General features: G+C 43.9%; 1 protein-coding gene and 2 long non-coding RNA genes across 3 annotated transcripts; 1 reads left to right on the top strand and 2 right to left on the bottom strand.

Moving 5' to 3' along the window:
- Positions 1 to 18,280: 18,280 nt before the first annotated feature.
- On the bottom strand, positions 18,281 to 19,695 carry LOC145423605 (uncharacterized). The gene is made up of 2 exons (XR_013904661.1): positions 19,082 to 19,695; positions 18,281 to 18,522 (listed from the first exon to the last, which is right to left on the bottom strand). It is a non-coding gene; the product is annotated as an uncharacterized LOC145423605 (long non-coding RNA).
- A 4,284-nt stretch (positions 19,696 to 23,979) lies between these two features.
- Positions 23,980 to 48,397, top strand: LOC113014188 (CMP-N-acetylneuraminate-beta-galactosamide-alpha-2,3-sialyltransferase 1-like). The gene is made up of 8 exons (XM_026155554.2): positions 23,980 to 24,254; positions 24,536 to 24,599; positions 24,978 to 25,246; positions 26,392 to 26,591; positions 33,217 to 33,384; positions 33,731 to 33,776; positions 34,222 to 34,341; positions 47,701 to 48,397. Exons 3-8 carry the CDS (start codon positions 24,995 to 24,997, stop codon positions 47,866 to 47,868), a joined length of 954 nt encoding a protein of 317 aa, XP_026011339.1. The 5' UTR covers positions 23,980 to 24,254; positions 24,536 to 24,599; positions 24,978 to 24,994; the 3' UTR covers positions 47,869 to 48,397.
- LOC145423603 (uncharacterized) lies at positions 35,644 to 37,896 on the bottom strand. Its single transcript, XR_013904659.1, has 2 exons — positions 37,512 to 37,896; positions 35,644 to 37,414 (listed from the first exon to the last, which is right to left on the bottom strand). It is a non-coding gene; the product is annotated as an uncharacterized LOC145423603 (long non-coding RNA).
- Positions 48,398 to 72,089: the final 23,692 nt, after the last annotated feature.

Raw genomic sequence — 72,089 nt, 5'->3', positions numbered from 1 at the left:
TGCAGTGGGTTTGTATGTGATTAGGGCTAGTGGTGTGCAATACTGCAGTGTTTAGTATTCATCTGATATCAAGTAAATACAGCAGGGGCAGTATTGCCAATAATACCGATACCAATGCTTTTTAAGGCAGCTTATGTAGGAGAGACTAGCATATAATGGTTTATGAAATTAATCGTCACTTGTTTGACAAATCTGAACACATTTTAATGACCACCACAAATCACTATGATTTTTACTCCAGAATAATTAGTTAACATAATAAAACACATACATGAAATATATTTGACTGTCAACACAAAAAGGTTATTATATTCAAACATTTTTCATACTTCATGTTTTAGGTATATTTTTTCAGCTCCAGTACAATAATTTATTTAACACAAGTCAGTGGCCTGAATATATTATCTAAATGTCTTAGTATATTTTACAGGCAACCAATCTGCTTACCTAACAACTAAGATGACCAATAACACTTTACTATTAAGTAATGCTGAAGAACCGAATAAAAAAATATTTTAACCACTACATGAAGTACCTTGTTGTTCTTTGCCTGTTAGAAAGGACAGTAAGACTGGGCTCTGTCTGTAGGCTCTCTGCTGGAGGTCTTAGTCTGTCGAAGGGATTTCCTTCCTCCCGTCTTCATCTTTTGCTGCTTGTTCCAGCATTTACAACTGTAAATTACTTCTTACATGATGCGCTGCTTTCTCACTCACTGCAGCCTGCATTTCACTGCTCAGTCCCATGGGCTCAAGTGATAGCTAAACACAGCAGAACATGGAGGAGGGGATGGAGCAGCATGTACCTGCATGAGAGGAGCAGTGTTTACACAGAGATGCCTATGATCTGATAAACACACAAATGTAGCTTGCCATCACCAGTGTGTGAATGTGTGTGTGAATGGGTGGATGACTGGATATGTAAAGCCCTTTCGGGTCCTTAGGGACTAGTAAAGCGCTATATAAATACAGGCCATTTACCATTTACCATAAACACGAACAATGCCGTGAGCTTGGTAATTATATTAAAATATTACACCAATACCAGTGTTGGTCTCTACATTATCGTTATTTGGCTTGGTCTAGCCACCTCTAGTTAAAACAGTTCAAAGAGCCTAAAGTTTCCCTGGGCCAGTTCAACCATACACTATTGTACCAAACATTAGAAAAAGTGTTTGAAGTGAAACATTTGTGATGTTCTAAATTGCATTTAGATCATTAAATTGTCACATATGACTAACAGCTTTAAAATTTTGCTTTTTGCTTTTAGCAGGCAGGTTGTTTGTACTTATTTTCTAATAGAAAAGGAAATGAATAGCAGAAATTAAGTTGCGAGAATTTTGGTGAACTACACTAAAACACCAACTGTGGTAGAAGGGGGAATGAGAGATCAGAAAACTTGACATCTGGAATTAAAAAAAAGAAAGAAAGACAATTCATCAGGACCCTGATGACAAAAAATTCAAGTAACAAGGATCTGACAGAGAGTAGAAGTAGGAACCCATCCTTGTTTGATGAAAAACAGGTGCTGGTGCTAAACTCTTGAAACAGCTAGTACAGCCACGTCTCCAGAAGGGGGTGATTGGAGAGGTGTGCCAGCAACCGTACATACATCAACCTGCGGGTAAGGAAATGGGAAAGAGAGAAAGTGCAGAAGAGAACAGGCACAGAGGAAGAAAGAGTATGAAAGACATGCTTGACTATGACATTCTAATATAATTTTGGTTGTACTATAGATGTAAATCAAAATTAACAATTAATTAATTTCTTTCAATATTTTAACATCTGCGTTTGGATTGGAATGTTTGCAGAGTTTACAATCGCTGTGTCTTTAGCTTTGTTAAGCTCTGTCCTCCAGTCCAAGCTGGCTACTGAAATACCGATCACACAATCAATCACCAGTGGCTCTGCCAACCTTCTGGCACTGCCCCTGGAATCCACTGCACCACCTCTCCTCTGCAGTGGAGCCGCAGACCACACTCCACCACATTCTCAAAAGTAAATTTGTGTGTAGCATTGTGTTATATGGGATCAGTACAAACTATTTTAAAAGTTGTAAATTTTAAAAATTTTAATCCATAATAAAGTGCTGTCAAGTAGTATTTAGATTGCCTTTTCTATTGATGAGATTTGTGTTTCTGTAATTATTCCTTTTTCTACTGAACTACTGAGCACTAAACTACTGAGCATTAAACTACTGAGTTATTCATTGTTCTTGCCAGTTGGCTTTGCTAAAATCAAGCAATAATCTAAAATGTAACCTGCAATCTGTTTATGACTACATCTGGCTAATATTGGCAGTTCATGTGCTAGCACATCCACACCTTCTCTGTCTACATTCATTTCAGTGTCAATAGAAATGTTCCATCACAGCACAGCTGTTATGATTAGCCTGACGGTGACTGTCAAATGATGACTTGCACCAAAAAACCCCCCAAACAAATAAAACAAAACTATGCAACATACCAGCTGAACACTATGTGTATTGTGCTCATGAAGCATAATAATAGCGGAAGATGATTAAGGTTTAGAAGAAATGTTTAAGGATCAGAAGAAAATTAGGCAAAGGGCTCCAAGACATTGATATTCATTTATAGACAAAGCTGTGATGTGTATTTTGTGTGATGTGTGTTATACAGACTGTAATCGTGCTAATTTGAACATGTTTTAAATGGCTAATTGAAAGTTAACATAATTTCATCCCAGCTGATTTTGATTGACATGCACTCTTACTGTACACTGAAGCACTGAATCCAACACATACCAACTCGCAACTGATTACAAAAACTCGGGTGTGGGAGGAGTTTGGAGAGGCCATGGAAAAAGACTTTCGGACTGCCTCGAAGAGATTCTGTCAAACTGTCAGGGGGCTCAGGAGGGGAAAGTGGTTTCCTACCTGCACTCTGTATTGTACGGGTGGAGCATTGCTGACTTCGACTGAGAAAATTGTCGGGAAATGGAGGACCTCCTTAATTGCAATGGCACGTCTTCTGTGGAGGAAGCAGTCTGGGGACGAAGGGGATGACCCACCAATCTCCGGAGGCAAGGTCACTGAGGCATTTAAACATCTCCTTGGTGGCAGGGCAAGCTGATACCAACTGAAAATGTAGACATTATTGCTTACAAAAAGCTCAATGGTCAGTCTCTTCTTTAGTCAAGAGGATGTGGTTTTCTCAGTTCCCAAAAAGATTTTCACTTTTTTTTTTTATCTGACCACAGAACAGTTTTCCACCTTGCCTCCGTCCATTTTCTCTACCAAGAATTAAACATTCCCCACAACGTTGAGCTGTGTGGAAAATGTTGAACACATAATTAGATCTAGATAACGCATCTGCAGTTACAGTGTTTAACATTAATCTGTGGCTTACAATCCTGCAGACCAGACCAGTGCCCAATTCTCTTGTTTGTGTTTTGCATCACAAGAAAAAAAACAAACAAACACTGGTCACAGTTATTGTTTTTGGATTATGGTCAGTGAAAACTTGAATAGGTTTCAAAGTAGATTCTATTTACACTTGAAAGCTCTTCAAAGCAAGCAACAAGGCAAGGACATCTTTGTTAATTGTGCTGTAGTTTAGCTGATGTTGTACTTTTAGAGCAACAGCAGGTGGGGTGATCTAGCCCAGCGGTCCCCAACCTTTTTTGCGCCACGGACCGGTTTAATTGCAGACAATACTTTCACAGGCCAGCCTTTACGGTGACCCAGATAAATACAACAAAATAAAATGATACGACCAAGACAAAAACTGTGGTGTTTTGTATATATAATAAACGCAAATTTACTGCGTAATTGTGTAACTTTATTGGCAGCATTCCCCAGAAAAGGCCAACAACACTGAGAGTAACAGCCTCCTCTTTGCCACTTAATGCTCTCTGGTTGCTATGGTAATATGTAAACATTTCTTTCAAATTAAGACACACAACTACAACACGTGAAAAGACCCAGGGAAACCAAGTTAATGATAAAAACCCTGAAAACCATAAATTTCACACCTGAGCCTCAACTCTCGCGGCCAGGTGTCAAGCGACTCATGGACCGGTACCGGTCCATGGCCTGGGTTTTGGGGACCACTGATCTGACTGACAATGAGGTGGAGTTGTTGCTGCGACTAACACAAAAGTACAAAGTTGCAAAAGGAAGTGAGAATAAAAGAATTTGAAGAAAAGCTAAACGTATTAGTGTGGACATGACCTATCTGTTAACGCAGAGAAGTGTGAATTTCACGCCTCCACAGTCTCTTTCCTGGGCTTTTGTTATTTAAGGACGGCAGGTGAAGACGGACCCAGCCAAGGTTCAGACAATCGCTCAGTGGCTGGTCTAAGCCTCATTAGAAACAGCTCCAATGCTTCTTGGGATTTGCCAACTTTACTGATTCTTCATCAGAGGTTACACTAGGGTAGCAGTGCCACTTTCTAGACGTACGTCTCTCAAAGTTCTGTTTGTTTGGTTCACAGAGGCGGATCCAGCATTCTCAAGATTAACGACTCTGTTCACCTCAGCACCATTGTTGGTACATTCCGACACTAGATTACGTTTTGTGGCAGAGGTGGATGCTTGGGTAGCTGGGGTTGAAGCTCTCCTTTCCCAGCGCTTTGGACTCCCATGCAGATTGTTATTGTAAATAAACTGATTGTAAACTCGATCACTTCTGTGCATTGTGTCTGCTTTTGGGTCAATTTCTGTGCCGTCTGTGACAAAGTTATCATCTTCCAGGATATAATAAATAGATAGATAAGTACCTTAAAAAAATGTAATTCATAGTGTAATTGGAGTTGTATATACATTGCTACACAACTAATAAATGGCTTAATATCAGTATTATTCATTTTTAATTCAAAAATTCAGTATCTAGGAAGTATAAAAATGTATGCTAGTATCCTTTTTTGGAAGTGTTTCTTTTACTCCAATATTGTGATTGATTTGAACATTTGTCAGTGTCGTAAATAGCATACAAATCATCATCAGTTTTAATAATAGAATACTGTTACTTATTTAGAGACCTCTTTATAGTGATGATATGTGTATATCACAGTCACTGCTGACTTCTTTGTCTACTAAACCACTGAATCACTCACACACCATGAAATATGCATATTGTATTCGTTAGTCAGTAGCAGTGTTGGTCAAGTTACTTGAAAAAAGTAATCAGTAACTAATAACTGATTACTTCCCCAAAAAAGTAATCCCGTTACTTTACTGATTACTTATTTTCAAAAGTAATTAATTACTTAGTTACTTAGTTACTTTTTAAAAACACGATTTACAACCTGAAGAGGTGATAAAGCGATATATCTTTCAGCCCAATTCTACTTTTTCTACATAATCCATCATACAAAATGTAATCAAATGGAAAAGTCTCTTTTTTAAACTTGTTTTATCAGTTTTAATCTTTTAACTATATGCATCAAGCAAAAATGTAATTATATGCAACATTCTCTGAGTTGAATAAATGAGTTTAACATTTAAACCTATTTTCTGCACATTCCAGCACATAAAATAAAATATTTCTTTTGTTTACACTCACTCTTTCAAATAGATGCAAGTAAAACACAGCAGAACATAAATAAAGTCAAAGTCTCAGCGGTCCTGTTGCTCTATCTTCACCTGTAAAGCACGACTGCGGTAGGCGGAGGTTTACCCTGGTGCAGGTGTGCAGCGGTCAGTGGAAGGATACGGCAGTGTCTCTGTGAGTTTCCCATTACATCGTTGCGCTCTCGGTGCTTGCTTGGAAGTTTAGGGGTTTTTTTCGCTGTAAAAAGAAGTTTTCTTCCCACGCACGATGGACGCTAATGTTTTCTTCACTTTTTATGGAATCAAACTAAAAGTAAGGTCAGTACTTCCATGCTTTAAACGCTGCACGCTCATACTCTCTCCCACACTCGATATATGATCCACTGTTGATCTGCACACAGCTGTTGTCACTAACGGCGCACTCGCTTACTTCACTGTCGTGAGACATTCTCGCAAAAAATCACGGTTTTAGTAATGCAGTAACGCAGCGTTCCTATGGGAAAGTAATGGTAATCTAATTACCATTTTTGCAATAGTAATCCCTTACTTTACTCGTTACTTGAAAAAAGTAATCAGATTACAGTAACGCATTACAAGTAACGCGTTACTGCCCATCTCTGGTCAGTAGTTAACAGCTATTGTTATGATAGCACAGCCATTAACTCCACCACACGCTCCATTTTCACCTCTACCATCGCTTCAGTCATCAGTTCGGTCTGCCACTCAGTCGCCCTTAGTTCCGTCATCCACACTACCACCTGTTTCCCTTCCACCACCACCATCACTACACCCAGCCATTCAGGCTGCTACTCAGTCAGACATTCAACCCATAGCCCTGCCGTTAATATGCTCTGTAGCTGAGCCACTAGCCGCCCGACCCGCAGCCACTTCAGCCACTCCTCCACCCGTCACACCTCCACTACAACCATCACTGCAGTCTCTAGCGCAGTCTCCTGCAGCTCTGCTTTCCCCAGTGCAGTCTCCAGTGTCCCCAGTGCAGCCTCCTGCAGCCCTGCTTTCCCCAGTGCAGTCTCCAGTGTCCCCGGTGCAGCCTCCTTTAGCACAGTCACCCACTCGACCACCAGCACCACAACCGTCACTACCTCTAGTTCATTCCCCTGTGAAGTCATTAACTCCACCACCTACTCCACTCTCACCACCACCGTTACTACAGACATCAGTTCAGTCCCCTGTGCAGTCATTTACTTCTCCACCGTTAGCAGCTCAGGTCCCCGTGTGTCCAGCAGCTCAGGTCCCCGTGTGTCCAGCAGCTCAGCTCGCACCTGAACCTTTGGCCCAGTTCCCCGTAGCAGTGCAGTTTTCTAGCCAGCTTAACGTTGAGCCCGGGGTCCCAATTCTCTCTGGCTCTACATCGGCTCCTGCTGGAAGCTCGGATGAGCTCATCCAGCACTCCGCGGCTCCCGTGCCGCCATCTACCTCATCCGCTGGGGGTTCCAGTGAGCCCAGCCAGCACCTCCTCATCTCCGCTGGTGGGTCCGAGGGGCCCGTTCAGCCGCCCGTCTCCGCTGGAGGGTCCGAGGGGCCCGTTCAGCCGCCCGTCTCCGCTGGAGGGTCCGAGGGGCCCGTTCAGCCGCCCGTCTCCGCTGGAGGGTCCGAGGGGCCCGTTCAGCCTCCTGTCTCCGCTGGAGGGTCCGAGGGGCCTGTCCAGCCTCACGCCTCGTCAGCTGGAGGGTCCGAGGGGCCCGTTCAGCCTCCTGTCTCCGCTGGAGGGTCCGAGGGGCCCGTTCAGCCACCTGTCTCCGCTGGAGGGTCCGAGGGGCCCGTTCAGCCTCCTGTCTCCGCTGGAGGGTCCGAGGGGCCCGTTCAGCCACCTGTCTCCGCTGGAGGGTCCGAGGGGCCCGTTCAGCCTCCTGTCTCCGCTGGAGGGTCCGAGGGGCCCGTTCAGCCTCCTGTCTCTGCTGGAGGGTCCGAGGGGCCCGTCCAGCCTCACGCCTCGTCAGCTGGAGGGTCCGAGGGGCCCGTTCAGCCACCTGTCTCCGCTGGAGGGCCCGAGGAGCCCGTTCAGCCTCCTGTCTCCGCTGGAGGGTCCGAGGGGCCCGTCCGGCCTCATGCCTCCGCTGGAGGGTCCGAGGGGCCCGTTCAGCCACCTGTCTCCGCTGGAGGGTCCGAGGGGCCCGTTCAGCCTCCTGTCTCCGCTGGAGGGTCCGAGGGGCCCGTTCAGCCTCCTGTCTCTGCTGGAGGGTCCGAGGGGCCCGTCCAGCCTCACGCCTCGTCAGCTGGAGGGTCCGAGGGGCCCGTTCAGCCACCTGTCTCCGCTGGAGGGCCCGAGGAGCCCGTTCAGCCTCCTGTCTCCGCTGGAGGGTCCGAGGGGCCCGTCCGGCCTCATGCCTCCGCTGGAGGGTCCGAGGGGCCCGTCCGGCCTCACGCCTCGTCAGCTGGAGGGTCCGAGGGGCCCGTTCAGCCTCCTGTCTCCGCTGGAGGGTCCGAGGGGCCTGTCCAGCCTCACGCCTCGTCAGCTGGAGGGTCCGAGGGGCCCGTTCAGCCTCCTGTCTCCGCTGGAGGGTCCGAGGGGCCCGTTCGGCCTCCTGTCTCCGCTGGAGGGTCCGAGGGGCCCGTTCAGCCTCACGCCGCATCAGCTGGAGGGCCCGAGGAGCCTGTCCAGCCGCCACCTGCGACCGCCTCGTCGTCGCCTGGTCCGGCTGCATCTGCCTGTGCTTCTGCTACGCCTGGGCCAGCCTCTGCCTCTGCTTCTGCTACGCCTGGGCCAGCCTCTGCCTCTGCTTCTGCTACGCCTGGTCCAGTCTCAGCCTCTGCTTCTGGTCCAGCTTTGGCTTCTGCTTCTGCTCCGCCTGGCCCAGCCTCAGCCTCAGCAGCTCCGCCTGGTCCGGCCTCAGCCTCTGCAGCTCTGCCTGGTCCGGCCTCAGCCTCTGCAACCTCGTCTGGTCCGGCCTCAGCCTCTGCAACCTCGTCTGGTCCGGCCTCCGAGTCTTCGTCCTCATCTGGTCCGGCCTCGACTGGTCCTGTGCCCACCAGGCCATGGCCAGCACGCCTGGGACTGGAGGGCCGCCGCTGCCTTCCGCGCGGTCGGCCCCCTGAACTGCTCCGTCGTCTCCGTCGTCTCCTTCGCCGCCACCGCCGCCTTCCGCGCGGTCGGCCTCCTGAACTGCTCCGTTGTCTCCTTTGCCGCCGCCGTTGCCTTGCGCACGGCCGGCCTCCTGAACTGTTTCCACGTCGCCGCCGTTGCCTTGCGCACGGCCGGCCTCCTGAACTGTTTCCACGTCTCCGCCGTTGCCTTCCGCATGGTCGGCCCCCTGAACTGCTCTGTGTTTGGGTTGTTTTCTTGGGCTCCGGTGTTTGCTGTGCTCTTCTTTTGTTTTCTGTTCCGAGCCCTCCGTCCTGGGCCCCCGCCGCCCGCCCTGGGTTGTTTTCTGTTTGGTTTTGTTTTTCTGTGTTTGGGCTGTCTGGAGCCAGCCCTTGAGGGGGGGGGGTACTGTCATGGTCCTGGGCCATGTTGGCCCAGTGTTCTTAGTTTTCTTGTATGTTTGTATTTTGTTCCTTGCTTAGGCCATGTTTTCTGAGTTGCCCTGTAGTGTTGTTCCCTAAGTGTTTTCCCTTCATGGCTTTTACCCCCTGTGTGCCCCTCTGTGTATCTGTGAGCCCTCGTCTCTCCTTATGTTTTATTCCATGTTTCGCCTGCCCATTATGTCTAAGTTCTCCCCGTGCTCTCTCTTCCCCTTGTGTGCCCTCTATGTATTTATGAGCCCTCGTCTCCCTTTGTGGTTGTTTCATGTTTCCCCAGCCCGTTATGTCTGTGTTTTCCCGTGCTCTCTCTCCTCCTGTCTGAACCTCTGTGCACTTCCTGTTTACTTTGTGACTCTCAGCACTCTCAGTACATGTCATGTTCAGTTCACCCCGCCCTGTCTCGTTATGATTATCAGTGTCACCTGTGTTCCCCGTGTGTTCCCACTTTCCTCGTTAACCCTCTGTGTATTTCTGTCTGCGTCTCCCTCTGTTCAGCGTGACGTCGTCCCTCATGTTGTGTGGATCTTCCTGTGCCTTCCTGCGAATGTTAGTTTACTTTTTCCCAGTTAGTTCTGTATTTCCTGTATTCTGCCATGCCAGCATTAAAGCTGTGTTCTTTAAGTTTATCCCCGTGTCTGTGAGTCTGCATCCTGGGTCCTTCTCCTGCCTGCCGCACAGCGATTCATGACAGTTATTGCAAGCAGTTGACAAACCTTTTAACATGTCAGCAGTCATACTGGTCACAAAATAAAGTAAAAGTTTAGAACTTTAGAACTTTAGAAAGCAAATTTAACGCATTATTACTAGAGATGGACCGATCCGATATTACGTATCGGTATCAGTCCGATACTGACCTAAATTACTGGATCGGATATCAGCGAGAAATAAAAAATGTAATCCGATCCATTAAATATCAAAAAAGCACCTCACAAAACTTGACCCACCAATCTCCGGAGGCAAGGTCACTGAGGCATTTAAACATCTCCTTGGTGGCAGGGCAAGCTGATACCAACTGAAAATGTAGACATTATTGCTTACAAAAAGCTCAATGGTCAGTCTCTTCTTTAGTCAAGAGGATGTGGTTTTCTCAGTTCCCAAAAAGATTTTCCCTTTTTTTTTTTATCTGACCACAGAACAGTTTTCCACCTTGCCTCCGTCCATTTTCTCTACCAAGAATTAAACATTCCCCACAACGTTGAGCTGTGTGGAAAATGTTGAACACATAATTAGATCTAGATAACGCATCTGCAGTTACAGTGTTTAACATTAATCTGTGGCTTACAATCCTGCAGACCAGACCAGTGCCCAATTCTCTTGTTTGTGTTTTGCATCACAAGAAAAAAAACAAACAAACACTGGTCACAGTTATTGTTTTTGGATTATGGTCAGTGAAAACTTGAATAGGTTTCAAAGTAGATTCTATTTACACTTGAAAGCTCTTCAAAGCAAGCAACAAGGCAAGGACATCTTTGTTAATTGTGCTGTAGTTTAGCTGATGTTGTACTTTTAGAGCAACAGCAGGTGGGGTGATCTAGCCCAGCGGTCCCCAACCTTTTTTGCGCCACGGACCGGTTTAATTGCAGACAATACTTTCACAGGCCAGCCTTTACGGTGACCCAGATAAATACAACAAAATAAAATGATACGACCAAGACAAAAACTGTGGTGTTTTGTATATATAATAAACGCAAATTTACTGCGTAATTGTGTAACTTTATTGGCAGCATTCCCCAGAAAAGGCCAACAACACTGAGAGTAACAGCCTCCTCTTTGCCACTTAATGCTCTCTGGTTGCTATGGTAATATGTAAACATTTCTTTCAAATTAAGACACACAACTACAACACGTGAAAAGACCCAGGGAAACCAAGTTAATGATAAAAACCCTGAAAACCATAAATTTCACACCTGAGCCTCAACTCTCGCGGCCAGGTGTCAAGCGACTCATGGACCGGTACCGGTCCATGGCCTGGGTTTTGGGGACCACTGATCTGACTGACAATGAGGTGGAGTTGTTGCTGCGACTAACACAAAAGTACAAAGTTGCAAAAGGAAGTGAGAATAAAAGAATTTGAAGAAAAGCTAAACGTATTAGTGTGGACATGACCTATCTGTTAACGCAGAGAAGTGTGAATTTCACGCCTCCACAGTCTCTTTCCTGGGCTTTTGTTATTTAAGGACGGCAGGTGAAGACGGACCCAGCCAAGGTTCAGACAATCGCTCAGTGGCTGGTCTAAGCCTCATTAGAAACAGCTCCAATGCTTCTTGGGATTTGCCAACTTTACTGATTCTTCATCAGAGGTTACACTAGGGTAGCAGTGCCACTTTCTAGACGTACGTCTCTCAAAGTTCTGTTTGTTTGGTTCACAGAGGCGGATCCAGCATTCTCAAGATTAACGACTCTGTTCACCTCAGCACCATTGTTGGTACATTCCGACACTAGATTACGTTTTGTGGCAGAGGTGGATGCTTGGGTAGCTGGGGTTGAAGCTCTCCTTTCCCAGCGCTTTGGACTCCCATGCAGATTGTTATTGTAAATAAACTGATTGTAAACTCGATCACTTCTGTGCATTGTGTCTGCTTTTGGGTCAATTTCTGTGCCGTCTGTGACAAAGTTATCATCTTCCAGGATATAATAAATAGATAGATAAGTACCTTAAAAAAATGTAATTCATAGTGTAATTGGAGTTGTATATACATTGCTACACAACTAATAAATGGCTTAATATCAGTATTATTCATTTTTAATTCAAAAATTCAGTATCTAGGAAGTATAAAAATGTATGCTAGTATCCTTTTTTGGAAGTGTTTCTTTTACTCCAATATTGTGATTGATTTGAACATTTGTCAGTGTCGTAAATAGCATACAAATCATCATCAGTTTTAATAATAGAATACTGTTACTTATTTAGAGACCTCTTTATAGTGATGATATGTGTATATCACAGTCACTGCTGACTTCTTTGTCTACTAAACCACTGAATCACTCACACACCATGAAATATGCATATTGTATTCGTTAGTCAGTAGCAGTGTTGGTCAAGTTACTTGAAAAAAGTAATCAGTAACTAATAACTGATTACTTCCCCAAAAAAGTAATCCCGTTACTTTACTGATTACTTATTTTCAAAAGTAATTAATTACTTAGTTACTTAGTTACTTTTTAAAAACACGATTTACAACCTGAAGAGGTGATAAAGCGATATATCTTTCAGCCCAATTCTACTTTTTCTACATAATCCATCATACAAAATGTAATCAAATGGAAAAGTCTCTTTTTTAAACTTGTTTTATCAGTTTTAATCTTTTAACTATATGCATCAAGCAAAAATGTAATTATATGCAACATTCTCTGAGTTGAATAAATGAGTTTAACATTTAAACCTATTTTCTGCACATTCCAGCACATAAAATAAAATATTTCTTTTGTTTACACTCACTCTTTCAAATAGATGCAAGTAAAACACAGCAGAACATAAATAAAGTCAAAGTCTCAGCGGTCCTGTTGCTCTATCTTCACCTGTAAAGCACGACTGCGGTAGGCGGAGGTTTACCCTGGTGCAGGTGTGCAGCGGTCAGTGGAAGGATACGGCAGTGTCTCTGTGAGTTTCCCATTACATCGTTGCGCTCTCGGTGCTTGCTTGGAAGTTTAGGGGTTTTTTTCGCTGTAAAAAGAAGTTTTCTTCCCACGCACGATGGACGCTAATGTTTTCTTCACTTTTTATGGAATCAAACTAAAAGTAAGGTCAGTACTTCCATGCTTTAAACGCTGCACGCTCATACTCTCTCCCACACTCGATATATGATCCACTGTTGATCTGCACACAGCTGTTGTCACTAACGGCGCACTCGCTTACTTCACTGTCGTGAGACATTCTCGCAAAAAATCACGGTTTTAGTAATGCAGTAACGCAGCGTTCCTATGGGAAAGTAATGGTAATCTAATTACCATTTTTGCAATAGTAATCCCTTACTTTACTCGTTACTTGAAAAAAGTAATCAGATTACAGTAACGCATTACAAGTAACGCGTTACTGCCCATCTCTGGTCAGTAGTTAACAGCTATTGTTATGATAGCACAGCCATTAACTCCACCACACGCTCCATTTTCACCTCTACCATCGCTTCAGTCATCAGTTCGGTCTGCCACTCAGTCGCCCTTAGTTCCGTCATCCACACTACCACCTGTTTCCCTTCCACCACCACCATCACTACACCCAGCCATTCAGGCTGCTACTCAGTCAGACATTCAACCCATAGCCCTGCCGTTAATATGCTCTGTAGCTGAGCCACTAGCCGCCCGACCCGCAGCCACTTCAGCCACTCCTCCACCCGTCACACCTCCACTACAACCATCACTGCAGTCTCTAGCGCAGTCTCCTGCAGCTCTGCTTTCCCCAGTGCAGTCTCCAGTGTCCCCAGTGCAGCCTCCTGCAGCCCTGCTTTCCCCAGTGCAGTCTCCAGTGTCCCCGGTGCAGCCTCCTTTAGCACAGTCACCCACTCGACCACCAGCACCACAACCGTCACTACCTCTAGTTCATTCCCCTGTGAAGTCATTAACTCCACCACCTACTCCACTCTCACCACCACCGTTACTACAGACATCAGTTCAGTCCCCTGTGCAGTCATTTACTTCTCCACCGTTAGCAGCTCAGGTCCCCGTGTGTCCAGCAGCTCAGGTCCCCGTGTGTCCAGCAGCTCAGGTCCCCGTGTGTCCAGCAGCTCAGCTCGCACCTGAACCTTTGGCCCAGTTCCCCGTAGCAGTGCAGTTTTCTAGCCAGCTTAACGTTGAGCCCGGGGTCCCAATTCTCTCTGGCTCTACATCGGCTCCTGCTGGAAGCTCGGATGAGCTCATCCAGCACTCCGCGGCTCCCGTGCCGCCATCTACCTCATCCGCTGGGAGTTCCAGTGAGCCCAGCCAGCACCTCCTCATCTCCGCTGGTGGGTCCGAGGGGCCCGTTCAGCCGCCCGTCTCCGCTGGAGGGTCCGAGGGGCCCGTTCAGCCGCCCGTCTCCGCTGGAGGGTCCGAGGGGCCTGTCCAGCCTCACGCCTCGTCAGCTGGAGGGTCCGAGGGGCCCGTTCAGCCTCCTGTCTCCGCTGGAGGGTCCGAGGGGCCCGTTCAGCCACCTGTCTCCGCTGGAGGGTCCGAGGGGCCCGTTCAGCCTCCTGTCTCCGCTGGAGGGTCCGAGGGGCCCGTTCAGCCACCTGTCTCCGCTGGAGGGTCCGAGGGGCCCGTTCAGCCTCCTGTCTCCGCTGGAGGGTCCGAGGGGCCCGTTCAGCCTCCTGTCTCTGCTGGAGGGTCCGAGGGGCCCGTTCAGCCTCCTGTCTCTGCTGGAGGGTCCGAGGGGCCCGTCCAGCCTCACGCCTCGTCAGCTGGAGGGTCCGAGGGGCCCGTTCAGCCACCTGTCTCCGCTGGAGGGCCCGAGGAGCCCGTTCAGCCTCCTGTCTCCGCTGGAGGGTCCGAGGGGCCCGTCCGGCCTCATGCCTCCGCTGGAGGGTCCGAGGGGCCCGTCCGGCCTCACGCCTCGTCAGCTGGAGGGTCCGAGGGGCCCGTTCAGCCTCCTGTCTCCGCTGGAGGGTCCGAGGGGCCCGTTCGGCCTCCTGTCTCCGCTGGAGGGTCCGAGGGGCCCGTTCAGCCTCACGCCGCATCAGCTGGAGGGCCCGAGGAGCCTGTCCAGCCGCCACCTGCGACCGCCTCGTCGTCGCCTGGTCCGGCTGCATCTGCCTGTGCTTCTGCTACGCCTGGGCCAGCCTCTGCCTGTGCTTCTGCTACGCCTGGGCCAGCCTCTGCCTCTGCTTCTGCTACGCCTGGTCCAGTCTCAGCCTCTGCTTCTGGTCCAGCTTTGGCTTCTGCTTCTGCTCCGCCTGGCCCAGCCTCAGCCTCAGCAGCTCCGCCTGGTCCGGCCTCAGCCTCTGCAGCTCTGCCTGGTCCGGCCTCAGCCTCTGCAACCTCGTCTGGTCCGGCCTCAGCCTCTGCAACCTCGTCTGGTCCGGCCTCCGAGTCTTCGTCCTCGTCTGGTCCGGCCTCCGAGTCTTCGTCCTCGTCTGGTCCGGCCTCGACTGGTCCTGTGCCCACCAGGCCACCAGGCTACATGGCGTAACTTGGCTCATAACTGTAGCACGTGATAGAGCGTATGGGCAGAAATCTGTGCCATCAGAAACTCAATTTGAATAAGTTAAATTTGAATTTGAATTGCTCTGATTCTGAATTGTAACTTGAATAAATGCTTTTGAAAACTGAATTTGAATTAGTCTAATTTGAAATTGAATTTATGGTTTGAAAATGATCATCACTAAAATGAAAATGAATTTTATATTTTGAAAATGAATTGATTTGCTTTGAAACTGCATTTTATCCTTTAAAAATTCAGCTCTCGAATTATTTCAGTTTCACTTCTCAGAAAGAAGAATCAGAATCAGAAAGGGTTTTATTGCCAAATGTTGAGCGGGTTTACAACATTAGGAAATTGCTGCGGTGCTTCAGTGCAAACATACTGTTATAAATTAAGCTTAAATAGACATGAAAATAAAAATGAGAATACGAATTAAAAGTGCTCACCATTCAGTTTCAGTTCTACAATTCAATTTCATTTCCAAAATTCAGTTTTTTAGAACTTACATCCGGTTCCGGTTCAGGCGCAGATTAATAGAACTACGTTTTACTAGCGGACCGAAAGTGTTACTGACGGGAATCTACAGTGTCTTGAGCTGAATTAAGACTTCAGAAGTCATTCGTCATGTCGAATGACCAGCGGATAAACTCTCAGGTTGGTAATAAATCTATTACATGTATAAGAACAAGCGTCATGTTAACAAATGATAGCCGTAAGGTAACTTTTATGCTTATTGTAGCTGCTAGCTAAAAACACTAATTTAGCGTAGTTTGCCCTGAATTCAGCTTTGACAACAAATATGATCGACTGTTTCTAATAGAATTCCAAAGTTGTCATCTTGGACCCTCTCAGAGTACCCCCTCTGTATGCTTGCAGAGACCCCTACAGTAGGGAAACATGCAAAACGGTGTCCAAACCTTTGTACTTTAGCTTTATTTATGTCTTACACAGCATCCTAACTCTTTAGCTAACTTAATAACTTTAGCTAAAGTGAATAGTTAGTCTAATTCATTAGTGCAGCATTACTGGGTCACCTCTGTTTGATGTGATATAATGTGATATTCAAAGGAGCTTGCAAAGAAAAGCGTCTGGACTTCTTTAAGTTGCTTGAAGACATTTCACCTCTCATCCGAGAAGCTTCTTCAGTTCTAAGGTCAAATGGTGGAGAGTCCCAGATATAAACCTAGTGGGAGTAACCCCCCACAGAGGGACAAAAGGACCCCCTGATGATCCTCTAATCGCCTGAGCCAAGGTGTGAAACTGGGCGTGGGTCCCAATCAGCCAGAGTTTCGGGTGAGCTCATTGTGCTTTTCTTTGCAAGCTCCTTTGACTACGATGACCTGGATGACTGAGAACCTTCACAGATATAATGTGATATACAACTATCACTGAAACAGCAAACTTTGTAAATAAGTAAACAACACTTCTCATTCTCTAAACGTTTGGCCAAAGCTGTAGATTACACTATCAGTGCTTGTTCACTCTTGACAATAATTACATTTCAAAATTTACTTTGTGCATTTACAGGTAAACAATATCTAATATTTTATCTAAATGACTGCTTTGTCTTTGAAAAGGGTGAAGAGCCTGAGGCCGGTGACAGTCCAGTTCTACTCTAAGTATATCCTTACAGTGGCTCACAGGACAAGGACACATTCCTGTCCTGCCAGAAGAGAAGAGAAACTTCAGAGTCTTCATGCAGTTCAACCACACCTGTCATATTCCATATGACAGGGGTCTCAAACTCCAGTCCTCAAGGGTCAAAGTGTCATGCAACTTTTCCATGCCCTCGAGGATTGAAGTTTGAGACCCCTGCCGTATGGTGTTCATGCTGTTTTCTACCCCACAGTTACAGCATGTCTGACTGCCTGTTCAGCATATGCAAAAAATATGAGTTTAAGCATGTGATGACTAAGGCCTTCCATTATGGTGTTTCTCATCACATGTCACAGACATCTGGATGATCATTTGGAATAAACAAAAAAACTAAAAACTTGTTACTTCATCTTTTATCTTTATTATTATTATTATTATTGTTCTTATTTTACATTTTTCATTGTTAGGCATTGGGTTTATTTTAGTAGTCCTTTTACTACTTCTTTCCCTCTTCCATGTCACTGTGTCAGCTTGTCAGCATCTATGATGTGGGGCGTTCGGGGCTCAAGAGTTGGGAGTTCGCCTTGTAATCGGAAGGTTGCCGGTTCGAGCCCCGGCATGGACAGTCTCGGTCGTTGTGTCCTTGGGCAAGACACTTCACCCGTTGCCTACTGGTGGTGGTCAGAGGGCCCGGTGGCGCCAGTGTCCGGCAGCCTCGCCTCTGTCAGTGCGCCCAAGGGTGGCTGTGGCTACAATGTAGCTTGCCATCACGTGTGTGTGAATGGGTTGATGACTGGATATGTAAAGTGCTTTGGGGTCCTTAGGGACTAGAAATCGATATTTTGTTACAAACAATTTTTTCTCTGAAGTCAACATGCTCTGAAGTCAACATGCTCTGACTCCAGAGCATGTTGACTTGAGAGCATGTTGACTTCAGAGAAAAAATTCAGAGCATGTTGATCCTTTTTCTGAGCAAGAATCCTGACATTCCTTCACTGTCCAAATGTGTTTAACTTTTTTTTTTGGCAGCAATAAACATGACAGTTTACTTATTTTAATTTAAGACATGTTTAATTTTAATTAAGTTTAAAACTTTTTTATTTAATGTAAAATTATATATTTTTTTAAATCTACTTTCAAATTCTTCAGTTGCTGAAGGGGCTGCATAGTTTTCATAAATTTCATAGTTCAGAATAGCTATAATTGTACCAGATGGTTGCATTCAGTTAAGTTGGACTAGACTGTAATACAAACCGTTCAGTTTGTCAACAATAGAACTGACTGAAATGAGAGACTGAGTGTGAGACTTTGATATTAGATAAAATGAATATTGATAAAGTTTACCTTTATGTGCAGAATTTAAATATCGCAAAATATTAAAAAAAATCGCAATAATATCGTATCGTGCGTTAAGTATTGTGATAATATCGTATCGCGAGTTGTATGGTGATTCCCACCTCTACCATTTACCATTTATTTGGGCTTGGAAGTGGAACAGAAAGTAAAGAAATCCAAAGTGCCATTAAAACCAGGAGAGGTTCTTATATTTCAGAATAAGGGATTAATTCAAAAGAAATTACCTCAATGCCATATTTTATTTAGGAACCCTAGAGAGCACTTTGCAAAATAACACATTCTTATAATTTCATCCTCAGATGAGCCAAGCTACAACTGTCAGGGAAGGTGATGTAGGTACAGAGCATATGAGAGTGATTAAGTTAATGTCTCTTGTCTAGATGAAGGCACAAGAGGGATCAATGGCAAGGCGTAGAGATTCAGTATCTTCAGTCTTCAGTGGACACTCCATTTCTGGCACAAAACACCTGTAACAGATGGTCGATTTAGGAGGTGACCCGACAACTTCAGCCTGTCAAACATAGTAATGGAGCAGTATGTTTAAAAAAAAAAAATCTAATTAAGCATGCACTCAGTACCCTAAGAATTATTATGGTAGTTAAACACAGTGATAGTTGTATATCATATTATGTCACTTCAAACAGAGATGATCCAGTAATGCTGCACTAATGAATTAGACTAACTATTCACTTTAGCTAAAGTTATTAAGTTAGCTAAAGAGTTGGGATGCTGTGTAAGACATAAATAAAGCTAAAATACAAAGGTTTGGACACCGTTTTGCATGTTTCCCTACTGTAGGGGTCTCTGCAAGCATACAGAGGGGGTACTCTGAGAGGGTACAAGATGGCAACTTTGGAATTCTACTAGAAACAGTCGATCATATTTGTTGTCAAAGCTGAATTCAGGGCAAACTACGCTAAATTAGCGTTTTTAGCTAGCAGCTACAATAAGCATAAAAGTTACCTTACGGCTATCATTTGTTAACATGACGCTTGTTCTTATACATGTAATAGATTTATTACCAACCTGAGAGTTTATCCGCTGGTCATTCGACATGACGAATGACTTCTGAAGTCTTAATTCAGCTCAAGACGCTGTAGATTCCTGTCAGTAACACTTTCGGTCCGCTAGTAAAACGTAGTTCTATTAATCTGCGCTTGAACCGGAACCGGATGTAAGTTCCAAAAAACTGAATTTTGGAACTGAAATTGAATTGTAGAACTGAAACTGAATGGTGAGAAGTGAAACTGAAATTATTCGAGAGCTGAATTTTTAAAGGATAAAATGCAGTTTCAAAGCAAATCAATTCATTTTCAAAATATAAAATTCAATTTCAATTTAGTGATGATCATTTTCAAACCATAAATTCAATTTCAAATTAGACTAATTCAAATTCAGTTTTCAAAAGCATTTATTCAAGTTACAATTCAGATTCAATCAGAGCAATTCAAATTCAAATTTAACTTATTCAAATTCAGTTTCTGATGGCACAGATTTCTGCCCATAAGAGCGGCTGTGTGTATTTGTAGCCTCTCTACCAAACCGGCATTTCATCTCCGAGAAAGTTATCCCAGAGAGAAGTAAAGCAAGTGTGTAAGTTCATCTCTGAATGTTTGTAAAGCATTCCCATGTTAAGCTTAACAACCGATATATGGAGCGACTGCCTCTCTCTCTCTCTCCTGCTGGTACTTCAATTGTGAAACTGCTTAATGATCAGCTGATCGGCTTTTCTGTCGTGAGTCAGTCTCTCTTCTTTGTTTTTTGCCCACTTTGCACCAGAAAGAGGAAACCAGCGGCTGAACAACAGCAGCACGTTTAACCTTGATAAGCTGTTGTTAGAATTTATTTAATATTACTTTCTACACCAGGATCTACGTAGCTGTGCAGGGGCAGATCTAGCAAAGTTTAGCCAGGGGGGCCGATAGGGCATTAACAGGGAAAAGGGGGCACAAAGACATACTTTTTTTTCTTATTCTCATTTAAAATATCTAGCTTTTAATTATTTAATAATTATCTGAATCTTACACCCAAAGTTTTAATCTGATGTAAAATGTATAGAAGTCCATTACTGTATATAGTAACTGTTAAGTCTAATATACCCTAGTAAGCTGTAGTACTTTTTCCTTTGGGAAAGTACCATCTGTGAATTCTGCAATTCTGTTGAAGAAAGATGTTGAATCTATTTAATTATTCTTGAAAAATAATTTATTTCTGTCAATTTTTTTTTCACCCTGCATCAAATTAAAGTTGATTACATAGATTAAGCATCATGAGGAAGAGGGTGGTTCCCTATTTTCTTTTGCTGGGAGTTTGCAACCCTATTAGTTAGGTTGCTTAATATTTCTGCTAAGTACTCTTTAAAAAAACCAGATTAGGGAGGATGGAGTAGGTTTAACTTTATTAGATTGATCAGTGTTGCTGAACTATGAAATATTTTGGGTGCAGTGTGTTCTTTTACATACAGGTATAACAGAATAGCTTTAGTGTTGTTGTTTATTTGAACTTATACAAAATGCAGCAAGATATTAAAAAAACTGTTTTATTGATTTAAAAACACACTATATCGGATTCATATCGGTATCGGCAGATATCCAAATTTATTATATCGGTATCAGTATCGGACATAAAAAAGTGGTATCGTGCCATATCTAATCATTATCAGTCCTTTCTTCTGTACTATTGACACTTCATGTGTTGACAACCTTAGGTTGTGTCCACGCCTTCTCTGTCAACATTATTTTCAGTATCAACAAACCTGATGCCTCAGGGCACAGCTGGTGATTGTAAAAACAGTGACTTGTCTAAGAAGTTTACATCCAATGGTTTCCACATAGTGGAAATGGCAGCGATAAACCCCTAAAATTCCCTACACCTTCCTTTCACCTAAATTTAAAAAATGAAAATCTAAATTTTGCAAGAGAGAAAAATATTGCCATTAGTCCCATTTAAGAATAAACTTAAATGGGATAGGCAAGCAAGCATTTCTAAGTGATGTTATTTGTAATGTTTCAGTTGAGAGAAAAAAAAAAAATATTAAGCATCATGTGTCTTTTGCAAGCCAGCTGCACTCACATGATCCTCTACTGATCCAAATCAGCTAACACATTATAAGCAAAGATAATAATCTGTATCTTAATTCAAAAATATCATATAACACTACTGTTTTGTAAATATTAAATAAATTGCTTTCCAGTGTTTAAGTCAAATTAGTTAGTATGACAAATAGTTCTTTTAAAATTTATTTGAAAAAAAACCCCCCAAACAACTATTTTATTTTTGAATAATTTTATTAAATCTATTTTTCTGGATGATAGAAGCCACTTATGAAGCATATCAATGAAAAAAAAAAAGATTAGGTTTTGGAAGAAGTATTTTGCAAACTAAAACACAAAATGTGACACACTCTGGGCAGAGAGACATCCATAAAGAATGGCTTAATGCTGGATGAGGACAAAAACACACAATTGGTTGAAATAAATACCAAAAGTTTCACCTGAAGACATCAATGTGAAAAAAAAACAAAACAAAAAAAACATCACAGTAAGAACAGTGGCAGAGGTCAGAAATAACTGCATCAAAGGGAAGTGGAGGAAGCAAGAACAATGAGTTGAGTAAAATTTGACTTATCTGACCGTTTTGTTTAGCTTAATTCGCCTTATTATCCGGTGCACCTTATGTATGAAAACAGATCCGATCATCAAGCCCACTCAAGAATGATGCTATTTATTTTAGGGATTGGAACATTTAGTCCTATCAAGTAATCATAATAATAATAACAATAACAATTACAACAACAATAAGAACTCTTATTATTATTATTATTATTATTATTATTATTATTGAAACACTTTTTCACATTATACACTGGATATTACACAACGATAAAGGTTCTCCATTTATTTTTTATTACAGTTAGCATGTCCTTTGCATGGTAATACTAGCAGCAAAGGACACAAAAAATGACATCAGACAATGACATGTGAAGGGGTCCTGCCCAAATATCAATGACACTATCCTCTTGAGGCTGTTTTGGCAGCCTAATTTAGACAACTTATGTTGGGTTTTCTATTACTTTGTTACTTGTTCATTTGTGTTCTTAGTAGCCTCATTGAATGGTGAGTGTTAGTATTTGTAGCTACCATGTTGCATAGTGTTTTAGAGTTAGAGGTTTTAAAGATAGGCGATTGTGGGCGAGACACTTCACCTGTTGCCTTCTGGTGGTGGTCAGAGGGCCCGGTGGCGCCAGTGTCTGGCAGCCTCGCCTCTGTAAGTGTGCCACAGGGTGGCTGTGGCTACAATGTAGCTTGCCATCACCAGTGTGTGAATGTATGTGTAAATGGGTGAATGGGTGGATGACTGGTTGTGTAAAGCGCTTTGGGGTCCTTAGGGACTAGTAAAAGTGCTATACAAATACAGGCCATTTACCATTTACCATATGACCGTATATGAGGGTGGAATCTTAAGTTTTCAGCTAATAATAAAGAACCTCTAGTAAGAGTTATGCGTTAAATGTTATGGTGTAAAACATGGACTCAAATATCAGCTGTATTGTGCTGATAAGAGGCTAATCCGATTGTTCAGTCTGACGTCACTAGCCGTGTCTGGGTCTAAACTCCGCTGCAGGTCCATATATCAAACGATCACTGTGGCATTACTGAGAGTTGAAAAACTGTCTAAAGTCTTTCATCTTTAATAAAATGATCAGCGTTCAAAACTGTCTAAAGTCTTTCATCTTTAATAAAATGATCAGCGTTCTGCTACCAGGTATAACAATTGAGTTTAACATCCAGGCATCCATGAAAACGGAATTTAAGACATTTAACGGAGTTAGAAGTTAGCAGGGAGTTAGCTCGCTAGCTTCTTTCTAAATACAATATAGCATGTCCTGACTGCGGGGTTTTGGAAACAAATTAAAACGTACAGCTTTGCTATCACTTCCAGCATGAATGAAGACAGAAAACTAAACAGCAGTGACGTTTGTAAGGTTACTGAAGTTTGGCTAGCTGGTATATAATGATGTGCTACGTGACCGCTAGTGACACAGCTATGTTAGCATAATATAAACAAGCTAACTTTTTTTCCATTCGATAAAAGTTAACGTGAGTGTTCTCGGTGGTCAGGAACAAATGTAATCGCATGGCAGGATGCTGTAAAAGGACCAAACTTCAGCCAGGAGAACAACTGAGATAATCCATCCACAATACGAGGTTAGTCATTCATATACTGCTGCATGGGCTGGGCTGTAGTTACATCCTAAGGTTTTAAAAACTGAGCTTAAATAAATGATTAGTGGTAATAAAAGCCGAGGGAGGTCAACAGGGATCACTCACTGTTTTAGGAGCTTTTTGAGATCAAATAGAAGAAAATACATAACATTAAACATGTTAACAACACAACTGCTCTCTGCCCAGCCTGGAGGTCACTGCAAACTCTCGGTACCTCAGCAGAGCTGGCAATATCATCAAGGACCACTCTCACCCCAGCAACCAACTGTTTGAACTATTACCGTCAGGCCGACGGTACAGGTCACATAAAACCAGGACAAACAGATTCAGGGATAGCTTCTTTCCCAGAGCTATCACCGTAGTAAATAAGCACAAAAACAATTGAACCTATTCCATACCGTCACTGTCATTATATTATGCTGCTATTCATACTGTCATTATATTAATGCTGCTATCCTGTATATATTGTACATACTATTGTTTGAGTACTTACGATTGGTTTTTTTTGTACTTTTTATATTTTACATTTATATTTATTATTGAAACTTGCACCAAGGGAGTGGCACTCCAATTTCGTTGTACTCTGTACAATGACAATAAAGGCTATTCTCTATTCTATTCTAAAAGCCATATTAAACGCACACTACTTTAGACCTGGAAGTAGGATTTGTCGCGTCATCACTGAACAACCGGATAGAATATATATTTAAAGGTATTTATGTATATCTATGTGTTTGCATGTGTGTCGGTTTTGTGGGTTGTCATAATAAAATACAATTTAGTGCCACAACTTCTCTGTGTGGCAATGCACAAGTCAGACACAACCTCTATAGTTATTTGCACATAGTCAACAACCACTCCCTCCCTCTCCCACTGAGCAGTTGCTCATTACTTGATAGCTACATGGATAGCTTAATAGATATATCCTACAAGTTCTTCTTGACTCATATTCCTGGTTTTTTGATGTGTTTTTGGTAAGATGCATTAAATTTACACTCTGTCTTATCTCACACTAATCTGTAGCGAACCTCTGAAGTGTGTTTGCATTTATTTAGTATGCATTTCCCAGATTTCTTTTTTTCCTATTTTTTCAAACAGTTTAGCAATTTATCTTGTTCTGCCTCAAATAGAGTGGCCTCATATTGTGTAGTCAAATTCTTCAGAAGCAAATGGGATAATTTTAATGAGTGCCATTTTGAGTTGTTTTGCTTTTTAATCATTGTGTTGTTTTTGTTGCTATGTTACTTCATTTTAGGTTAATCAGCACCAGAACCACAATGAAAGTTTAACTGAACAGGAGTTTTTCAACAGCAACAGAGGTAAGCAGAGAAAACAATGAGATAAACAGTTCATGCAAATGCAGAATCTGACCAAGATCTAGAAATATTTTGTACTGTGTTTTCCATTCTGTTGGGTGTCATACTGTTTTATTCAACTTCAAACAACAGATCTTGTTACTTACATGAACTAATAATGTGGGAGGTGATTTATGCTGGTAAATGCTATCTGTTCAAATGCCATGAATATAAGAGGACACAAACCAACTTTTTATGCTTATCCGATTTTGTGCATTCCAGTGCAATGCTCTTAATATGCTGCAAACTATAAATATTTATAAGTAAAGAGTTATTGTTTCTATTACTGTATTCTAAAGGCTTAGTCCTATTTTTCACATTCATACATGTATTTGTTCTCAGATTGGAACTCTGCCAATATGTATTTCAAATGGGGAAGATCCAGAGTTAGCATTTTCCCGCTACTGAGTATCACAGCAATTGTTTTGGTCTCCAATCTTTTATGGAGTTTTTCTGGATATACCTTCTGTCATCGCGAGCCGAGTCTTTGTGGCTGTCAGAAATGTCTAAGAGACAGTGATCCTTGGTTTAATGACATCATCAGTGAAGCTCCTGAACCCTTTCTGTCACAGAAACATATACCTTCAGAGAAAGACTTCCTCTGGTGGAAGGTAAATAATAAAAAACAACATATCAACATATCACTTTTTTGGCTTCTGTGGTGATGTTAAAGGTATTATTATTATTCAAGTATGTCATGACATTTAACAACATATTGCTGCTGTTAAATGACATGGTCTACCTCCATCCAAAAAAAAGCACAAATATTCCTCTATTGTTTAAGTAAACAAACTACACAAATTTAAAGCACCTTGTACTATCTTTTTTTTTTTTTTTTTAAATATACTGCACTCTTCATCCTCCTGTATTTCTACCTGAAGAATGGTAAAATCCTTATCATTTACTGGCAATGACAAGTTCTGGAAAACCTTTTTAGTTCCTTTAGTGAAAGTCGCAATATCACAATATGAAAGCGCCTCCCTACGCATAAAACTGGATTGTTGGCATTTTCTTTAAAGGGCCAGATTTACTAAATGGGGCAAAATAGCATGTGAGTGAATTCCCACTCATCAGTAAGACAATCAGTGAGGTAATTGTTTTGGTCTGCAACCTTTTATGGAGTGTTTCTGGATATAACTTCTGTCAAAAGAAATGGCTTAATATAGCAATGAGTATTTTTTTGTTTCTCTCAAGAAAGGGGTAGCGTTCAGGCCCAGGGGTTGAGGTTCTCACTAATGATAACTTAGAGCTCTGAGGTAAAACTGTGACTCTATCTGAATTGAAAGACAAAAAAATATGTTTGTGTAAGTACTGTTCATAATCTATCATTGCATAAATGTGCATAACTCATATGCTTGAATAAACTTACAGATTAATCCTGATGTTGTATCTTGCAGATCAGTCTTAAACTTTTCAGAACAATTCTAAATACCAAATGAAAGTACTGAAATAAACTTCAGGCCTAAAAAGATTTTTGCCTAAATTAGTATACATTTTTTACTCTTGAGCTTCAGTGATCTTTCACAGTTGTTGTAAATGGTGCATCATAATATTGATGCTGATATGGAAAAAGTCACAGGGGTGGGCATTTAGACAAGATCTAACTGTGAGCTTAATCAAGAGGAGTGTATGTTTGAAAGGATCTTTGCCAGACTTACTGGTGACTCATGAACTTGTAATCATTGGGAAATCCTATAGTATTTTTGTTCTGTGGGGAAGTTTGATTTTTTTTCAATAACTTTCTCCTCTTTGTCAGAACTTACAGGGGGCAAGACTTCAAAACTTGACTTTGTACAATAAAACTCTAGAGAGGCTATTTCAGACAATAACACCAATTGCAGATATTGGAGAACCTCGTCCTGATCACTGCAGGAGTTGTGCCGTGGTGGGGAATTCTGGAAATTTGAGAGGATCGCATTATGGACCTCTGATTGATTTCCATGATACCGTAATAAGGTAATAATCATTTAACACAAACACAAAATCTAATGTAAACAATGTTCTTGCGAGACGAAAAATATAATATAATATAATATAATATTGTAGCGGGTCAGGGCTGTTCGGGGTTCTGTTTGTTTTGTTTATGTTGCCATAGTGACAGGTGACGCCCTCTCACTGCGACGGTGTGTCCTTCGGGGGTCAGAGGGCGCCCTGTGTTGTTGTTGTTGTTGCCGCGCTGAGCAGTTAGCTAGCGGCAGTGTTCTTCTGAATAAACGGCTGTGCTCCCTGGATAGCTCACGGGAAGCAAGACCAAACGATACCTCCGTCTCCTCCTTGTCTGAGCTCGCCACATTGGTGTCAGAAGTGGGATGGCTCACCCTCGCCGTAATGGAGAGAGACATTCAGAGGCTGGAGCAAGCCGTCGAGGACAACATTCCCTGCTTGGTAAACTGGCGATGGAAGAGAGAGGATGTGAGCGGCCATCTAAGTCCTCCGACGGGTTCCGATGGTGCGAGCACACCGCGGTGGCGGCCCATCGCGACAGATGCTAGTGCAATGCTTCATGGGCTACCTCTGTCGACCCACACGCCGAGCCCCCAACCGCGAGCAGTTATGCCTACCACCCCAGTTAAGGTACCGAAATACAACGGGCTAACCCCGTTAGAGCCCTACCTCTCACAAGTGCGGCTAGCCGCCAGACATAGTGGCTGGAGCGAAGAGGAGACTGCTACACACCTAGCGCTAGCATTAGAGGGAGAAGCACTGCAGATACTCCTTGACCTAGCCCCGGCAGAGCAGCATGAGCTCTGGGCCCTCACCGCGGCACTCGAGAGGCGATTCGGGCAGCGGCACTCCACTGATCAGAGCAGAGAGCAGCTAACCAACCGGAGAGAGCCTGGGCACCTTTGCAGCAGACGTGTTGCTGTATGCTCGTCGTGGCTACCCGGAGTTTCCAGCAGCGGCCCGTGAGCTTAGCCTGCATGCTTTTTTGCGAGGACTTTTCCCAGAGCGACTACGCCAACACGTCCGCCTGGCCATGCCTCAGACCCTCCGTGAGGCGCTTCGTGAGGCTGAAAGGGCCGAGCCGGTGCTCACCTCGCGACCTAACCAGCAGGCGCCCTCCCCAAACTACCCCCAAATCAGAGCCGCAGACTGCGACGGGGAGGGGGAGGTTGCCGAGATGTCCCAGCTGCAACCCTCGGTGCCCCGGAGGCGTCCTCGTCGACCAACCGACCGCTGCTACCGGTGCGATGAGCCTGGCTACGTGGCGCGTGACTGCCCAGCACCAGCCCCGAAGACCGGAACTATGCAGCCTCAGGAAAACGAGGAGGGAGCGGTGTAGCGAGGGGACCACTGCTCCATCTTCCTGCCCCCCTCCAAGGACGATGCACAGTGGTGGGCCGAGTTGGGCACCTCAACGGACTCTACCTGAGCTGCTGTGTTGAGGACCAGCCATGCCAGGCCCTGGTGGACACGGGGTCTACCATTTCCCTGATACGACCTGGCGTGCTCCCTGAAACATCCGGGCCACTGGTGAAGGGTTGGTTGCCCACAGACACCCAGCTGATGACAGTGACGGGGGAGAAAACTGTTATGCGGGGGAAGAAACCGTTGCGGATCCGAGTGAAGGGTCTAGAGCTGGTGCACGACTTCTGGCTCGCCGACATTCAAGACCAGCGCATCATTGGCCTGGATTTGCTGAGCCACTGGGGGGCCTGCGTCGACACCGCAAAGCTGGCTATTACTCTTGGCGCAGAGACTTTTGCTCTCCAGCGCGGTCAAAAGCAGGGAGCGGGGACCAGACGAGACAGGCGTCTCGCAGCTGCCGCTCAGCAGATTTCGGATCCGTCTGCGCCCACACCGGCTGCCCCTCTCGAAACAGCAGGTAGCGGAAGAGAAGATCCGTGAGATGGCTGCGACTGGGGTAATCGAGCCGTCCAATAGCCCATGGGCGGCACCCGTGGTTCTGGTGGGGAAGAAGGATGGCAGCCCGAGGTTCTGCGTGGACTTTCGCCGTCTCAATGCAGTCACCAAGAAGGACTCGTACCCGCTGCCACGGATCGACGAGGCCCTAGATTACGTTACCGGCTCCAGTTGGTTCAGCTCCCTCGACCTACGCAGCGGTTACTGGCAGGTGGAGCTAGCCCCCGACGCAAGGCCTAAGACGGCATTCACCATTGGACAGGGGCTGTGGCAGTTCAGGGTCATGCCATTTGGGCTCTGCAATGCGCCAGCGACGTTTGAGAGGCTGATGGAGAGGGTGCTCGTGGATATCCCTCGTAGCCGCTGCGTTGTGTACCTGGATGACCTGTTGGTGCACGGTGGTGACTTCGACAGTGCACTGTCTCACCTGAGCGAGGTCTTGAGTGCCATCTGACGATCTGGGCTGCGGCTCAACCCCGCAAAATGCCGCCTGTTGGCGAGAGAGAACACGTTCTTGGGCCATGTGATCAGCGCTCGAGGTGTCGCCACTGACCCCGCAAAAGTGGCTGCGGTCAGGGACTGGCCGACTCCCTCGAACGTCCAAGAACTGCGGAGCTTCCTGGGCCTAGCCTCCTACTACCGTCGGTTCATCAAAGGGTTCGCGACAATGACCAACCCCCTCCACCGCCTGACTGACAAGGGACAGCTGTTTGGCTGGGGGGATGCCTGTGCTGCGGCTTTTTTTTTTTTTTTTTTTTTTTTCTTAAATGACATCAGAAACAGCAGTATGCGACATTACGTGATGGCAGAGCTTCAGTTCATCCTTTGTCATTTTTTTTTTTTTTTTTTTAATAAATAGGACAGGGGGAATGAATGAGAGAGAGAGGGGGAGAGAAAGAAAGAAAACCAAAGGGGAGAAGAGACGGTGAGAAGGGGGGGGAAGAGAGACAAAAAAAAAAAAAAAAAAACTCCTGGGTCACCTGTATGGAGAAAAACAAACAAACAAACAAACAAACAAAAACAAACAGAGGAGACAGCAAACAACAAAGAGCAACATAATAATAGAGAAAACAAAGCACCATCACAATAAACTAGCTAGTCATAGATGTCAGTATTTACTAAGTAATAAACGATATTGTGCAGCACGCAAGATAGACAGCGCACAGTGTGCTTTGAGGCAGCAGCCAAGAAAGCTTTAGTCTGCGTCTGTGAATACCCATGTGTGCATACCTGTGTGGATCAGCATGCTTGCATTCCAAAGGTTTCTCCATGTAATGATCTGCTAGGGAGTGTGGGGGGGCCACAGCCCCGTCCTCCAGGGTGTGAAGCGGGTATGGAGGAGATCAAAACTCCAGACATCCAGAGGCCCCCAGAACACAAGAGACCATGGAAGACCAACAGAGGGGCAGCCGCGCCACTGTCCCAGTAAGAGCTGAGGAGAGTCCCAGATGAGGGCTCGCCCAGCAGCCGCGGAGCAGAAGTCAGGGGGAGTTGCAGTGACGCGCCCGTGAGCTCCGCCGGCCCCCAGCTGCGCCTGAGTGACCGAGCCCTAGGCCGAGAGGCCGGGGGCACCCCACCTCCAAAGGGGCCCGAGCGAGCCCCAGGCCCCAGGCCCCGACAAGCGGCCGCCAAGGAGTGAGCCGGTGTGTACCCGGACGCCCACCCCCAGACACAAAGAACCACCAACACACCGACACCTGAGGGAGTCCGCCACCGGCAGGGGAAGTGGTGGTGGGTGGAGATAGGCCTCCAAACCTTGGAGGGCCTGAGGTGTCCCCAGAGAGGTGGCGTCTGATACCCAACCTGACATATAGACACAGACATACAGGCACACACAGACACAAACTGTGCTGCGGCTTTTGCACAGCTGAAGGAGGCCCTCACCAGAGCCCCAGTCCTGGCCTACCCCGACGCCCAGCAACCTTTCATTGTGGACACTGATGCTAGCAATGCAGGGGTCGGGGGTCCTTTCCCAGCAGGACGAGGCTGGAGAACGGGTGGTGGCGTACTTCAGTCGGGCCTTGGGGCGAGCCGAGAGGAACTACTGCGTGACCCGGCGGGAGCTGCTGGCCGTAGTGCTAGCGGTGCGGCACTTCCAGCCATATCTGCATGGCTGCCGGTTCCTCCTGCGCACTGACCATGCATCTCTGACTTGGCTCCTGAATTTCAAACACCCAGAACGGCAGGTGGCCCGCTGGCTGGAGTTCCTTCAGGGCTATGACTTCGAGATCCAGCATCGGCCAGGTCGACAGCATGGCAAAGCTGATGCCCTCTCCAGACGGCCCTGCGTAGCCGTCGAGTGCCGCTACTGCCTGCGACAGGAAGAGCGGGCCCAGGAGGTGCTGGGGGTGGCTACTGCTCAGGCCACAGCCGGATGAGGGGGGTGGCTCCCATTGACAACGCAGCAGCTGAAGCGGGAGCAGGAGGCCGACGCGACGTTGGTTCAGGTGGGGGCCTGGCTGGAGGCGGCGCAACGCCCCGCCTGGACGGGGGTGTCGGGACCGGAGCCCGAGGTGAAAGCCTACTACTCTCAGCACAACAATCTGGAGACCCACGACGGCCTCCTGTACCGGAGATGGCGGGCCCCCGGTCAGGGCAGAGATCTCCTGCAGCTGTTGGTGCCTCGGTCGCTGCGGTCACAGGTGCTTGAGCTGGTCCACGGCTCGGTGGGGGCAGGACACTATGGGAACGCCAAAACTCTCCGCCGCCTCAGGGGACGGTTCTACTGGCCTGGCTGTCGACGGGATGTGGAACTTCATGTGCACTGCTGTGACACCTGCACGGCACAGAAGGGCCCAACTCAACGCTCCACTGCCCCCCTTCAGCAGTACCTGGTGGGGGCCTGTTACGAGTTCAAACATTGGGGATGGAGACAAGAGAAAAAACCACAATAACAACACTGGTCCGGCCGGGTTAAGTCAAACGATGATTTTAATAGTCACACACGTGGGAGATGGACACTGTATGCAGACAGCCTCAGATCTCAAAATGGTGGAGCATTAATCAAACTCTTATAGCCTCTGGTGCCCCCACCTTATCATAAAAGCCTAAACATTCACATGCTTTTCTCTCACACGGCGCCTAGGTTACGACCTTGGCTCCCTGTTTATCTGCTCCTGCTGAGATGGGGCAGAAAACTCCAGCATGCTCTGTTCTCTTCTAATCAGACAAATAAGGCGATGACTTTCTGCAAACAGTATTTCTTATAACATCATAAAACAATATCATTCATCCACAATAAATCAGCAGTCTAATGTAATGCAAATCAGTTTAACTAATGCAATAGTTATCCGCTTCTTCTAATTCAGGAGAATACTGCAAACTAAAACTACATAATAATTCACAATCTTTAATTAGGGGTATAACATGGCATAAAATAATATTATAATTTAACAGGCCCCAATGGAAAGAGTGGGAGTGGACGTCCTAGGGCCTTTCCCCGTCACAGAGTCAGGGAACCGGTATGTGTTGGTGGCTATGGACTATTTCACGAAGTGGCCAGAGGCCTACGCGGTGCTGGACCAGAGCGCAACGACGACGGCCGAGAAGCTGGTGGAGGAGATGTTCACCCGTTTTGGGGTCCCGGCTGAGCTCCACAGTGACCAGGGGCATAACTTTGAATCGAAGGTCTTCGGGGAGATCTGCCGGCGACTGGGGGTGGAGAAAACGAGAACCACACCGCTCCACCCACAAAGCGATGGCTTGGTTGAGCGCTTCAACCGCACACTGGCCACCCAGCTCGCCATTCTCACCAGCCGCCACCAGCGAGATTGGGACCGACATCTGCCCCTGGTCCTTTGGTCGTATCGGACTGCGGTGCAGGAGTCCAGCTAGTGTACACCTGCCGCTCTGATATTTGGACGGGAGCTCCGGACGCCTGTGGATCTGGTGTTCGGGTCCCCCCCCGAGCCGGAGATTGATGGTGGGCCAGAGATGGACTACTACAGGAGGCTCAGGGAGCGGCTGCAGGTGGTTCATGACTACACCCGCCAGGCCTAGGCCAGCGCCGGAGTACGACAGAAAAGAGCCTACGACACCAAGTGCCGAGGGGGGGTTTCATGCCTGGCGACAAGGTTTGGGTGTACTGCCCAGTTCGCAAGAGAGGAGTGTCCCCCAAACTCTGCAGTCACTGGCAAGGGCCAGCAGAGGTTGTGGAGCGGCTAACAGACGTGGTGTACCGTATCCGCATGCCGGGCCCGGGGTGCATGGTGGTGTTGCACCGGGACAGGCTCTCACCGTACTGACCGCTCACTCCAGCAGGAGATGATGGTGGCACCGCATGGCCAAAAGAAGGCACCTGGACATTTGCAGGACTTTGTGTGGGGTGATGGGGTCGTCGGGGACGACTGACCCCTTAGGTGGGGGCTATGTAGCGGGTCAGGGCTGTTCGGGGTTCTGTTTGTACAGTTATGTTTTGTTTATGTTGCCATAGTGACAGGTGACGCCCTCTCGCTGCGACGGTGTGTCCTTCGGGGGTCAGAGGGCGCCCTGTGTTGTTGTTGTTGTTGCCGCGCTGAGCAGTTAGCTAGCGGCAGTGTTCTTCTGAAAATGTGAATAAACGGCTGTGCTCCCTGGCTAGCTCACGGGAAGCAAGACCAAACGATACCTCCGTCTCCTCCTTGTCTGAGCTCGCCACAATATAATATAAGTCTATGTATATTCATGTATCTAAAATGCAAAAATGTGTGCTAAATATGTATCCTTCTGTATTATTTAGAATCAATCGGGGGCGTACCAAAGGCTATGAAACAGATGTTGGAACCAAAACAACTCATCATGTCATGTATCCAGAGAGTTCTACTAGACTGGACAATACCACTCATCTCTTGTTTTTTCCTTTCAAAACACATGACTTTTTGTGGCTCATGAAGGACTTAAATCGAGGGTAGGCTAAAAGGGCTACTGTCTTAAAACCTATGTTGCCAGAAATTGTATTGCAACTGTTTTGCTCTGAATATCAGATTTTAACTGGTTTGCAACATAGTTTTAGCTAATTGTACGGAAAAATGCAGTATAGTTTTTTTTTGTTTTGTTGTTAGAACAACCAAATTAAACAAAACAGTTTTTGAGACAACCCATCAGAGGTCAGCCTTTCTTTTTTTAAACAGCAAAAAGTGCAGAAAGTTATATGAATTGTTATATGAACAACTTAATCTTTTGTTGTGATGTGCTAGTCTTAGGTAATTATTAGCATTTATTTATGTAATCAGTTCATTTCATCTTTTTAACAGGGAAAATGGTGCTCCAAACGTAAAGAAGATAGCTAACAAAGATTTGGTGAGTATTTTAGGTTTACATGAACAAAACTGGCATATAAGCTACCATTAATTCAGGCAGGAAACAAAGTCAGCTGATTTTACACACTGAACTGGATAATCTCATATACAGTAGGTTTTACTATTAACCTGATTTAGCATATCCAGTATTGCTACAGATGTGCAAGCCATTTCACAAGTCACCTGCACCTCAGCTTTTTCTTTGTTGCAGTATTTACTGTTTACTCTGCTCTGTATTAGGTATTGTTATGGTTTTCCCAATCTCTCATACTTGGCATTTATGTGCCTGGAAGGTCATGCAGGTCAATAGTCAAAGCCATACCACCAAAAACAAATACTGGCTTCTTTTAGCTACAGTCGTGCTAATGTAAAGTATTTTGTGAATTCATTGCAGAAAGTAATAGTTCATAAAACTCAGATTTAAGGCTATGTCTGATTCATAATAGATCTGGATCCTCCATCCGGCTTTCATGAAATATGTTCATCAAGTATGGCTGGGAAAGAAGGGTGCTTATCCATCCACTGGCTTTCTTGCTGTGGTTCTCAGCCTAGTGATGTGTGATGAGGTATGTTCACTTTAAACAATTTGTACATTATGCATCTGACTGACAGTGGTGGTAGTTAAACACTGAGAAACACTGATTTACCAGCAAAGTTGAGAAAAGTCTGCCTTAGATGACTACATGACTAAAACAGAAATCTATGGTTATTTCAAGAAGAGTCAAGAAGAGTGGACATCTGATGGTTGACACATTTACCTGCAAACCAAAGGCAGCAACTACTCTAGCTAAAGACACATGGGTTGTGTTTAACCCTTTAAGACCTACCATAGAACCAAGTCCACCAGAGCTTATATTATATTTTTACCTGCTGTGGAGCCATTTTTGGGAGCATTTCAAGTTGCTATACATCAATACAACCATTATAGCCCAGATTTTAATAATATGTATTCATTAAGTGCATAGTAATTACATAAATTGCAAAAAAGTGCAATAAACTACAAAAAAATTGAAAATCGTTTTTGCTTTTTTAACATATACTTGTAGTTAGAGAAATTTAAGAGGCTTATCCCTCAAAACTGTAAATACAAAAAAGTTGCACAAAATAGTTTCCCACCACAGGAAATTTATTTTGAGTGTCTTCATAGTTTTATTTTTGAAATACACCAATTTTTATACACTGCAGGAAAAACGAAAATAAATATTATACTGCAAATTTGCAAAAAAGCAGCATATGCATCAAAATAAACTATCTCCAGCAGTGCAATATGAGTCCTAAGCATCCCAGAAACGACACAGAAAGTCATAAAGTCAAAGATAACTTTTAAAAAGACGAGTATAGGCCCTGAGGCCCTGATAGTAAAAAAGACTACATTTCCGCGAAAATGACGTCACTTCCGGTTCCGGGCAGGTAATGGCGGAAATGCAAAAGTTCGCGCTGACGTCTGTTCCAACGTAGGAAGTGTTATGAACAGCTGATCGAATCGGTAAAGCGTGTTTCTGGAATATTATGTTTTTGTTCCATCAAGCGCTTTTTATGCAGTTTTTGCAAAGCTTTATGTGGAAGGAAACCGTGACCTAGGGCAAGCTAATGGCATAAGATGTAAGTACAACTTCTCCAGTTTCATATGCAAAAAAAATTATTGCCCTAGCTTACGTGGTTGCAGTGCTACTGGGATTTTAAAATAGTTACGCAAAACAGAGCGTGCCCGCTCCGATCGGCTGTAAAGGGTTAAAGGTGGTACCATGAAGTGTTAAAAGTATTGCCAAATCGAACATGTAGAGCCTACCCGCTTGTGTCAACAGAACAGCTGAAAGTAGTTTTACATAACTCTTGGATAGCAATGTGTAAAAATGCCATACCTGATGTAAGAGCCAATTAAAGGTTAATTTTATTAGTACTGGTAAAATGATTAGAGGAGAAATATACATGTTTGATGTTAAGAATATAATTTCTAGTTAAGGCTTTCACAATAAAACAGGAAACATGAATCACAACTCAGAGACACGGACTCAACACAGAGAGACAGAAAATGACACATGGAACTGAACTATACATGAAACCACAATTCCTAAAACATGGATAACAGAAACATGAAACTGTAATAATAATAATCACAACCACAACAAGAGAACAAGAAAACAATCCATGATGCAAAATTAAACCAAAACATAATAAACTCAAAATACCGGGTCCAACGGACCCAAAACCGTGACAGATACAGTCAATGTGGAGTTTTTGGCATGTTATGAAGCTGGTTTACACTATGTCTATTAAAAATTTTAAGCAGAAGACAAATAGTGCATGCAACTTGAGCCAATAAACCCCTGCAACTTATAAGATGGCAGATGAAAGAGAGGTGGGAAGAACATGTAAGTTAACAGAGAAGGCTTTGGAAGAAAAATTACAAAGATGTATTGCTTTAAGAAGACGAACATTAGGAACAATCACAGGCAAAATAAAGGAGATAAAGATAATGATGAGTGATGCTCAGAACCTTCAAAATTTGAAAGAAAGGGTGGAAAGTAACTTTGCATAGGCTCTGAATGAGTTTCAAAGTCACAATAACCAGGTTATGAGCCTTTTGTCTGAAGAAGAAAAAATATTTGACCAGGACAATTGGTTTGAGCCCAAAATGGCATCAATAAGAGAGTTTATGAAAACAACAAAGAAATGGATAGCAGAGGATCATAAGCATATGATTCCAAATGAAGCTGAGCAGCAGGAGCACGTTACAGTTGGCTTGGAGGAAGCTGTTAACCCAGATGACAGCGCATCACAGGTTGGAGCTAGAAAGGATGCAGTTCATAGCTCGCGTGGGTCTCAAGTCAGCCAAGCATCTACAACATCTAGAGTTTCCTCCACTCGTGCTAAACAGGAGGCAGAACACGCAGCCTTGCTGGAAAGAGCCGCAGCATTGAAGAAAAAGCAAGAACCTGAGTTAGAGTTGGCCAGGATTAGGCAACATCTTGAGTTTGAAACAGCAAGAGTCAAAGCGGAAAAAGAAGAGTTAGAGTTGGAGACTGCATTAGCAGAAAGTCAAGCAAAATTAAAGGTGCTCAAAGAATGTGAAAGATCTGAAGATGGTCTGAGCAGTTATGTGTCAATACAAAGATCCCAAGGTCGAGGAGTTAAAAAGGAAAGAGTTGGCATAATGCTCCCACAACAAGATGATGTGAGTAGTCACGCTAATTCACAAGTGCAAAACTCACAGGTACCACATCCAGTCTCCACTCATGGGCTTAATGGTCACGTTAACAGAAGTGATGATGTATTGTCAGTCATGCAGAAACAGAATGTAATCACTGAGTTACTTGTGAAACAGCAGCAGCTGGCTCAGTTGCCATCAAAGGACATTCCTGTTTTTAAAGGTGATGCACTACAGTATAAGGCCTTCATAAGAGCCTTCGAACAAGCAGTAGAGCAAAAGACTGATAACGATCAAGATAAGCTGTATTTTTTGGAACAGTTCACTGCTGGCGAACCACAGGAGCTAATTCGCAGTTGTGTACAAAGGTTACCGTGAGGCCAGATGGTTGCTACAGAGAGTGTACGGTATACCGTACACTCTCTGATGGTGTGCAGCATTCCCACGTCTAACAGGCAAAGGAAGCTTTGGAGCACACATGTAATTTCACGCTGTTGGAAGATAAACAAATAGAGAATGGTAAATTTACATGAACCTCACTCTAAATGGGTTTATATAAATATCATATGTAATATGGCAATGACAAACCTTAGCAGACTCTGTGGGTCCAGCTTGCGCAGTGAAGCACGAGCGATTTGCTCCTGTACTGGGCATTCCATTGTCCTCCTCTACCCACGCAGTGCCTTCTTTTGCCGTCTGGCTCAGACAGGGCTTCCCAGTACCAGGGGGGCCTCTTCCGAGGAGGCATGTTGGGTTCTTCCGTCTCCTTTTCAGATTCTTCTGAGGAGGTATCAGTGGCCTGCTGGACAAATGAAACCTCTCCTCCATCAGAATCTGCTTCGTCCATTTCCTGAAGCAAGGCCCAAGGATGTTGCGCCGATAGGTTATTCCTGCATGGCAGTGATACGGAGGCCATCCTGATGTGCGTTCTCAGAAATGCGAAGAAGAAATGATTCTCCCTCCTGGTCGGTCTGCTTTTATGCACAGTACTGTGCTGTAGTCAAGCAATGCCACTCCTACACATACACAAATCTCTCCTGGTTGGGGGAGGGTGTTTTGCACAACAAAAGCAGGAGAACAATGGAGCTACTACATTTATTTCATGCATACATACATATACATGCATTTCACCCCCATGTCATACTGTGTATGGTTGTGTGTGTGTGACAAATAAAAAATTTGAATTTTTACTAACCCTGCGCAAATTTGCGTAAATTCCCTGAACCTAACACCTCCTAGTACTCTGCTGAGAGGCCTTCAGCTCCATTGTAGGGTTGTAACACAGATTTTTCTCTTACCTTGGATCTGAGCTACTCTGAGTGAACAAATGCAAATCTTCCAGGCCTCAAAGATAATGGGTGGTTTGCACAACAAAAACAGGAGGAGAATCGAGCTGATGACCTGTGAAAATTTCAGCAGGGGTGATTAACACCTCAGGACATCCACCAGAAAATAAAAAAGTCAGTAATTCTAGGAGGTCTTACCGGTAGGTTCAGGGGATTTACGCAAATTTGCGCAGGGCTAATAGATCTAGTAGTAGGGACTTGTACCAGGAAAAAAAAGAGGCTCAGTAATTCTAGTGTTAAAGGTTAATTTTATTGGTACTGGTAAAATGATTAGATGAGAAATATACATTATACGTTTGATATTAGTAATATAATTTCTAGTTAATTTCAAAAAACTGTTTTGTTAAAGGTATAGAATATAAAAGTGCGACATTCTAATGCACTTTTTAGTATTTTGGGCTTCCGGCACACTGTAATTACGTAGTTGGGGAGTCGGATAAGCTGGAAGCAACACAGTTTTTTGACCGAGTCTTGCCATGTAAATTAAAAGTTTCAATAAACATCTTTTTTGCAAGAAAAGTACCTGGACTTGCTCGCGTTTCAAATGCATGTTGCCAGACTGACTCCTAAAGGTGGTACAGAAGAGTGAAATAGAGATGGAGTGCCGCCACTACACTTGGTATTGATTCAATGCTAAATACAGGGCCAGTGTTGGAGTCAACCAGATTCAACAATTAGTTTTAACTTGGCAAGAACAGTGTAACATGATTTTTGAGCTGAATGTGTTTGTTTGCCTGAAAAACAATTTTTGTGTCAGGTTTTGTTTAAATGGGCGATCTTGTGTCATTGGGGAAGACACTTCACCCGTTGCCTACTGGTGGGGGTCAGAGTCCACCAGTGTCCGGCAGCCTCGCCTCTGTAAGTGCGCCCCAGGGTGGCTGTAGCTACAATGTAGCTTGCCATCACCAGTGTGTGAATGTGTGCGTGAATGGGTGGATGACTGAATATGTAAAGCGCTTTGGGGCCCTTAGGGACTAGTAAAGCGCTATACAAATACAGGCCATTTACCATTTAAATGTATTATATAAATAAAATTAAGTTGACATTTAAAAATCAAGGGTTACTACATTCAGAAATTTCCTTAGTTTATGTTTGATGTATATATTTTTCAGTTCTACTAAAATATTTTATTTAAAATCTAACAGTTGGCTGAATATATTTAAATGTCTGAATATAATCTGTAGGCACTAGGTCTGCTAAAGTAACAAGTATGATGATCACTTAAACATTGAAAATTAACATTAACTCAATCTAAACATTAAAACATTATTTTCATACCAAAATATACAGGCTGTTTGGGAAGTATCACAGCCCTTCATTTGTTATTGTTCCAAACTCATTTTTCAGAATTTCACACACAATATGCACAATATAATGACAAAGTGAAAAAATTTTCTTGAAATTCTGCCAGCTCTATTAAAAAAAAAATCATTAAGTCATGATACCAGCTAAAATCTATCAGTAACTGTAAATCCTGCCACTTAGTGCAAATTAAAATCAGCTGGTTCAGTTCCAACTCGTAAACTATAAAAAAGGTGTCCCATTACCAACGTGTCAAACAATCAATCAATCAATCAATCTTTATTTTTTAAAGCACTTTTCATACAAAAAATGTAGCACAAAGTGCTTTACATAGTTAAAAGCAGCCCACCCCACCCTCCAAATCACTCCCCACACTCTCATTAACATAAATGATGTGAATACACACATATCAAAGGAGCTTGCAAAGAAAAGCATCTGGACTTCTTTAAGTTACTTGAAGACGTTTCACCTCTCATCCGAGAAGCTTCTTCAGTTCTAAGGTCAAATGGTGGAGAGTCCCAAAACGTGCGGCTATCCTAAATGGGCGTTCTTAAAGTCAGCAAAGAGGCACAGAAAAGAAGACCAGACACCAGCGAGGGAGGATAAGAAGGACAGACGCAACAACATTGTCATCCCCTATGCAGCCGGTGTATCAGAAAAACTCAGGAGAGTTTTCTCCAAGCATGACATCCCAGAGTATTTCAGACCCAGCAACACGCTCAGGCAGAAACTGGTTCACCCGAAAGACAAAATGCCAAAACACAGACTTAACAATGTGGTGTATGCTGTACAGTGCAGCGAGGAATGCCCAGACCTCTACATTGGAGAGACCAAACAGCCACTTCACAAGCGCATGGCACAACACAGAAGAGCCACCTCCACAGGACAAGACTCAGCAGTCCATCTGCATCTTAAGGATAAAGGAGACTCTTTCGAGGATGCCAATGTTCACATTTTGGACAGAGAGGACAGATGGTTTGAAAGAGGAGTGAAAGAAGCCATCTATGTCCACTGTGAGCGACCATCTTTGAACAGAGGTGGGGGTTTACGACACCAACTCTCTGCCATCTATAATCCAGTTTTGAGATCCCTTCTCAGACGCCTTAACGCCCACTCACATCCTGGGCCATCTGACCTCAGGAATTCGCATGATAAGGTGGGGCCAGGTTTCACAATGAACACACCCGAAACTCTGGCTGATTGGGACCCACACCCAGTTTCACACCTTGGCTCAGGCGATTAGAGGATCATCAGGGGGTCCTTTTGTCCCTCTGTGGGGGGTCACTCCCACTAGGTTTATATCTGGGACTCTCCACCATTTGACCTTAGAACTGAAGAAGCTTCTCGGATGAGAGGTGAAACGTCTTCAAGTAACTTAAAGAAGTCCAGACGCTTTTCTTTGCAAGCTCCTTTGACTACGATGACCTGGATGACTGAGAACCTTCACAGACCATACACACATATCCCCCCCCCCCACACACACACACACGCGCGCGCACACTTAAAGAGTAAAAATTGGGCAGGGTTCACATGAGCCAAGTGAGGAAACACTATAACAGGGAGCCATCTGCACCGGGACCACAGCTTCCAGGCTGGGCACACAGCAGAAGGGAGGCAAAGGAGCCCCCCAGCCAGGCTGAGAGGACCCCCAGAGACCCAGCAGCCACGGTCGATCACAGCCCCAGTGCAGAGAGGCCCCTCCGAGGAAACACTGGAGATATGCCACAATAGGCTATATACACGGTAAAATGATAAAATAAATAAGAACGGGATACAATATAAATATAAATAGAGTAAGAAGATTAAAAAATGGATAAGAATAAAACTAAACTGGACAAACTAAATACTAGAACACTGGAATTTTAAACATGAAACCTGAACATAGATACCTGGGACATTGCATGAAACAAATGAACAACTTGACAATGAATGAATGACAGCTTACAACATACACAAGAGGATGACTAGGGAAGAGGAAACACATGGGGACCACAGCTGGGGAAAATAAATATAATAATGACAAGACAGGAGGAAACAAAACTGAACACACTAACAAAGGATGCAACACCGTCAAAGTAAAACAGGGAACACTAAGACAGAGACTAAGAATTAATGGCTAAACACAGGCTGGGAAGAAGGAATCCACAGGGGAACGAGACAGACTGGGGAAACAAAGGGAGGAGACAAAAAGGGAAACACAGAAACTATTATGGATGATGAGACAGAGAAGGAGTGAGAGAGAGAGAAGGCGAAGGAGAGAGAGCAGCAGCATACATGAACGCACATGACAGAAAAAGGAAAACGTAACAAAACACGGGAAGAGAAACATGTAAACAGGAAGGGGAGACAAGACACATCGAAAAGACAACATGGAAACCGAAATATAACTAAACATAGCAGCAATACGAAGACTAACTCAATACTAAATAATATAAAACTAAAACATTACAACAAAAAAGAATTTGGAAAAACACCATAAACTCAAAATACTGGATCCAATGATCCAGAACCATGACAAGGGGAATATAGTCTGGTCAGATAAGACCAGAATTAAACTTTTTCGATGCCATAATACACACCATGTTTGGAGGTCAAATGTTACTGCATATCACCCAAAAACATCATATCAACTGTGAAGTTTGGATGTCGGAACATTATGGTGTGGGGTTGTCTTTTAGCATACAGCTAAATTGTGCTTAAAGTGCTTCATTGAGCGGAAATTTAAACTTAAAATATCTCAAGATATATAAAGTAAAAAGGAAGTCAAAATTAGAAGTACCTCAAATGCTTCGAACTGAACATTTCAATATCTGAACATTTTACCTTGGGCATGGACATCTAAGAGGTTCTGCCCTTGACTATCTCTAATTGGTTTAGACGACGACATTGGCGTAATGTGTGTCTGTTGTTGACCACACAGAGACTTTCAGAGTTGCAGAGAATTTTTTTTTTTTTTTTTACTTGAACGGCTGGTCGCACCAATGCGACCTAGGATTTTCATGGCGGAACATTGGCATGTTGAATGTGCAAGCATCGATGTGCGCTATTGGATTATTGTGGGAATTCCCAACGCCATTTCCCTTTTCTGCACATCTGTGCAGAGACACGTGCGTGACAGATAAATTGATCGAACAGCAGCAGCACGGAGTCGGTGCTGCGGTGCTTTAGTGGCACGTTTAGCTACTCTAAGCAGCGCCTTCATGATTGGTTTAGGCCATGATATATATATATATATATATATATATATATATATATATATATATATATATATATATATATATATATATATGTGTGTGTGTGTGTGTGTGTGTGTGTGTGTGTGTGTGTGTGTGTGTGTACCACCGGCAGATAGAGGAGGTGGCTGATATCCAGAAATCCTACCAGTGGCTGGACAAAGCTGGACTGAAAGACAGCACAGAGGCACTAATCATGGCAGCACAAGAACAAGCTCTGAGCACAAGATCCATAGAGGCTGGGGTCTATCACACTAGGCAAGACCCCAGGTGCAGGCTGTGTAAAGATGCCCCAGAGACAATCCAGCACATAACAGCAGGGTGCAAGATGCTAGCAGGCAAGGCATACATGGAACGCCATAACCAAGTGGCCGGCATAGTGTACAGGAACATCTGTGCTAAGTATAAACTGGAAGTCCCGAGGTCAAAATGGGAGATGCCCCCAAGGGTGGTGGAGAATGACCGAGCTAAGATCCTGTGGGACTTCCAGATACAGACGGACAAAATGGTGGTGGCTAACCAACCGGACATAGTGGTGGTAGACAAACAGAAGAAGACGGCCGTAGTGATCGATGTAGCGGTTCCGAATGACAGCAATATCAGGAAGAAGGAACACGAGAAGCTGGAGAAATACCAAGGGCTCAGAGAAGAGCTCGAGAGGATGTGGAGGGTGAAGGTAACAGTGGTCCCCGTGGTAATCGGGGCACTAGGTGCGGTGACTCCCAAGCTAGGCGAGTGGCTCCAGCAGATCCCGGGAACAACATCAGAGATCTCTGTCCAGAAGAGCGCAGTCCTGGGAACAGCTAAGATACTGCGCAGGACCCTCAAGCTCCCAGGCCTCTGGTAGAGGACCCGAGCTTGAAGGATAAACCGCCCGCAGGGGCGTGCTGGGTGTTTTATATATATATATATATATATATATATATAAATATAAATGTACCACTTGCCAATATGACAACAGCCCCACCAAGGCTGAAGATTTAACAAAAGTGGAAGTGCATATGAGAGAAGGATGCAACCTATAACAACAATGTTCAGTGGCTAGTGGAGCTAAGATCCCAGCAACAGAAATTGTGAAAACTGTACTGAGTGTATTAAATAGAGATGTAGTGAACAACAATATAGGCAAACTTCAAGCCAGTTGCACAAGTTTTATCAAATGTGCCATTTACCAACGAGATGCTCTGTCCCCACTGCTGTTCTGCATAAGCTCGAATCCCCTTAGCCAGTTCATTAACAAGCCTGGCTATGGAAACCAACTACAGAATAGTGCAACTGTTATTCAACAACTCAATCTGGATGACATCAAGCTGTATGTAGCCTTTGCCAAAACAAATTGTTTATTTTGATTACTGAAAAAGCGATCTCAGGTCATTATGTTCTTAAATTTTAGAAAGCATATTAATAGTGTCATGAATCGCTGTGTGGCAGGCAAGCAGGAGTGGTGGACCCAAAATGCAGAACTCAGACACGGAAGTGAAACTTAAAGCGCAGCTTTATTGCTGAGAAAAACCTCGTACAAACTAAACTCACCAAAAGAAAACCAAAAGTCAGAACAGAGGAACCAAGGACTGAAACACTGGAAAGAAACACTAAACTGGAGCAGAAGACCAAACACTAGGAACATAGAAGCAGAACACACAGCTAGTTGAGGGTACGACGCGACACTAACACAGAGAAACACAGGGCTTAAATACACAGATGGCAGTAATCAAGGGATGAGAGACAGGAGGGGAACACACCTGGGAGAAATCACAGCTGACGAGGCAGGGGAAACGTAAACTGAGCACACTCACATATGACACAGACCTTCACAATAAAACAGGAAACTCAGAAACATGGAACCAGACAAGACATTGAACTAAACAGACAGATTCACAAACAGATGGGGTGACACCATAGACAGACAGAGACACAGACTCAAAGGCAGACCAAAAATAACACAGAACTCAAAAAATAATAATCATCATCATAAGCGTTGGGTCACTGACCCAGGACCATGACAAATAGTTAAAATGTAGAGAGAAACTATTTAAAATTTATATCATTTACCCTTTAAGTGGAAAAGTTTGGAATGCACGTGTTTAACGTATGTGATGTGTATTGTTTAGACTCACTGCCTTCTTATTTACATTTTGAAGTGTCCTTTATTATATTATTTAATTTTATAGGCATGTAATAAAGCTCGTGTGCCCCCAGCCAATCCATAAGAGTTTTAGGTAAAGGGGTGGGATTTGGCGTGGGCTGTGGGGTCTACTGTGTGTGAGAGAGGGAGGAGAGATAAGCTACTGCTATCGAGTGGACATTTGAGTCTGTAAACTAGCAACATGCTGTTACTTTCATGGTTGAAAGTACCTCATATGTGGAGCTGTTGTAACCTACCAAGAGGAGGAGGAGACAGACGTTTTACCAGTGTGATGGAAGCAAAGCTCATATGGTCTCTTCTGCTGATTTGAGTTTTGAATTTAGTGTGACTGTGGGTTTTGTGTGTCGTGGCTGAACCCTGCTGGTAGCCTTGATGCCCTTTTTTCCCATCTGTCCCTTTGAATTGTCTGAAGCTCTGAATATCGATGTTGGCATGCGCCTTTTATTTTATTGGTTGTTTATAAGTGAAGTGGCCACAGTGCACCCCAGCCATGATTTAGGCCTGCAACAAGGGTTTTATTTTTAAGAACGTCTGGGACTGAGTGTGCGTGGGCTACCCGCGCATTTGCGTACATAAGATTTTCTGGAGGAGGACAGACATTTGTTTAGAACACTTAAAGATGTCGAAGAAGCAAGCTCCTTTAAGCAATTACTTTGGTGTTCCTCCACTTCCAAAGAAATGTCAGAAGGAGTCTGAACCCGCAAAAGAAGCACGTATTCTCGGAAAAGTGGTTGCAGGAGGTGAGCTGGCTTCAAACAAATGATGAACGCACAGAGAAGTGGTGCGGAATATACCGTGAAAATCCCACTCTAGCAAACAAAAACAGTGCTTTTTATATGTACGCAAGCGCGCGTTGCAACTTCTTATCTGGTGCACGTCTTTTATTTTGACAGCGCATGCGCACCTGCGGACCACTTATGTGCGCCCCTGATCATAGTGAAGGAAATGTAGTGAACACCACTTTATCAGTTCTACATATTAATTTACCACTAAACTCAAATGTTTTTACTTTATTTCGTTTTTTTCTTTCTACTGGGAATCACTCACTAAAGTGAAGTGCATTTCAATTGATATGCTTGTCTCGTTGCTTGTTGATTTATATTTTGGGTTATAAGCATGAACAAGAGAATATCAAAAGCAAATTACACCTTTGAGACCCAGGCCCCACTCACAGCTACATGAGACAGGTGTTACATGTATGCCAGGAGTGACATCAATTCTCTTGGATGTACAACAATGACATTGGAATGTCATTCAGACGGAAGAACTGTTGTCAGATGGTAATAAAGAGAAAGAAACTACTCAGAACCAAGGGAATTGCACTACCAGAACATTGTAGACACTGAGGATAGCCACAAGTACCAGGTACTTCAACAGGTAAATAGGAACCATGAAGAGGCCACTGGAAAAGCTGCAACTCAGCCACCTGAGACATTGTCCTAAGAAGGGAAGGTGACCAAGGTCTATTGAGTGTCACAACCACTGACTAGGATGAAACAAAAGATCCATGAGTACATCGGCAAGATGGACACAACATGTTGGACCTTGAGAAGATCTGGTGGGTGAAGGCAACACAACAAAGTGGGCAAGTGGCCTCAGTGTCATGAACTCGCTGTGTGCAGGCAGGAATAGGACCCAAAAGCAGACTCCCAGAAGCAGGAAGTGAACTCAAAAAACACGGATTTATTGCTGGAAAAAGGAAAAATTGTACAGAACTAAACTGGGGAATTCTAATAATCATTCACACAGGGAAACACAGGGAGAGTCACAAAGCTATGAGGACACGGAACTGAGGGAGATGCGGACATAAATACACAGACGGATCATGAGGGAAGTGAAAACACATGTAAAGCACAGCTGACATGAATAACCATAAAGAGACAGGGGAAGAGCAAACACAAAATAACGCACACTGACGGGAGACTATCAAAGTATGGAGGAGAGGCAACCGAGAGGGAGCGAGGGAGAGAGAGAACAAAAATGATGGACTAGGGAAATATGAAGGAATAAAACACATGGAGGGGAAACAAGACACAAGGCTCACATTGTATAAACACAGACATTCAGGTGAGACAGAGGACAAAGACACAAGGGGAGATCTAATAAACCATACTGAACAGAATAAGCTAGGAACCATAGAATACAAGTGAACTCAAAAATAATACAGAATGACCAAAAATGCACAACGCCCCCCACCAAAAAAAAAGAAAAAAAAGAAAACAAAAGCCTGGGTCAAAAGGACCCAGAAACATGACACTTAGGGGATCCCAGGACTGACAAGTAATTATCAATGATTATCAGTTATGTTCCAGTCTGGAATCTGGCTGTACCACTCAAGGACATTTACAGAGTGGTCAAGAAGTCACTTTTTTGTTATCTTGGTTGCATGCTTAGGGTTGTTGTACTGTTAGAAGAACCTTCACTCCAGTGAGTGCTCTCATTAACGCTAAAACTGTCAGTGAAGATACTACCCATCCCTATTCATTTTGCAGAATCCCTGTCATCACAGCATTTATGCATAAAGTGCTCTATGGGCTGATTTTCATTAACTCCTCAGTCAGCTTTGTGGTATAACTTAAACAAGCTACTAAGAGACAGATTCTTCATGTCCTCAATAGGACATGGAGATAATGATGTCTTTTAAGAATGCTATTAGTTAATATATAAAAGAATGAATGAATAAACAAATAAATAGAATGCTCCTAGTGGAAACAATACATTAAATCTTTACTTCAATTTTTTTTCCCCAGGTCACTATCTTTGGGTTTGGAGCAGACAGCGGGGGAAGCTGGAGCCATTACTTTGAAATCTTCAAAAACAAAAAATTTAAAACAGGAGCACATCCAGGAGAAGAAGAATATAAAATGATAGAGAAATTACACAAAAAGAAGACAATTGTTTTTTTTAAAGGATGGTAATTTCTTTTTCATGTTTTCATTTCTGTCTTTATCAGTTGCAAATCATCTAACCATAGACCTGTGTTATAAAATTGAATAAGTGATGGTAATTGCCCCCCCCTTCAAAATAAATACCACTATATACTAACTTTATCTATATCTGACTTTATCACTAGTAATCTTATATACATTTTGCCTCCAAAATAATAGAAAATACAATGCAAAATTCAAAGTGCAGTCATAATCCCCTGTAACTTGTTCATGAAAAAAAAAAAAAGAAAAGTATAGCTGTTTGTTGCTAAAGGGTTATTGAATACATTTGATAGTCATACTGGATAAAACTGGAAAAAACTCTGAGTGGAGTTTTTTTTCCTCCTCCTCTTACCTCATGTAGTGTATTTTCGTTGTTTTTTCCTATCAGCCTACCTTTCTGACATGTCTCCCCAATGTGATGGTCAGAAGGTTCCTTTGTAAGTGCGCATGCACCATTAGCGTGCTGCCTGCTGTAACCCTAATTTCCCTCGGGATTAATAAAGTATTCTGATTCTGATTCTGATTCTGATACCTTTCAAGTATACCTTTCAAGACAAGTCATACCTTTCCATAATAAAGATTGAACAAGTCTTTAAATAAACAGATGTGCCTGAGAGCAGTGTGTTTGATTTGTGTTCTTTTTGGGAATGCCAATTTTCCGTCGATCCATTCTCGCTTATCCTCATCAGGGTTGTGGGAGAGTTGGAGGTGGCCCGAGTTGGAGGAAAGACTCGAGCAGTGGATCATTGAGCAAAGAACGAGTGGCAGAAGCGTTTCGACGGTCACCATTCGACTAAAAGCAGTAACGCTAGCAGAAGAAATGAAAATTTAACATTTCCAAGGAGGTCCGTCTTGGTGCTTTCGTTTCATGAAACGGTGCCATTTTTCCATCCGGACCAGGACTCCTACTGCAGCAAACACATCGCCGACAAACACATCCAGCCCAGCCACATCACTAACATGGACGAGGTGCCGCTCACTTTCGACATCCCGGTGAGTCACACTGTGGAGAAGAAGGGGACCAGCACGGTAACGGATTGGCCAGATGCTGGGAGATGTGTAAAAATAACTCAATTGTTTGGTGGTGGCTATTGCGGAGCTTCCACAGATTCAGTAACATTAGCAAGTAGTGGAGGCCAGCAGATGCAACACGCTGGCAGGTGGATGATGGAAAGGCAGGAGGAGCAGAGACCCGAGGCGGTGAACTGAACTTCAGGTAAGAAGTTATGACCTGCAGTCTATCTGGGTCAGATATAAACCAAGTTTAGGTGGAGTTTACTTTTTACAGTCAGTTACAAGAACTTTGTTTAGGGCCTTAAGCTCTGTATACATTCCCACCCCCTGACTTACCCATGATTACGGGGTTGAACTGGGTTTTCCTGTCATGTACCCTTTTTGTGGGCGTCGGGCTGCAAGGAAAGCCTCTGCCAGAGAGGCTGCCAGAGATGGCACAACGGTGGGGTTGTGCTCTTTCACCCAGGTCCTAAGGTCCGGGCTAAGAACCCTGAGAAACTGCTACATCACTATAACATCTCCTATTTGGTCCTTTGTCTTCTCCTTTGGAAGCATCCACTTTTCATACAGGTCTTGAAGGCGCGATCGTAGCTCTTTTGGGTCCTTCACCGTCATGTCGCGGAATCTCATTCGGTAAGCCTCAGCACTTTCAAGAACAGCTGTTTTTACTTTATCATGTCTGTCTCTTCAGTGTCCATAGCAACATATGCAGCACGTGCTTTACCACTGAGAAGTGGAGCTAGATGAAGTGCCCATTCTTCTTGTGGCCACTGACATCCTGTTGCAATCAACTGCATCAAGTTTCGTTCAAGTGTCCTTTATTTTCTGGCGTTGCCTTTCAACAATTGTCTCGCAAAACATAAGACCTGGCAGTCAAAATCTCACCTGCTTTATACAGAATTCCATTCACATCTAAATCTCATTAACCTTTACCACTGAGACAACAGGGTAGACTAAATGACACAGTCTAAACAAGGAAACCGGAATAAAATCATTCTTCCACTTAAACTCATTCACTCAACTAAACGGTTTGTGAAGTCAATCTCTTCACGAAATCTGACTCTGGAGGTTATATTAACAATTTTACACAATTTTACACAAAAAAAACAGCCCTTCATTTGGTTACAACTAATTGTGGGGATATGATGTCACTAATTGATCAGTGACATCGATCGGCCCGCGATCCATTTTTAATTGGCCCGCAAGTAATTTTATAAGTAGAATAGAATATGGCCTGCACTTCAACTTTTGCTTGAGTGTATTGCACTTCTTAGTTTTAACACCAGGGGGAGCTACTGTTGATCAAGGCAGTTGCTCCACCAAAAAGGACAATCACAGAAGAAATTTACCCCACGATACTAAACATGGCAGAACCAAAGAAGCGAAAGGTAGAAAAGTGAATGCAGAAAATTTCAGACATGGTGGGAGACTGAATATTTCTTCAGTGAAACTATGGCAGTTATGAAAGTGTATAATGTACGACGTCATTATGAAACCAAACATCAGGCCTATGCATCCTACAGTGGTGCTGAGCGAGAGCAGAAATTAAAGCAAAGGGTAGCTCTCCTGCGGGGTCAGCAACAGTATTATTTTCGTGCTCAAAAGGTCCAGGAAAAGGCTACAATAGCCAGCTATGAGGTCGCCCAACTCATTGCAAGACATGGCAAGCCTTTTTCAGATGGAGACCTCATAAAACACTGCCTCGTTAAAATCACCGAAATAATGTGCCCGGAAAAGGTGCAGGACTTCAACAACATCAGCATGTCCAGAAATCCAGTTGTGCGACGCATTGAAGACTTTTCAGCCAACATTAAACTGCAACTGTCTGATAAAGCTGTGCTTTTGATTTTTACTCCATCGCATGCAATGAGAGCACCGATGCCACAGACACCGCACAGCTGCTTTTTTTTTGCGGGGAGTGGACGAGAGCACGAGCACTTTAGGTGAGTAAAAAATATTTTCCACAGTACCCGTGTGTTAATGTGCAGGTACACATGCTTCAAATATCAATAATGCGCATCAATTCTGTCACTACCCTGCTTTTGCGCACCACTTTCTTATATGTGTTTTTCTTCTTAACACACAGAGTACACACCGCTGTGCACAGCGCACGCACACGCAAAGTCAGCTTCTCTCATCTGATGCAGACCTGCTCCTTGATCAAGTGACATTTGTCCGGATTTTTGGCACGACTGGCGTATGATCAGCACCGCAGCTGGATGGCCCGATTTACATACCCAGCGCAGCTGATACTCACCAGAATAGTTTACTAAAATTATATGCACTCCTGTTATTAAGTCCAGTTCAGTCTGTTAATGTTGATAACGGTTTCAAATTAACGTTAATAGGTGTGTTGCTAAGCCTAATAACTTAAATAACAAACTTGAAATGTACCCGTCCCATTTTTCTCTTTATTTTTTTTTTTTTTGTACTGTAAATCTTCTGTCTAAGAAGAAATCTGAGGCTGCTGTTCTGAGAATGAGCTACCAAAGCTTTTTCTGAATAAATCAATAAAGATCCATTTATGGAAAGCTGTGATGAAGGCAGTTCTTTAATTATTTTCAACAATATAACATATTCGACCACTTTTAAGTGATTTTTTCTAACTTTAATACACTAAATTTAAGGTTATATACCTAATTTCTAATAAGTGGCCCAGCCCCTCCTATATTTTTATATATGTGGCCCTCAGTGAAAAAAGTTTGGACACCCCTGGTGTAGACCAAAATACTAAATTTCACTCTACAAGGACCTGATATCCACTTACGAGGACATTACACTGCCACTGTTCTATCGAAATTTAAAGTGAATTTCCTCTTATGTGGTATTATTTTTTCTCTGAAACAAAAATCAGGTAAAAAAAAAAAAATCTGGTAATTCTTGGTTTTTAAATTCATCAGGTCCCAATCAGCCCAAATGGCAAAGAGAAATTAAAAATGCATGCCATGAAAGACTTCGGGTCTTAGACGTTAGTACAGGGAGTGCAGAATTATTAGGCAAATGAGTATTTTGTCCACATCATCCTCTTCATGCATGTTGTCTTACTCCAAGCTGTATAGGCTCGAAAGCCTACTACCAATTAAGCACATTAGGTGATCTGCATCTCTGTAATGAGAAGGGGTGTGGTCTAATGACATCAACACCCTATATCAGGTGTGCATAATTATTAGGCAACTTCCTTTCCTTTGGCAAAATGGGTCAAAAGAAGGACTTGACATGCTCAGAAAAGTCAAAAATAGTGAGATATCTTGCAGAGGGATGCAGCAGTCTCAAAATTGCAAAGCTTCTGAAGCGTGATCATCGAACAATCAAGTGTTTCATTCAAAATAGTCAACAGGGTGTGGAAAAACCAAGGCGCAAAATAACTGCCCATGAACTGAGAAAAGTCAAGCGTGCAGCTGCCAAGATGCCACTTGCCACCAGTTTGGCCATATTTCAGAGCTGCAACATCACTGGAGTGCCCAAAAGCACAAGGTGTGCAATACTCAGAGACATGGCCAAGGTAAGAAAGGCTGAAAGACGACCACCACTGAACAAGACACACAAGCTGAAACGTCAAGATTGGGCCAAGAAATATCTCAAGACTGATTTTTCTAAGGTTTTATGGACTGATGAAATGAGAGTGAGTCTTGATGGGCCAGATGAATGGGCCCGTGGCTGGATTGGTAATGGGCAGAGAGCTCCAGTCCGACTCAGACGCTAGCAAGGTGGAGGTGGAGTACTGGTTTGGGCTGGTATCATCAAAGATGAGCTTGTGGGGCCTTTTCGGGTTGAGGATGGAGTCAAGCTCAACTCCCAGTCCTACTGCCAGTTTCTGGAAGACACCTTCTTCAAGCAGTGGTACAGGAAGAAGTCTGCATCCTTCAAGAAAAACATGATTTTCATGCAGGACAATGCTCCATCACACGCGTCCAAGTACTCCACAGCGTGGCTGGCAAGAAAGGGTATAAAAGAAGAAAAACTAAAGACATGGCCACCTTGTTCACCTGATCTGAACCCCATTGAGAACCTGTGGTCCATCATCAAATGTGAGATTTACAAGGAGGGAAAACAGTACACCTCTCTGAACAGTGTCTGGGAGGCTGTGGTTGCTGCTGCACGCAATGTTGATGGTGAACAGATCAAAACACTGACAGAATCCATGGATGGCAGGCTTTTGAGTGTCCTTGCAAAGAAAGGTGGCTATATTGGTCACTGATTTGTTTTTGGTTTGTTTTTGAATGTCAGAAATGTATATTTGTGAATGTGGAGATGTTATATTGGTTTCACTGGTAAAAATAAATAATTGAAATGGGTATATATTTGTTTTTTGTTAAGTTGCCTAATAATTATGCACAGTAATAGTCACCTTCACACACAGATCAGAATCAGAATCAGAATCAGAATACTTTATTGATCCCTGGGGGAAATTATTTTTTGTTACAGTGCTCCATTTTAAACCAACATTAAGACAAGACAGACAATACACTAACTAAGAATAGTACAATATATACATATATATACATACATACATACATAAGTCACTCATAAATAAATAGTTGGAAAATAAACATGTGTAGTTGTAGCAGCAAACAGTGTGTTAAGTGGATGCGTTGTACAGGGAGATGGCCACAGGCAGGAATGATTTCCTGTGTCGTTCAGTGGTGCTTTTCGGTAATCTCAGTCTCTCACTGAACGTGCTCCTGTGACTGACCAGCATGTCATGGAGTGGGTGGGACGTGTTATCCAACATTGTCTCTATCTTGGACAGCATCCGCCTCTCCGACACCACCTTGAGGGAGTCCAGCTCCATCCCCACAACATTGCTGGCCTTACGGATTAGTTTATTAAGTCTGTTGGCATCTGCGACCCTCAGCCTGCTCCCCCAGCATGCAACAGCATAGAGGATCGCACTGGCCACAACAGACTCATAGAAAATCCTGAGCATTTTCTGGCAGATGTTGAAGGACCTCAGTCGCCTCAAAAAATAGAGACGACTCTGGCCCTTCCTGTAAAGTGCTGTGGTGTTTTTAGCCCAGTCCAGTTTATTGTCAATGTGTACTCCAAGGTATTTATAGTCCTCCACAATGTCAACACTGACCCCCTGAATTGAAACAGGGGTCAAGTGTTTCCTGGTCTTCCTGAAGTCCACGATCTGTTCCTTGGTCTTTGCCACGTTGAGCTGCAGATGATTCTGCTCACACCACGTGACAAAGGAGTCGACCACAGCCCGGTACTCTGTCTCATCATCCCTGCTGATGCATCCAACCACCGCAGAGTCATCAGAAAACTTCTGAAGATGGCATGTCTCTGTGCAGTGGCTGAAGTCTGTGGTGTAGAGGGTGAAGAGGAAGGGGGAGAGGACAGTCCCCTGTGGTGCCCCTGTGTTGCTGATCACCTTGTCAGACACACACTGTGGGAGATGTACATATTGTGGTCTTCCTGTCAGGTAATCAACAATCCAGGACACCAGAGAAGCATCCACCTGCATCGCTGCTAACTTATCACCCAGGAGGGTCGGCCTGATGGTGTTGAAAGCACTGGAAAAGTCAAAAAACATGACCCTCACAGTGCTCGCAGGCTGGTCCAGATGGGTGTAGACACGATTGAGCAGGTAGATGATGGCGTCCTCAGTTCCGAGACGAGGCTGATAAGCGAACTGAAGGGGATCCAGGTGTGGTCTTACTATGGGTCGCAGCTGGTCCAGGATGAGCCTTTCCAGGGTCTTCATGATGTGGGAGGTCAATGCCACGGGCCTGTAATCCTGGGGGCCACTGGGACGTGGCGTCTTTGGTACAGGGACGAGGCATGATGTCTTCCACATCACCGGGACCCTCTGCAGACTCAGACTCAGCATAAACAGTTTATGAAAGACTCCACACAGCTGGGGGGCACAGGTCTTGAGGACAAGGGGACTCACTCCGTCTGGTCCAGCAGACTTGCCTGAGTGAAGTCTCCTCATTTGCATCTCAACCTGGTATTGAGTGAAGGTGATGGGTGGGGGAGGGGTGTCAGGAATCTCACAGGAGGCAACAGCGCCATGTGAAGAGAGAGGCTGGCACAGTGGTGTGGCTCTGGATTCCAGGCTGACTACAGGTGAGGTTGTGGGGGTAGGAGCAGACACTGTGGTGTCGAATCTATTGAAAAACAGATTCAACTCATTGGCTCTATTCTCACCTCCCTCAGTTCCCCTGCTGTTGGTTGGCCTGAATCCAGTGATGGTCTTCATGCCCCTCCACACCTCTCTCATGCTGTTCTGCTGGAGTTTCCACTCCAGCTTCCTCCTGTAATTGTCCTTAGCCTCTCTGATCTTGTCCTTTAGTAACACCTGGATCTTCCTCACCTCCTCTTTGTTGCCCCCTCTGAAAGCCCTCTTCTTGTTGTTGAGGAGGGCTTTGATGTCCTTAGTCACCCACGGCTTGTTATTTGGGTAACAATGAACAGTCTGAGCTGGAACAATGGAGTCGGTGCAGAAAGTTATGTAGTCTGTGATACACTCAGTAAGCCCATTGATGTCCTCGGCGTGAGGCTCACAGAGTGTTTCCCAGTCGGTCACCTCGAAACAGCCCTGTAGTTCTGCTAAGGCCTCCTCTGACCACCTCCTGACAGTCCTGGTGGTCACAGGTTCCCTCCTCACAATTGGCACATAGCGGGGGGTGAGGTGAATCAGGTTATGATCTGACCTACCAAGTGGGGGGAGGGAGGAGGAGCTGTATGCATCCTTGACGTTAGCATACAGTAAGTCTAAAGTTTTCTCTCCCCTGGTGGGACAGTCCACATATTGTTTGAATGTTGGTAGTGTATTGTCCAGTGATACATGGTTGAAGTCAGAGGAGGAGCCAGACATTTGAAACACCCGGGGCTTAGCCCTAAAGAGTAGTATGCATGTGGGATTTTTTTTTTTTTTTTGAGGGGGGGGGGGGGGGGTGTAGAAATGACTGAAAGATTAATAGGCTCTGTTTTGAGTTTTGTTCAAAAAAGAATGACTTCATATAGGGAAATATATATATCACACATGCAGGACACCTTAAACTAGTTTTTTAATTGAGCAGCAAGACAGAACGAAGTCGGGGCTGTATCAAGACACAGGGACTAAACCCCAATTCAACCAGACCCAGAACTGATCCAGAATTAAAACAGGACTACAACAGTTCAAAAGCAGGATTACTGAGGACTTAACCAAGACATAACCACAATCAGAACTAGATGATAGTAGCACTAAAAATCATCATAGACCTGCACTACACTTATTTATTTAATTCTACCAAAGTACAATATTTAGATTGAGAAAAGTTTATATAATTATTTAGCCTTGTTGTGCAAACAAGCCTGCAGAACTTAATAAATATAGAATTTGAAAAATAGCAAACCTAAAAAGAAACACTAGGTACGAGATACATGAGTACCTATGATACAGTGATACTTTTAGTAAGCAACCATTTGACTAACATGTGTGTCTCACCTGCTCTTGTTCATCTCTGTTCTGTCCTTATTCTCCTCTCTCCCTCTCTGTTCCTCTCTCTCCCTCTTTGTGCTGACAATCATCAAATATAAAGTTGAAATCAGATATTTACACACACTCTTCAGATCAAAACACAAACACTTTTTTAATTGTAACATCAAATCAGACTAAATGTTTATTTTTTTAGATTGATAAATATAAAAACATATTTGTTAACTTTAAGAGTAAAGAGAGAAACTGTCTGTGTTTTTTAATTGCAAATGGCACCAAATTGTATTCAAACTGAGCCACACTTATGGAGCTCCACGATTCTTTTCCTGGTGTTTTGGTTGATATCTCTTGATTTTCCCATGTCACAGAAACAGGCTCTGTGTTTTGCCTTATATGCATCCACAGCTGTGCCACCAATTTACTCACATGGACTCTACTAACCTATCAGAAGCTTCTTCAGCTCAGAATGGAATCGTCTGGAGTTTTCTTACTAATTAACAATAAACTTAGTGTACATGTACTCCTAAATTTGATGAAAGTGATAAAAAATAGACAGCTCTGTCTCTCTTTATTCTGACATTTAACTAATTCAAAATATATTTCAATATTTATCTAAAACAAAAGTTTACTCTAAATTGATGTTGTACAGTAAAAATGTTTTATGTTTTCTCCCTAAAGTGTATGTAAATATCTGGTTACAAATGTGAATATCCTGCTGTGTACTGAAATCCCTCTTGTTTTGCATAGAAATATACTGAACAACATACAAAGCATAATATATAAAATAACATTTACCTGAGTTTTTTCTTTGAAAGAACCCTCTAATGTCCATTCTTATATTTCAGTACATAACTGAAACCGATTTAGTCGGGGAGGGTAAGAACTGAAAATATGAAATAAACACACGTAAGCTAAGACTCTCTAAAAAATAGCATTTGTTCGGCTTTTCATTTCGCCATTTGTTGATTCACTTGAAGAGCAAGTAAAATAATATTGGTCAAGTGATCAGTTTCATATCAATCTTTCGTGATGCACCGTCATATTTACATTATTTGTACGGTACGAATGATTTGCTTTGGTACCTGCTCAAACTTAAGCTCTCCTTAGTATGGCTGGCTCCGTCTCTCCAACAGCGCACTCACGGGCAGCAGCTCCCCCCGCCCCCTCGCTCAGTCGCTTAGTGCCTGAGCTCGGATCATACCAATATCAGGGGGGGATTCACGCACAGTCGTAAATTCCCACAGTGTGCACTATGTGCTTCGAATATTGTGTGTACTTTTTGTTTTATACAGTTGTCAGCCAGGCATCTAACTATGAAAAAATTACACTCCAAAATACCCCGGGCTTCTGACAAAACAACCCGGGCTTAAGCCCCGTAAGCCACCCCCCCGCTCCGCCCCTGGTTGAAGTCACCCGAGATCACAATAAAGGCACTCGGGTGCTGAGTCTGTAGCCGAGCTATGGCAGAGTGGATAGTGTCACATGCAGCTGTGGGGTTAGCAGAGGGGGGTACATAAACAGCCACCAAGATGACGTGAGAGAATTCCCTGGGTAAATAATACGGCCTGAGTCCAACAGCACACAGTTCAGTGTCCGGGCAACAAATCCTTTCTTTGATTGTTATGTTGGCAGGGTTACACCACCGGTTGTTAACTAAAACAGCAAGCCCACCTCCTTTCCGCTTACCGCTAGCGATGCTGTTCCTGTCCGCCCGAACAGTGTGGAAGCCTTCCACGGAAGCATTCTCATCGGGAATGTCCTGGTGCAGCCATGATTCGGTGAAACACATCAGGCTACACTCTCGGTATTCCCTCTGACTCCGTACCAGTGCTGAGAGCTCGTCGATTTTAATTGCCAACGATCGCACATTACCCATCACGATAGACGGCAGACACGGTTTAAACCTCCTCCTCGCTTCGAGCCTCTGCTGTCTCACCGTCACCTTTTTTCTTCTCTTCTGTCCTTGACCTCTGCATCCCCGATGTGTTTTCCTCCAAATTTCAGCTATCAAATTTCAGCAAATTTCAGATATCCCCCTAAAATAGCTAAAACTAAAAACAAACTAAAAACTACTTCCAAAAACATTCAGCTTTGATATTAATGAGTTTTTTGGGTTCATTGAGAACATGGTTATTGTTCAATAATAACATTATTCCTCAAAAATACAACTTGCCTTATAATTCTGCACTCCCTGTAGGGTGTCATGTACTTTTATTTTGGGAGATGGCTCAATGTGTTTTTGTTTATTTATTTCTGTTATTTCTTTTTACATATAATAAGATTAAACAGATGGTTTTAAAAAGATTACAAATTAGGTAATCCCAGTATTAGCGTTGCTGCACAGATATATTGGTTAAGCTGGACCAGTGCAGAGTTCAGCTGCAAGTTTCAGATGCGACAGATACTTTGAAATCAGACAGATAACATTAACCTCCTAGGACCTGGCGTCCACATATGTGGACATCACATTTTGGGTTGTCTAGACCAGTGCTTCCCAAACTTTTTCCAGCCACGTACCCCTTGAGACATGTCACCCTCAGCCGCATACCCCTTGCTACGAACGACTCTTAATTAGCATCTAGAAATACATTGCAATACCGCATGCATAAAAATAAATACTGCAGTCTATTATTTCTCACCACCAAATGAATTTATTAATATATTTTAGTTATGACAGAATTTTAATAAGGAACTTTACTACTTAATACTAGCAGTGTATCAAAAGATTTATTAGAATTCACTGTTTTGTTGAGAGCACAAACTAGAACACAAAAGCAAAGCCACACCTCTTTCCACGTAACACCCCCACCCTTTAAGAACCAAACTAAAGGTTTGGTGACATCTCTAAAGAGCACGGGAGAGTGCATCTGCTACAATGTTTTCTGAACCTTTTTTGTGATGGATATTGAGGGGATAATTCTGAATAATCAGTGACCAACGCATAAGTTGCTGGTTGTGATTATACATTCTAGAGAGGAAAACTAAAGGGTTGTGATCTGTGAATACTTGAACTGAACTCTGACCTGACTCTGTATAGACTTCAAAATGTTGCAAGGCCCACAACAAAGCAAGGGTCTCCTTTTCAATGGTAGAATACCTGAGCTGATGTTTATCAAACTTCCGAGAGAAGTAACTTACAGGATGGTCAATGCCCTGGGTATCCTCCTGGAGAAGCACCGCTCCTGCCCCAACTGCGTTGGCATCTATTTCCAAGGTTCAAGGTTCAAGGTTCTTTATTTGTCACATGCATAGTTATACAAGTATAACACACAGTGAAATGTAGCCTGACACGCTCCTCGACATGTGCAAAAAAAAAAAAAAAATTGGGGGTGGGGGTGGGGGGGGGGGGTGGGGGGTGTAGAGGAAAAACATTATATATATATAATGTTTTTCCTCTACATTATATATATATATATATATACACTCAACAAAAATATAAACGCAACACCTTTGTCACTGCTCCCATTCCCCATGGGATGGACGTAGAGACCTAAAATTCATTCCAGATACACAATATAACCATCCCTCCCAAACAGTGGTCACAAATCAGTCCAAATGTGTGGTAGTAGGCACATCTGCTATATTGAGATAATCCATCCCACCTCACAGGTGTGCCACATCAGGATGCTGATCTGACATCATGAGTAGTGCACAGGTGTACCTCAGACTGCCCACAACAAAAGGCCACCCTGGAATGTGCATTTTTTTGCGCTATGGGGGGTCTGGGGACCCAGAACCGGTCAGTATCTGGTGTGACCACCATTTGCCTCATGCAGTGCAACACATCGTCGCATGGAGTCTATCAGATTGTCAATTGTGGCGTGTGGAATGTTGGTCCACTCCACTTCAATGGCTGTGCGAGGTTGTTGGATATTCGTGGGAACTGGTACAAACTGACAAACTGTCAGAAACCGTCTCAGGGACGCTCAACTGCATGCCCGTCGTCCTCATCGGGGTCTTGACCTGACTCCAGCTCGTCGCCGTAACAGACTTGTGTGGGCAAATGCTCACATTCGATGGCGTCTGGCACGTTGGAAAGGTGTGCGCTTCACGGATGAATCATGGTTCACATTGTTCAGGGCAGATGGCAGCTGAGAATGTCCCAGTTCTTGCATGGCCAGCATACTCACCGGACATGTCACCCATTGAGCATGTTCGGGATGTGCTTGACCGGCGTATACGACAGCGTGTACCAGTTCCCACGAATATCCAACAACCTCGCACAGCCATTGAAGTGGAGTGGACCAACATTCCACACGCCACAATTGACAATCTGATAGACTCCATGCGACGATGTGTTGCACTGCATGAGGCAAATGGTGGTCACACCAGATACTGACCGGTTCTGGGTCCCCAGACCCCCAATAGCGCAAAAAACTGCACATTCCAGGGTGGCCTTTTGTTGTGGGCAGTCTGAGGTACACCTGTGCACTACTCATGATGTCAGATCAGCATCCTGATGTGGCACACCTGTGAGGTGGGATGGATTATCTCAATATAGCAGATGTGCCCACTACCACACATTTGGACTGATTTGTGACCTCTGTTCGGGAGGGATGGTTATATTGTGTATCTGGAATGAATTTTAGGTCTCTACGTCCATCCCATGGGGAATGGGAGCAGTAACAAAGGTGTTGCGTTTATATTTTTGTTGAGTGTATATATATATATATATATATATATATATATATATATATATATATATATATATGTATGTATGTAGTATATACATTGGGTGAATGTGCAGTAGTAGCAGCAAGCAGGTGAATTCTGTACATTAATATGAATAGACATCTGACTATTTTACAGGATAGACAATATAAACATATTTAAAATTAAAGGAATTGAAATGTACATTGTGCCTTGGTTTAGTGTCTGGAAGAGTCCTGACTCAGTCAATTATAGATGATGTGAGAGGGCGGGTGTGTGTGTTTAGGGCACGGATGGCTTGGGGATAGAAGCTCCTCTTGAGTCTCTCTGTCCTTGCCCGGAAGATGCAGAACCTTCTACCAGATTGCAGAAGTTGGAACAGTTTGTTGCCAGGATGGGACGGGTCCTTCAGTATCTGCGCTACTCTAGTCCGGCATCTCCTGGTGTAGGTGTCCTGAAGCGGGGGGAGAGCAATCCTGCAGCAGCGTTCTGCTGTACGGATCAGTCTCTGGAGAGCTTTTTGGTCCTTCACACAGCTGTTCCCAAACCACGATGTCATGTTCTGTGTGAGGATGCTCTCCACAGCGCCTGTATAGAAAATCCTGAGGATCTTTGGAGAGACCCTGAACTTCCTCAGTTGTCGTAGGTGATACAGGCGCTGCCTAGCCTTTTTGGTCTGGACCTGAATGTGGGCAGCCCATGTCAGGTCTGAGGAGATGTGGACACCAAGATACTTGAAGGACTGCACCCTCTCCACTGGAGCTCCATTGATGATAATGGGCTTGTAGTCTCTATGCTGACCCCTTCTGAAGTCCACCACCAGCTCCTTGGTCTTGCTGACGTTCAGCTGGAGGTGGTTGTCCTGGCACCACGATGCCAGATTCTTCACTTCATCCATGTAGGCCATCTCATCGTTGTTGGAGATGGCACCCAACACCACTGTGTCGTCAGCAAACTTCACAATGGTGTTGGAGCCATGGGTGGCCACACAGTCTGAAGTGTAGAGGGAGTAGAACAGTGGCGAGAGGACACATCCCTGAGGTGCTCCTGTGTTGATGGTGATGCTGTTGGAGAAGCACCTGCCCACCCTCACCACCTGAGTTCTGCCAGTGAGGAAGTCCAACACCCATGCACACAGACGGCTGTTAAGTCCCAGATCCCTCAGCTTTGTGAACAGTCTGCAGGGCACTATTGTGTTAAACGCTGAACTGTAATCAACAAACAGCATTCGCACATAGTTACCCTGTTTCTTGTCCACATGGCTGAGAGTGGTGTGTAGGACGTGGGCGATGGCATCCTCTGTGGATCTGTTGGATCTGTAGGCGAACTGCAGCGGATCTGTGGTGTCTGGGATGGAGGAGGAGATGATGTTCTTCAGCAGCCTCTCAAACACCTTCATTACTACCGAGGTCAGTGCAACTGGCCGGTAATCGTTCAGGGATGAGGGTTTGCTGTTCTTGGGCACAGGGATGATGGTGGATCTTTTGAAGCATGTGGGGACCACAGACTTCGCCAGGGACTCGTTGAAGATGTAAGTGAACACACCTGCTAGCTGGTCAGCACAGCAGACGGCCGGTGATGCCGGCCGTCTGCTGTGTTCGCTTTCCTTGTGTTCACTCTCCTCAGTGCCGCTCGGACGCCATGCTCCGCGATGCTGGTCACCGGTCTCTCGCTGATGACGTCACTGTCCTTGGTAGTCAGGCGGTAGATAGCATTAGCCGCCTGGCTAACCTCGAAATGCAGAGTCAGCGTTGATCAGCGCAGTGTCCCTGGCTTTGTAGTCCGTAATGGTGCGTAGTCCGTGCCACATACTCCGTGTGTCGCCCTGGTGGAAGTGGGACTCCACACGTTCCCGGTACCGGCGTTTGGCATCTCTCACCGCGCGCCGCACGCCGTATGAGGCCGCTTTGTAGACTCTCATATCGCCAGTGGCAAGACCCGCATTGTAGGAGGCGGTCCTGGCGTTTACTGCAGTGCGGATCGATCTGTCCATCCACGGTTTCTGGTTTGGGAATGTGGTGACTCTCGCAGTGGGGATAATCTCCTCCGCTAGCATATTGACGAAGCATACTGCTACTTCCGTAAACTCGTTGATGTCGACTGCGCATGCTCTGAACATGTCCCAGTCGACGTCGTTGAGTGCGTCCTGTAGCGTAGCTTCTGATTGGGCAGTCCATCGTTTTACCTCCCTCGTGGTTACTTCTTCCCTCCGTATGCTTTGTTTATACTGGGGGATGAGGAAGATGGCGTTGTGGTCAGACTTCCCAAAAGCCGGGTGTGAGACAGCTTTGTAGCCCTGCTTGTATGGCGTGTAGCAGTGATCCAAAATTCGATCCCCTCTCGTTGGACACGAGACATGCTGGTAAAAGTTTGGCATGACTTGTCTGAGGTTCGCTTTGTTAAAGTCTCCTGCTACAATGAGGGCTGCGCCCGGGTCCTTGTTTTGAAGCGAGCTCAGCACATCATGTAATTCGGACAAAGCCATACCTGTGTCCGCTTGGGGTGGCGATGACCGAGGTGAACTCACGGGGCAGATAGAAAGGGCGGCACTTAATGCTCAGGAACTCCAGATGTGGCGAGCAGCCGCTGGAGAGAGTAGAAATGCTCCTGGCATCACACCACTTTCTGTTTACCATGAAACACACTCCCCCACCTTTGGTTTTGTTTGACTCTGCCGTTCTGTCCGCGCGGAGCACAAAGAATGAATCCGACGGAATTACGGCCTGGTCCGGCACGGTGGGGGTCAGCCATGTCTCCGTGAAGCACAGAATGTTGCAGTCCCTCATGTCACGTTGGAAGGTGACCCTTGCTCTTCCAGTTTGAATGGTAAAGAGAAGTTAGGAGCGGACAAAACAGGGTTGCAACAAAGTAAGCCCTTAAGGCTTTCGAAAGCCTGCTGGCAACTCTCAGACCAAATAAACGGCTTTGAGGGACTGGTTAAGTCGGTGAGAGGGGCAGCAACAGAAGAGAAATTCTTACAAAATTGTCGGTAATATCCTGTCATCCCAAGGAAACGCAGCAGTTCTCTCTTGGTGGTTGGTTGGGGGAACTCCCTAATCGCAGTGACTTTGGCATCTGCAGGGTGCACTTTTCCTAGACCAACTTGCTGGCCAAGGTACAGGACACTGCCTCTAGCAAAATCACATTTGGCAAGGTTCAAAGTGAGTAACAGGGCGGCCCTTAGCGGCTGGAAACACAGTGAGATGGACTAAGGCAAGTGTAGTGGAACAAAGTATTTATTTGCTATACAGCTCTCCTTACAACAATTACTTTGTCGAGCTTCTTCACAGCACAAAAATCCATCCTCTAATGACAACTGGCAGCCCTAAATATGTTCAGCTGTCACAGACTTAACCATTATTCCACTCTCAGGTAAATTCTTAAATCCCAACCTTCCACCATAGTATACAATATATTAATTAGAATAAATAAATACATAAATACATTTTCACATTTACATATTAATAAATATTTCACATTTTAATGTTACACCAAACCCAATATTATAAAAACCCAGAAACCCAAGCACAACAAGATTCACCACACTCTCTTTACCAGTGGTCTCTCCCGGAACCTTTAAATGGTGTCTGGACCCCCGGGGAAACATTTGCCCAAACACCTTGAAGAGGACACAGGCAAGAAAGGTGAGTAATCATTATCTTACAAACACCTATTTGCACCACTTTTATCCCTAGATTTCACACACAAATTTGCATTAGTTTTCCTTACTGGTAAACCTTGATCACAACCACCATTCTTCTCTCCTGACAGACAACCACCACATTCCTTGATGAGGAGCAGCTGTGCAGGATCTGAAATAAGGCTACCAACTGATTTTAAAATTCCCAATAAATAGTCAATAAATATTTAAACTTCTTGTGTGCAAATCCATGCTTAAAGTGCAATGCTAAATAAAGTGCTTGATAAGGTGCTTTTAATAAAGTGAAAGGTGTGCTCTAAAGTAGTGATGGGCAGATGAAGCTTCATGAAGCACTGAAGCTTTTCATCCAATTGATTCACCCCAGCGCAAAGCTTCTTGAAGCTTCATTTGCTCTAGTAGGACACCTACTGGACGTAGAAATATTAGTTGGCATGAATTTGAAGAGTGTGGCCTTTTGCACACAGCCTGTAAATGTCAACAACAAAAGGAGTGTGTAACACATGTATATTGTAGTGATGGCAGTATACTGTGTATACTTATACTGGAAGTATAGAAAATGATCATTTGGAAATGCTTAAAATGGAAACGATCATTTACTGTGAGGTGAGGTGTGGTTGGGGTGTGGACAGTAGTTGTGCTTTTGTAACGTTGAGGTATAGACAGCTACACACTGAGGCTTTGAGCCTCAGTCCTGCCCACATTTTATACTGTAAAAACTAAATTTCCACTGCTTTTATGGCCTTTTTAGTGGGGAGAACTAGGTTCTCTAGCTAGGATTTAACGATTTAACAAATCTTTTAAATCCTTTGTCCTCCACAATGCTAAATGGCTGGGAGCCCTCAATCACCATGCTAACCAGGTCTTCATCTATTTGAGATTGCTCTGCTGGGGAAAGACAATAAAGACAAAGCACAAATATAAATATCACACACGTAACTTATTACAGTTGTATAATATTGTTATATCATTTAGTAACATTACTGCATGCTATATTGTCATGGCATTTGATGGCTCACCTGGTCTTGCTCCACAATCAGTGTTCCCCTTATTCTCATGCAAAGCTCTGTAGTGCCTAAGCATGGATGAGGTGTTGTTGTTATCAGAGGTGGGACCAAGTCATTGTTTTGCAAGTCTCAAGTAAGTCTCAAGTCTTTGTCCTCAAGTCTCAAGTCAAGTCTCAAGTAATGTCAGGCAAGTCAGAGTCGAGTCTCAAGTCACTGGTGTAAAAGTCCGAGTCAAGTCACAAGTCTGAAACTTTGAATTTCAAGTCCTTTCGAGTCATTCAAAAAAACGAAAAAAAGCATGTTGCAGTTATATGCTAAATGTAAATATTAGACCATGTAATTTTTAAATCTGTGTTTTTCTCAACACATGACAAAATAGTGAACGTAGAAAATATACACAAATTGTGAAATTGCACCTCTTTAAAATGCAGCTCAATTAAACCTAGCTCCAAGAATAATTTTCACCGACAGTTCTGAGATAAGCTGCATGTTATTCTTGGATGCGGTTGTAGGACCAGCTTTAAAATCGCATGACAAAAATATCATACACATTAAAAAAAACTGCATAACCAACGTAGCCTGGACAACATTTGCTAGTTAGATGAAGTCAGCTATCTCATCGTAGCATATTTATATGCATATTTATAATCATACGGTTCTTGGAGTGAGTGCACACACTCATGAAGTTTAGTAACTTCAGGTCACTGCAACAAGCCCAGGTACAGTTTACCGACGGATGGGTGCAGGACCTTGAAATGCACCGTGTAGAACGAAAGACCATCGTACGTATCATAAGTTTACCAGTCTCACAAACTGTCGTCATAAATACACATTCCTTAACCGTTTATTAATAGGACCTTTGAGCTCAACGGTAATTAATTAGTAGTGGAAATAATTTCTGGTAGCATTACAGAAATGTAGCAGTGACAATAATATTGTATGCTGTAATCGCACTGGGCAATTAGTGATACAAAAACCTGTTTTATCCTGTGAATAAAAGTATATGTTTTTGTCAGTGTACCATAATAACAGAAGCGAAACGCAATATTGTGTCAGGACAATTCACTATTTATGCACAATAAATAAAGGAGCATAGCGCGACAATTTCTGTTCAGTGCCAGACTTGCTTGTAACCTATATCACCAATTATGTTATGAAAATGACGTATTAACTACTAAAAAACACTGACCTTCGTGTAAATGCTTGGAGCAGACTAACCTGTGAGCTGGAGTGTTCTGGGACGTTATATTTGGTCTTTGAATGGCTGCAATCCAGGCCATCCGTCGCGTCTTTGTTACTTCGGAAACATGGCTCGAACAATTTCTCTTCAACGACGTAATCCGATAACAACCGATCTCTTTACCCGTCGGCTTCCCGTGGCTGTCATGCGACCGGCTATTGCAGTTAATAATACAACAGCTTCTTGACATTTCTGTGTTTCTTTTTATCGCTGTATAACTGATTTCAATTGAAAGTCTGTGTGCGCTAGTACCTCTTGCCACGAGTTCCCAGAATCCTTTGCGGTTCTACCCGTGAATGACGTCACATTTTCAATCTCTATATAATATGCATGTTAAATTTTATATTTGGGGTAAAATATCAAGTCTTTTCAAGTAAACAGGTTCAAGTCCAATTCAAGTCCCAAGTCATTGGTGTAAAAGTCCAAGTCAAGTCACAAGTCTTAGAACATTTTTTCAAGTCAAGTCTAAAGTCATAAAATTAATGACTCGAGTCTGACTCGAGTCCAAGTCATGTGACTCGAGTCCACACCTCTGGTTGTTATATCCCAGCTCCCTGGCACATAGCAAACACTTCACCTTGTACAAAAGTCAAGACAGCTTAACATAAATTGTATTGCACCATCAGTATTATGAAAATACATCTTCTGTAGAAATCTACATACCTTGTTGGGAGGAATAAGATCAAAATGTTCCCACACAGGGGAGGACATCCTCCTCTTCTTAGCTGGCTCCATTCTCTCCTGACTTTCTCTCCTCACTCTCCTAAACCTCCAAACTGTCTACAAACTCTCACTAACCGCAGCTCTCCATCAAACACCCACATTTTGAATAAGTCTGAGGGGTTTATATCGCTGTCATAGCTCGCGGCAAAGTTCGAACCACTTCATGAACCAGTCACGTGGTACAGCCGGGCAGCGAGGCTTCGGACGTCATCATTTTCAGCTCCTCCTATCAATGAAGCAAACCTCGATACGCGCATCGCGGAAACGCCCCCTCCATTACTCGACACAAGTTTCGAAGCCTCGATACAGAACGTCACATCACTACTCTAAAGTGCTATACATATAATATAAATAAATATAGTAAGGGAGTCCTCTACCTTACAGTGAGAGATGCATTTTCTAGGCTAATGAAGACTTCTTCCAATGTAGCCATGTGGGTTGACCAGTCACTGCTATACACAACTATGTCATCCAAGTATGCTCTGCAGTTGGGGATGCTTCCCAACACTTTATTGACCAGTCTCTGAAATGTTGCAGGGGCATTGCACATGCCAAAAGGCATAACCGTATACTGCAGGAAGTGGTCAGGAGTGACAAAAGCTGAAATGTCAGATGGTTGCTGTGTCAAAGGCACTTGCCAATACCCTTTTAACATATCAAGTTTAGTGATGTATTTTGCAGGCCCAATTTCATCAATGTAGTCATCGATAAGAGGTAAGGGATGTGCATCTGGTACAGTGACAGAGTTCACCTTTTGGAAGTCAGTACAGAATCTTGGGCTTCCATCTGACTTTGTGTCTAAGAGACATGGTGATCTCCAAGAGCTGGAGCTTGGCACCGCAAATCCATTCTGAAGAAGATACTCAACTTCCTGTTTTATGATTTCTCTCTTTGCTGGACTAACCTGATAAGTGCGCTGTTTGATTGGTGTAGGGTTAGTCAGCACCACATCATGTTTTATGACAGTGGTTTGAGACGGGATGTGATTGAACAGAGATGGGAATCCTGATATGAGTGTTATGATATCATTGCTCTGTTCAGCAGGAAGGTGGGACAGGTATTGTGGAAGTGTTGACAATATCACAGAATTACCTAGTCGAGCACTTTGAGGCTCAGCACCTCGTAACACCAACCCATCTTCATCTGGAGTAATCTCCACCTTGGATACAGAAGCCATCGGAGATGTAACCACTTGCTCTTGGACCACAGATGGCACAGTTGAAGGTTCACGAGAATTGTACAGCTTCATCATGTTGACATGACACACCCGAGTAGGACGTCTGAATAATGTAGTTGGTCTTGCTGAGTTTCTTCTCAACAACATAAGGACCAGAGAATTTAACGGAAAGAGAGGAGCCGGGCACCGGAAGGAGAAGGAGCACTCTGTCACCTGGCTGAAATTAACGGTCAACAGCCCGTTGATCAAAGTGTCTCTTCATTTTCGCTTGTGAAGTGGCTGGTACATTCCTTGTTAAGGAATAAGCCCTTTTTAACCTGTCATTTAGTGTTTTGACATACTCTGGAAGGCTTTTGGTGTTATCAACTGGATTAGCCAGCTTCTCTTTAAAAACCTTTAAAGGACCCCTCATCTCACACCCAAACACAAGTTCACTGGGACTAAAGCCCAGAGATTCTTGGGTTGCTTCACGACAGGCAAATAAAAAAAGCGGAACACTTTCATCCCAGTCCCGTTCAGAACTATAACAGCGGACGGACGGAAGTGAGAAACTGCCGGAGAGGACGCAGAGGCAACGGTGAAAAACTTCATTAAAATCCACCTGAAGCTGCTGGAGGACACCGTAAAGAACATCGACTTCGATAGAGTACATCGCTTGGGGGGCGCGCGGTCGCGGACCGGGAGACCACGGCCTATTGTGGCCAAATTCAGTCAATTCAAACAGAAGGAACAGGTGAAGAGTCGCGGCAGAGAGCTGAAAGGAACGGACTTCAGCGTGAACGACCAGTTCCCCAAAGAGATCCTGGAACGACGCAAGGTCCTGTTCCCAGTTCGACGTAGCTTTATCCAGAAAGGCTCCCGTGCTGTCATCGCTGCGGACCGGCTCTACGTGGACGGACAGCTGTACCGCGACCCCGGCACCACACCGTGGTTATACTGACTGCACTCCAGATAAGAACCCGCTACACTCTTTTCTTATTCATTCACACTTTCTCCTTTAAAATGTGTTTAACCTAGTAATATCAGTAGGATGTCATAGCAGATATAACACCGTCACCCTCCGTCATTGCTTTAATTGGAATGTTTCCGTTTAGTTTCCTTTTTTTTGTTGTCGCTCACAGTTCATGTGGTTTCTTTCTTTCTCTTGTCTTTCACTGCTGTGGTCACCTACTCCCCCACTCACCTACAAACAACACCCTCTATTTCTCCATATTTTCACAACACGATCACGCAAACACATCAGCTCAACGGCAGCACATTCACAACAGCCTCACAGCACGCACAGACTTGCAGGACACATAAGCAAGCCACGCTTGTTCATATTAGTGAATATTCACACACATAGTCAGACTTATGGAGTCTCTCACCACACTTCTTTTTCTCTTTCTATTTACAAACAAGGGATGTTTCCATATTCTCTCCACCTGTCTAAACGAAACACCCAGCATACATCATTAAACATACACGCACAATTAAGGGCATGCTGAGGTTTGTCACATGGAATGTAAATGGAGCTGGCACCAGAGGAAAGAGGTTAAAAATATTTAACCAGCTTAAAAAACTACAGGCAGATGTTGTTTTATTACAAGAAACTCACAAACCTGTCACAGGTTTAAATGAACTTAAAACACCTGAGTTTCCTAACGTGTTTGCAGCCGGTTATAATTCTAGACAACGGGGAGTAGCAATTTTAATACATAAAAATGTTAATTTTACAGTACTCGATACAGTTATAGATCCAGAGGGTAGATTTCTAATTATTAAACTATCAATATTGAACAAAAAACTATGTATTGTTAGTATATATGGTCCAAATGTTGATGAACCCTCATTCTTCCACGGTTTTTTTAGTGCACTCTCTGAACACCTTGATTGCACACTCATTCTTGGCGGTGACCTCAACCTTGGACTAAATGAAGAAATGGATAGGCTCAACACAACAGGAACTCAGCGTAATTGGCAGTCCACAAATATAATCAAACAGTATATGAACGACTTTGGTCTTTGCGATGCATGGCGCTCTCTTCACCCCACCAGTAAGGAATATACTTTTTTCTCGCATGTTCATCACTCTTACTCTCGTCTGGATTATTTTTTGGTCAGCAGCTCACTGCTGTGTGACATTTCAGACACTGAGATTCATCCTATAGCTGTCAGCGATCATGCTCCTGCATCTTTAACACTAATGCACAAGAATAATACTACGCCAAGTAAAAACTGGAGATTTAATATATCACTACTTAAAGATGAAGACTTTATTAAATACTTTAAAAAGGAATGGACTTCATATTTAGACTTTAATGACACTCCCGGAATATCTGCTTCTGTTCTATGGGAAGCAGGGAAAGCTGTGATGAGAGGTAAAATAATTTCTTTCTCATCACACAAAAAGAAAGAAGAAAACAAAAATATTCAGGAATTAGAAAAAAACATCAAATCACTAGAAGAAGCCTACGCGTCCCACCAAGATCAGGAAACATTGAACAAAATATGCAAAACAAAACTAGAATTAAATGAAACTATTAATAAAAAAACACAATTCCTTATACAAAGACTTCGCTTGCAGAATTTTGAACACAGTAACAAATCAGGTCGATTTCTAGCTAACCAGCTAAAAATAAATAAAGAAAAAACAACTATATGTGCTGCTAAAGATTTATCGGGGAACACAATATATGATCCTGGAAGAATAAACAACATTTTTAGGGATTTCTATGAAACTTTATACTCACCACAAATAAACCCATCTAAAAATGAAATTGATCTGTTTCTTGACAACGTAACTCTTCCAAAATTACTAGACAGTCAAGCAATGGAACTGGATTCGCCACTGACGCCAAGTGAATTCCAGGAAGCCCTGATAAGTATGCCCAATAATAAGGCTCCAGGTCCAGACGGCTTCCCTGCAGAATTCTACAAAGAATTCTGGGCAATTTTGGCACCAGTATTCCACAGCATGTTGCAGGAAATCGAGGAAAAGGGCAGACTACCACCAAATATGAATTCTGCCAACATTAGTCTCCTGCTAAAACCAGGCAAAGACCCTTTATTTCCCTCAAGCTATCGTCCAATTTCTCTTTTAAATGTAGACCTTAAAATAATCTGCAAAGCTCTCTCAAAGAGATTAGAGAAAATGACCCCCCTCTTAATTCATCCTGACCAAACTGGTTTCATAAAAGGTCGGCACTCCTCAACAAACACTCGTAGATTACTTAATTTAATAGACTACTCATACGATAAAAACATCGAAGCCATAATATTATCTCTAGATGCAGAAAAAGCATTTGACAGAGTTAATTGGAAATTTT

The sequence above is a fragment of the Astatotilapia calliptera genome, chromosome 22 (genome assembly GCF_964374335.1).
Source record: "Astatotilapia calliptera chromosome 22, fAstCal68.1, whole genome shotgun sequence".
NCBI lineage: Eukaryota > Metazoa > Chordata > Actinopteri > Cichliformes > Cichlidae > Astatotilapia > Astatotilapia calliptera.
Note: the sequence above shows the minus strand (reverse complement) of the source record. Positions and strands in the feature narration are given on the sequence as shown.

Bases quoted from the DNA above. Each gene is read 5' to 3' on its own strand.
- LOC113014188 (XM_026155554.2), top strand. From the start codon at position 24,995: ATGTATTTCAAATGGGGAAGATCCAGAGTTAGCATTTTCCCGCTACTG. The intron at 25,247-26,391 runs GTAAATAATAAA...CCTCTTTGTCAG, and splicing joins AAGACTTCCTCTGGTGGAAG to AACTTACAGGGGGCAAGACT. The intron at 26,592-33,216 runs GTAATAATCATT...TGTATTATTTAG, and splicing joins TTCCATGATACCGTAATAAG to AATCAATCGGGGGCGTACCA.